This window comes from Triticum urartu, chromosome 2A (genome assembly GCF_056163025.1).
Source record: "Triticum urartu cultivar PI428250 chromosome 2A, HENAU_Tu73, whole genome shotgun sequence".
Lineage (NCBI taxonomy): Eukaryota > Viridiplantae > Streptophyta > Magnoliopsida > Poales > Poaceae > Triticum > Triticum urartu.
The window spans coordinates 141,223,270-141,295,358 of record NC_141874.1 but is presented as its reverse complement, the minus strand read 5'-3'; positions in this window follow the sequence as shown (position 1 = coordinate 141,295,358).

The window sequence follows — 72,089 nt, the reverse complement described above, 5'->3', positions numbered from 1 at the left end:
CAATTGTGGAAGACCTAGACACTATTCCAATGAGTGTACGGCTCCCTACAAGAGAAAAGAAGATTCTCCAAAAAGAAGAAGCAAAGGATCACCACCAAGAGAGAGAAGGAGTAGAGATGATCATTATGAACGAAGATACTCACGGAGAAGCAAGGATTCGTAAAGGAAGGAAAAATCATCAAGGAGCTACACAAGACGAAGACATCAAGCTCATGTTGGTGAATGGGTATCCGGCTCCGACTCCGACAGCCACTCTGAGAGAAGTTATCACTCCGACTCCGAAGATACTCAAGATGAAGGTGTTGCCGGTCTAGCACTTGTGTCAACCAACTCCTATGACATATTTGACTCACCAAATGAAGGAATTGGAAGATGCTTCATGGCCAAAGGTCCTAAGGTAACACACCCCGAGTATGTTGATTTCAATAGTGATGAAGATGACTTGTTAGGTGATGATTTGCTTGGTGACAACTCTAGTGATGAATACTATGATGAAAGACCAATTAATCATGCTAATCAAGATAAAACGAATGACAATGATAAGGAGAAGATTGAGGCTCTAACTAAAGAACTAAAAACTCTTAAGTTAGCTCATGACACTATCTTCGAAGATCATCGAGAACTTTTAAGAGCTCATGAGAAACTACGCTTTGAAAAGCTCAATCTTGAGCAAGAGCATGAGTTCTTAAAGGCAATCAATGATGATCTCCGCAAGAAAAGTTCTTCTTACGTTGCCAAGCGTTTACTCTTATCCACTTACATGCCTCAAGTCAAGTCTAACAAGAAAGATTCTTCTTCTAGTAGTAACAATGATCATGCTAAATCCAATATTGTTACTTCTAGTAGTTCTCTTGATTCCACTAATGATTCTCTTAGCCAAGTTACACTTGAGCAAGAAAATAGCTTATTGAAGGGAATTATAGAGAAAGGAGTGTACAAAAGCCTTGCCGGGAGTAAGCAATTCGAGGAAATTGTGCGCAAGCAAGGAATGCACCGGAAGAATCAAGGTGTTGGTTTTGAACAAAAGTTCAATGCCAATGGAGTTGAGTGGGAAGAATATCAATACCCCAAGACAAAGTTTGTCCCTCAACAAGAGAAGTCTTTCAAGGGGACACAAGCTCAAGATGATCTTCCACCACAAGACTACGAGCAAAAAGGCAAGGACAAGCTTCAAGAGAAAATTGATGCATTTGAAGAAGCTCCTAAGACCATAGTCAAGTGGATTCCCAAGACTACTTCAAGTTCCACTTCATCAAGTACGACTACAACTCCAAGGATTCACATTAAGATGATGTGGATCCAAAAGAAGAAGAACTAGAGAGTTCTTGAGGGTGACTCCGCCAACATACTTCACTGTTATCATTTTGGCAAGAACAAGTGCAATCAACTTCCACATCTTGCACTAGTTCAAGGAGTCACAAACCCTCTTGTTGGTAAGACAAGGGACAAGGTAACCTAAAAGTTTTCATGGACATCATCTTTTGTGTGCATCACTCTATGTCTATGGATATCCTTGTTTGTTCCTTGTGGGACTAACCCATGTAGGTATTGAAAGTGCAATTCACTCATATGGATAGCTCCAAGAGATCTACATCAACATTGAGCATCCACATCTTCAATATCTACATGAAGTCATCATCGACAAAACCCAAGGTTAGTTCATCCCTCTTAGGGGGGATATCACATCTAGGGGGAGCTTTACTCTAAGACTTAAGCTAAAGCAACTCTAAAGATGTGAACACAACAATGCTTTATGTAAAAGTGGTAACCCCACTTGAGCTTAAACGATGAGTATGACCTATGATCAAGTGTTCTCACTTGACTCCTAAGTCAATATACTCATATATAGATGACCTAGTCATCGCAAATTGCTTGATAGATGCTAGAATTGGTTGTGCATGCCTTGCCACATATTTCATTTGCCATCTTATTGTGTGAGCATGCTGGTCGCATATTTTACTCATTCGAGGACATCCACTTGTTGTTTTTGATTGTTTGGCTTTATTTCTTTTTGCCAAGTGGATGGACAAGAATGCCTAAGAACCTCCTCTAGCTATCTATGCTTTTCTCGTCTCAAACTCTATTCATGCTGCATCACAAAATTTGATCAAGTCAGATTCGAACCACTCTGTGTGAGGAGCACTCGGAGTCCCCGATTCGTCATAGACTTAAACTTCCAAAACCTCTTTATGATTCTCGGTCTGACCGATACTCCACTTTCGGTCCTACCGAGATCATTAAGTTGATCTAGGTTTTCGATCTCGGTGCAACCGATTTGAACCTTTCGGTCACACCGAGTTTCAATAACTGCACGCGGTTATGAATCTCGGTGCCACCGAGTTGTTCCACTCGGTCACACCGACAGGGTCGGGCTATATATAGTCACGGGCAAAATTTGGAAATTTCTCCGAACCCCTTCGACCGCGCAATAGCCTGCTCTGCCCTTGAGGTCTCCGGATCGTCTTCTCGCCGCCAGCAGCCTCCAGTCGCTGGTCTCCATCGCCGTCAACGGGAATTCTGCCCCGCCGTTGCCGCCGTAGCAAGTCCCCGCCGAACTAGGGTATGGACTTGATCTTTGTGCTATTCCTCAATCTGATTCCTAGCACATTGTGATCATATTGTTTCTAGCCACATTTGATAAACTTCTATCCAGTCAAAACGCTCATAGATTAGGTTTGATTCGAAAATTCTAGGTTTAGGTTTCCGCCGAAACCATCTCGGACCCACTGAGTTGAAAAACTCGGTCCCACTGATTTAGCTTATGCCATTGCACAAGTGAGACTCGGTCTGACCGAGAATTACTTATCGGTGTGACCGATTTTTGAACTCAGTGAAACCCTAGCAGTCTCGGTGCCACCGAACTGTGACTCGGTCCTACCGAGTTCACTAGTTTAGGTTCCAAAACTGCTTTGGTATCACCGAGTTTGAAAATCGGTAGATCCGAGATGATTTCAGTGGGAAACTAAAACTAAGTTTTTGGATCATTCTTTTTGCAAAAATCTCTGCATTTTGTGATGCTCATCCACTCTATCTCCTCTATAATCTATTCACGGGGTCAGCAGTCAGTTTGCAGCATGTCAGACCAGAGTGACAGCCAAAACTTGTCAGAGCAGCAAGTGCAGTTGAGTGAGGGCACTAGCCCCTCAAGTTCCTCAGATGATGGCAGCAGGAGCACACCCAGCAACCTGCCTAAAGCTACCACTAGACAAAGGAAGAAGAAAACTTCAGACTCTGAAGATGAGGACTATGTGGCAGAGGAAGAGGCCACTTCCAAGAGAATTGAACCAGCTCAAGGCACTAAGCCAGGTCTGAAAATCAAAAGGCCAGCAGGCAGGCAGCCCATGTCAAAGGCTAGAGCCTCAACTGAGAAGCCCACTTCCCAAGAGCCAGCTGCAGCTGAGGGCAAGAAAAGGAAGGAGAGGGTAAAGAAGATTGTGGCCAGAGTTCTTGGCAAAGCTTCCATCATGGAAGAGGAAGAGGAAGAAGAGGCAGCTGCACCAGCGCCCAAGGCACCCAAGCTAATGGGAGATGCCATAAGGTCAGGGGGAGCTGCATCCAAGACCAAGGAAGCACCTAAGGCTGCATCTAAGCCTAAGAGTGCACCAAAGAGAAATACAAGGAGCATTCCTGCAGCTAAGAAGAACAAGGCCCCAGTGCCTGAGACTGTTGCTGAAGATGAGGAAGAGAATGTCCTTCGGAAGCTCAAGCCCAAGATCCCAGACCACAACGATGCTCATCCTGTGGCTGAGGATATGAAGCTCAGGAGAGACTCAGGGCTTAGGAAGTGGAGAGAAGCAGATCCATATGCTTCTAGGAGAAGGACTGGAGTGGACTACAGGTTTCATACCAAGGAGCAGCAGGATTTCTATGAGACAGTGCTACTTGACAAGAAGCCAATTGTATGTGACATGAGATGGGTCGACTGGACCTATATCAAGGACAATGAAGAGTACTACCCTGGAGTATTTGACAGCTTTAGTGCGTGTGGAGTTGCAGACTTTGTTGGGCAGAAGCTCACAAAGTGGAACGAGGAGCTAATCATGCAATTCTACTCCACAACACACTTTTATCCGGACGGCAGGATCACATGGATGTCAGAGGGTACAAGGTACCACTCTACTGTTGAGGAATGGGCGAAGGTGATCAATGCCCCAGAGGAGCAAGCAGATGACTTGGACATTTATGCCAATAAAAAGATGGACCACAACTCCATGTCCAACATGTACAAGGAGATTCCGAATGAAGCACTTGACACGTTCAAGTTTGGCTCAGTGCATTATCTGCTATCAGGATTGCCTACGATCAACTGGATCCTTAGGCACACCCTTCTGCCCAAGTCTGGAGATCACAAGATGATCAGAGGTCACGCGATCAATTTGCTTCATGTCTTTGACGTGACTCAAAAATTCAAAGTCATGAGCCTCATAGTGGAAACAATCAAAAGGACTACGACAGATCAGAAGAGGAGCTGTGGATATGCCCCTTAGATTCAGGAGCTCATCAACTCCAAGATGGGCACGGGTGTATATTTGTTGGATAAGGAACACCTGCCCATCCGTCCAGATTTCGAAGATAATCAAGTTGTTATGACTGAGAATGAACCATCATCTGCCCATGCACAAGCTCAGAAGGAGAAGGCGAAGAAGGAGAAAGCTGCCAGGATGCCTACTCAAGCGGAGGCATCTGATTACTTCTTGAAAACCAAACAAGAGCAGCTTGGTTACCTGATTGCGTCCACCCTACGGATTGAGCAGAGTATAGCCACCTTGACTCAGAACCAGGCGAGTTTAGAGAGGATCATGGAACAGAGGTTCTATGACTTGGACATCAAGGTGACAGAGATACAGACTGCCGTGGAGCAGCTCCAGGAGGACATGAATGAGAGGAGAGGCAGGACCACGACTGATGCTTTTGCGAGGGTGCCACGAGGTCCGAGGTCGTCTGCACTACCAGTTGCTGACACCAGAGCTACAACGTCTGCACCAGCCACAACCTCAGTTCCATCAGCTCCAGCATCCACTTCATCCTCGACTCCGACCACGTCTACCGAAGGCTTCGTCCTTGGAGTGCTCCGGACTCCACCACCACCTGAAGATCAAGCCTGAGCGTCGATCTAGTGCTATGCATTTTCTAGGAACTTTTTGGTAACTTGTTGCCAAAGGGGGAGAAGATGTATAGATCATAGGCTTCGAGAGAGAGAGTGTTGCTTTTCTCTCTTGCTTTATTTTTATTTGGTGGTTTTTCGAACTTGTCTGCTTTTGAGTGCTAGATACTACGTCATTATTTGTGAGACATTGATGATCATGTGTTTGATCATAAGCTACACTTAATGTTTGCTTAATGCTTGCTTTAAATATTATCATTCTATCTATCGTTTGTGATCATTCACTATTCTTGGTGATGAGTGCATGTATTTCAATCTTATCATTTTTGAGCGCTCCACCAAGATGTATGTGACATGGAAGAGTAACCCATGACTCTAACTCTTTGTGCATTTGCAGTCCAAAGCAAATTTCAAATATGCACAAATTTAGGGGGAGCTCTTACTTATCACATACTTCTCAAAGTGACGATATATTTCATGCTTATTATCATTTGTCGAAGCTTTGATCTATATGTTGTCATCAATTACCAAAAAGGGGGAGATTGAAAGTGCAACTATCCCTAGGTGGTTTTGGTAATTCGTAACAACATATAGCTCATTGAGCTAATGCTATTCCAAGATGATTATTTCAGGAAAGCTCAATGATTGGCATGGCATGGATGTGAAAGTGGAACCCTCAAAATGCTAAGGACAAAGGATTGGCTCAAGCTCAAAAGCTCAAGACTCTTCATTTTATATTTAGTGATCCAAGATCACATTGAGTCTTTAGGAAAAGCCAATACTATTAAGGAGGGATGAGGTGTTGCTTAATGAGCCTCTTGCTTCATGTGCTTAATGATATGCTCCAAAATCCTCAACTACTTTCCCATATCCACATATGATCTAAACCCTAAGCCAAACTCGGTCCTACCGATTCTTCCTATCTGGCGCCACCGAGTTTCACTTGTCATAAGCCACTGCCAAACCCTAGCAATTCGGTTCTGTCGATAAGGATCTCGGTCCCATCGAGATGGGGTTGCAAACTCTCTGTTTCCCTTTCGTAACTTTTCGGTCCCACCGAAAGAGCGAATCGGTCCCACCGAGATTGCAATGTAAACTCAGTGTTTCCCCTTTGTAACTTTTCGGTCTCACCGAGTTCCACTCGGTCTCACCGAAAGAGCAAATCGGTCCCACCGAGTTTGCCTGACCAACTCTCTGGTTAGCTAATTACCAAATTCGGTCTCACCGAGTTTGTGTAATCGGTCTCACCGAGATTACGTTATGCCCAAACCCTAACCATATCGGTCCTACCGAGTTGCATGTCAGTCCCACCGAAATTCCTAACGGTCACTAGGTTTACTATTTCGGTCAGACCGAGTTTTCTGGTTCGGTCCCACCGAGATTGGTAAATTGTGTGTAACGGTTGGATTTTGTGTGGAGGCTACATATACCCCTCCACCTCCTTCTCACTAAAAGAGAGAGCCATCAGAACACACACATCATTCCAACTCATATGTTCTGAGAGAGAACCACCTACTCATGTGTTGATACCAAGACATTCCATTCCTACCATATGAATCTTGATCTCTAGCCTTCCCAAGTTGCTTTCCACTCAAATCTTCTTTCCACCAAATCCAAATCCTATGAGAGAGAGTTGAGTGTTGGGGAGACTATCATTTGAAGCACAAGAGCAAGGAGTTCATTACCTACACACCATTTGTTACTTCTTGGAGAGTGGTGTCTCCTAGATTGGCTAGGTGTCACTTGGGAGCCTCCGACAAGATTGTGGAGTTGAACCAAGGAGTTTGTAAGGGCAAGGAGATCGCCTACTTCGTGAAGATCTACCGCTAGTGAGGCAAGTCCTTCGTGGGCGATGGCCATGGTGGGATAGACAAGGTTGCTTCTTCATGGACCCTTTGTGGGTGGTTGCTTCTTCGTGGACCCTTCGTGGGTGGAGCCCTGTGTGGACTCGCGCAACCGTTGCCCTTGGGTGGAGCCCTGTGTGGACTCGCGCAACCGTTACCCTTCGTGGGTTGAAGTCTCCATCAACGTGGATGTAGGATAGCACCACCTATCCGAACCACGGGAAAAACATCCGTGTATCCAATAGCGTTTGAATTTTCCAAACCCTTCCCTTTACATTCTTGCAAGTTGCATGCTTTACTTTCCGCTGCCAATATACTCTTTGCATGCTTGCTTGAATTGTGTGATGATTGCTTGACTTGTCCTAAAATAGCTAAAATCTGCCAAGAACTAAAATTGGGAAAAGGTTAAGTTCTTATTTGGTCAAGTAGTCTAATCACCCCCCTCTAGACATACTTTCGATCCTACAAGGTATTATTCAAATAAACAGAGTAACCATTATTCTCCTTAAATGAATAACCGTATTGCGATAAACATAATCCAATCATGTCTATGCTCAATGCAAACACCAAATAACAATTATTTAGGTTTAACACCAATCTCGATGGTAGAGGGAGCGTGCGATGTTTGATCACATCAACCTTGGAAACACTTCCAACATATCGTCATCTCACCTTTAGCTAGTCTCCGTAGCCTTTTATTTGAGTTACTAACACTTAGCAACCGAACCGGTATTTATTACCTTGGTGCTACTAGGAGTACTAGTAAAGTACACAATAATATAACGTATATTCAAAATACTTCTGTCGACCTTGCCAGCCTTCTCATCTACCAAGTATCTAGGGTAGTTCTGCTTCAGTGACCGTTCCCCTCATTACAGAAGCACTTAGTCTCGGGTTTGGGTTCAACCTTGGGTTTCTTCACTAGAGCAGCAACTGATTTGCCGTTTCATGAAGTATCCCTTCTTTCCCTTGCCCTTCTTGAAACTAGTGGTTTTACTAACCATCAACAATTGATGCTCCTACTTGATTTCTACTTTCACGGTGTCAAACATTGTGAATTGCTCAAGGATCATCATGTCTATCCCTGATATGTTATAGTTCATCACTAAGCTCTAATAGCTTGGTGGCAGTGACTATGGAGAACTATCACTATCTCATCTGGAAGATTAACTCCCACTCGATTCAAGCGATTGTAGTACTCAGACAATCTGAGCACATGCTCAACGATTGAGCTTTTCTCCCTTAGTTTGCAGGCTTAAGAAACTTGTCAGAGGTCTCATACCTCTCGACGTGGGCACTAGTCTGAAATTCCAATTTCAGTCTTTGGAACATCTCATATGTTCTGCGACGTTTCAAAAACGTCTTTGGTGCCACAATTCTAAACCATTAGTATTACGCACTGAACTATCACGTAGTCATCAAAACGTGTATGTCAGATGTTTCCCAACATCTACAGACGATGCTCGAGGTTCAACACACTGAGCGGTGCAATAAGGACATAACCCTTCTGTGCAGCAATGAGGACAATCCTCAGTTCATGGACCGAGTCCGCATAATTGCTACTATCAACTCTCAACTAAATTTTCTCTAGGAACATATCTAAAACAATAGAACCAAAGCGTGAGCTACGACATAATTTGCAAAGACCTTTTGACTATGTTCATGATAATTAAGTTCATCTAATCAAATTATTCAATGAACTCCCACTTAGATAGACATCCCTCTAGTCATCTAAGTGATACATGATCCGAGTCAACTAGGCCGTGTCCGATCATCACGTGAGACGGACTAGTCATCATCCGTGAACATCTTCATGTTGATCGTATCCACTATACGACTCATGTTCGACCTTTCGGTCTTCCGTGTTCTGAGGCCATGCCTGTACATGCTAGGCTCGTCAAGTTAACCTAAGTGTATTGCGTGTGTAAATCTGGCTTACACCCATTGTATGCGAACGTTAGAAATTATCACACCCGATCATCACGTGGTGCTTCGGAACAACAGACCTTAGCAATGGTGCACAGTTAGGGGGAACACAATTCTTGATATTTTAATGAGGGATCATCTTATTTATGCTACCATCGTTCTGAGCAAATAAGATGTAAAAACATGACAAACATCACATGCAAATCATAAAGTGACATGATATGGCCAATATCATCTTGCGCCTTTGATCTCCATCTTTGAGGCGCAGCATGAACACCATCGTCACCGGCATAACACCATGATCTCCATCATCATGATCTCCATCATCGTGTCTTCATGAAGTTGCCTCGCCAACTATTACTTCTACTACTATGGCTAACGGTTAGCAATAAAGTAAAGTAATTACATGGCGTTTTCATTAACATGCAGGTCATAAATAAATTAAGACAACTCCTATGGCTCCTGCCGGTTGTCATACTCATCGACATGCAAGTCATGATTCCTATTATAAGAACATGATCAATCTCATACATCACATATATCATTCATCACATCCTTTTGGCCATATCACATCACAAAGCAAACCCTGCAAAAACCAGTTAGACGTCCTCTAATTGTTGTTGCATGTTTTACGTGGCTGCTATGGGTTTCTAGCAAGAACGTTTCTTACCTACGCAAAACCACAACGGTGATATGCCAATTGCTATTTACCCTTCATAAGGACCCTTTTCATCGAATCCGATCCAACTAAAGTGGGAGAGACAGACACCCGCCAGCCACCTTATGCATCAAGTGCATGTTAGTCGGTGGAACTAGTCTCACGTAAGTGTACGTGTAAGGTCGGTCCGGGCCGCTTCATCCCACAATGCCGCCGAATCAAGATAAGACTAGTAACGGCAAGCAAATTGAACAAATCATCGCCCACAACTGCTTTGTGTTCTACTTGTGCATAAAATCTACGGATAGACCTAGCTCTGATACCACTCTTGGGAATCATAGCAATAATTCAAAAAATTTCCTACGTGTCACCAAGATCAATCTAGGAGATACTAGCAACGAGAGAGAGGGAGTGCATCTTCATATCCTTGAAGATCGCTAAGCGGAAGCGTTGCAAGAACGCGGTTGGTGGAGTCGTACACGCAGCGATTCAGATCGCGGTCGATTCCGATCTAAGCGCCGAACAACGGCGCCTCCACATTTAACACACGTACATCCCGGTGACGTCTCCCATGCCTTGATCCAGCAAGGAGAGAGGGAGAGGTTGGGGAAGACTCCGTCTAGCTACAGCATGACGGCGTGGTGGTGGTGGAGGAGCACAGTACTCCTGCAGGGCTTCGCCAAGCACTACGAGAGATGAGGAGGGAGAGAGGTAGGGCTGCGCCTTGGGAGAGAGAGACTCGTGTGTTGGGCAGCCCCAAAACCTCCACTCTATATAGGGGCAAGGGGGAGGGGGAGGCGCCCTAGGGTTTCCCCTAGGGGGCGGCGGCCAGGGCAGATGGGATCCCCCCTCGGGTGACTTGGCCCCCAAGCCAGGAGGTGGGAACCCTAGATGGGGCGCCCCAAACCCCCTGGTCACGTGGGATTAAGTGAGGGGAGCGCACAGCCCCTTAGTGGGATGGTTTGCCCCCTTCCCTTGGCCCATGATGCCCCCCAACACTTGACGGGGCTCCCGAAATACCTTTCGGTCATGCTGGTCATCACCTGGTACCTCCGGAACACTTCCGGACTCCAAAACCCTTCGTCCAATATATCAATCTTCTCCTCCGGACCATTCCGGAACTCCTCGTGAGGTCTGTGATCTCATATGGGACTCCGAACAACATTTTCTTAATAGTGGGGGTGAGTGACAGACGATCATTAGCAGTCAACTTGTCCAGCAGCGGGTGGTTGGATTCAAGGCGCAAGGCACGGAAGCCGGGCAGCGGGTTTTCACCAGCCGGAGAAGTGTCCTGGCAGTAGAACCACGTTTGGTTCCAATCCTTTGGATGACTCGGCAGTTCAGCATAAGGGAAAAGGCAGTCTCTCGGTCGCTGAATCGAGATGCCACCAAGTTCTAGACTGGGTCCGTTGGCGCGCTCATTCTGCCGGCTCAAATAGAATAACTCCCTGAACAAAAGTAGGCTGGGTTCTTCTCCAAGGTAGACCTCACAGAAAACTTGGAAGTTGCAGATATTTGACACGGAATTGGGCCCGATGTCTTGAGGTCTTAAGTCAAAGAAATGCAGAACGTCTCTAAAGAATTTTGAACCGGGAGGAGCAAATCCCCGGCTCATGTGATCGGTAAAAATGATCACCTCCCCTTCCTTGGGTTGAGGTTTCTCTTCAGACGGTTCAGGAGCACGATAAGACATGACATCCTTCTTGGACAGATGGCCAGACTTTACAAACTCGGACAGTTTGTTCTCTGTAACAATGGATGGGACCCAGTTGCAGGTAACCGGAGGTTTAACAGCTTTGGGTGCCATTGGGTAAATTGAAGCCTACAACAAGATAAAGGAAATTTTTCCGGTTTATTATAACCCGGGGAATAAATATTGTTGGGTTATTTAAGATGGCGGCTTAAGAAGGGGCCTAGTGACATGCAGGTAACTATGTGATAATGTTTAACAGCTGCAGGTATTAAAGATGATTAAGGTTTTCTTAAGTCGCCAGAGGCAAGCGGTGCTGATAGCCGGTATTATCTTAAACCGGCTACGCAGACTACTATGGCTGAAACAGAGTCAAAAGACACAGTTTTTTGGCTAAGTGGGGAACAAACAGGTTTCACAAGTTGCAATCATTAATTTGGATCAAACGATGCTCTGGAAAGGAAAATATTTCTAGATCTAAAATAGTACAGAAAAGTTCATATACTCGCGGAAGGCTTCCAAAACAAGGGAAATGAGATCTGTTCTCATACAGGATAAGCACAAACTTTTTCCGCAGCAGTTATAAGTTGTTTTTATAATCTAAACAAGGCATTGGAGGTGAGAGCTAATGGAGGTTTGCGTCGGGCGGCGATGAACGACGACGGACTCAAGACGGTTTCAATGCAGATCTGAGAAGGGGGAAAAGAGGAAATCACAGATGCGGAAGAACTGCGGAGGGTCGCCGTCGTTTTTCTGGTCAAGATAAGGGTGATGCAGCGGCCTGAGTCGGTGAGGACGAGGGGGTCGATGGCGGCGGCGGCGGCGGAGCTTGAGCAGCAAAGAAGGAGGTGCGAGGAGGAAGACGACTGAAGGAAATGAAAAAGACCTAGGTCGCATCTATTTATAAGGAGGGGCCGACCAAGACGGCGCGAGAAATGAGGAGATGGAATATCATTTTACAACAACCCCGACGCCTCGATTTTCGGGATGCTCAGTAAAGGCAAAGATCCGTTGGAGGATATGACAGAATAAAATATGAGTTTTATTGAAGATGACGTCACGGAGATTTAACCCGGATCCAGATGATGATGTCACGACGGGTTAAAGTTTTCGCACAAAACAGAAGACTGAAGGCCAGTTCATAAGGTTTTTAAAGATTGACATGAACCGGTTCAAATCAATCTGGGGCCTAATGTTGGGGATATAACTATTTATGTAAGCCGCCCAGGAGGGGCCGGGTTACGCAAGAGAAGCCCATCTGAAGCCCAAGACCAAGACATGAAGATGGCGGTTCAGTAAAGGGTCTAAAGGCCCACAGGCGATTTATGGCCCATGGTGATAAACCGCCATGAGGGCGTGACTTGTATTGTAAGGTAGAAGTAACGAGTCACCGAGCCGGACACTGTTTATGAGCCGGCCGGGACTCTGTAAGCCGTAGGGCGTCGACCCATGTATATAAGGGGACGACCCGCTGGCGGCTTAGGGTAAGAAACAACAAATCGAGACCCGGGCATAGCGTATCTCACTCCCTAGTCATCGAAACCTCAAGCAATTCCGACCCAACTAGACGTAGGCCTTCCTTCACCGTAAGGGGGCTGAACTAGTATAAACCTCGTGTGTCCTTTGTCCCGATTAACCCCTTCAAGCTTCCTAGCTGCGATGGCTCCACGATTAAGTCCTTGCAAGAGGACATCTGCTGTGACAATTCCACGACAGTAACCGCGTACATACCTTCCCTATAACCCTAGCGTCATCGAACCTTAAGTGTGTAGACCCTACGGGCTCGGGAATCATGCAGACATGACCGAGACATCTCTCTAGTCAATAACCAACAGCGGGATCTGGATACCCATGTTGGCTCCCACATGTTCCACGATGATCTCATCGGATGAACCACGATGTCAAGGATTCAATCAATCCCGTATACAATTCCCTTTGTCTACTGGTATGATACTTGCCCGAGATTCGATCGTCGGTATCCCGATACCTTGTTCAATCTCATTACTGGCAAGTCTCTTTACTCGTTCCGTAGCACATCACCCCGTGATCAACTCCTTGGTCACATTGTGCACATTATGATGATGTCCTACCGAGTGGGCCCAGAGACACCTCTCTGCTACACGAAGTGACAAATCCCAGTCTCGATTCATGCCAACCCAACAGACACTTTCGGAGATACCCGTAGTGCACCTTTATAGCCACCCAGTTACGTTGTGACGTTTGGTACACCCAAAGCATTCCTACGGTATCCGGGAGTTGCACAATCTCATGGTCTAAGGAAATGATACTTGACATTAGAAAAGCTTTAGCATACGAACTACACGATCTTGTGTTAGGCTTAGGATTGGGTCTTGTCCATCACATCATTCTCCTAATGATGTGATCCCATTATCAACGACATCCAATGTCCATTGTCAGGAAACCGTAACCATCTATTGATCAACGAGCTAGTCAACTAGAGGCTTACTAGGGACATGGTGCTGTCTATGTATCCACACATGTATTATGGTTTCCGGTTAATACAATTATAGCATGAACAATTGACAATTATCATGAACAAGGAAATACAACAATAACCATTTTATTATTTCCTCTAGGGCATATTTCCAACAGTAAACCGGCTGTTGGACCAGATGTTCCTTGCCAACCTCCTTGCGCTCCACAACAATGGCCACACTGACAGCACGTGAGTTAGCAGCCACATACAACAACAACGACTCTTTCTGAACCGGAGCAGCAAGAATCGGCAGCTCAGCGAGCTGTTTCTTCAGATCCTCAAAAGCAGAGTTAGCAGCGTCACTCCAGACAAAGTCATCCACCTTCTTCATCATTTGATACAAAGGCATCGCCTTCTCCCCTAACCGACTTATAAAACGGCTTAAGGCTGCGACGCGACCCGCCAACCGCTGAACGTCATTGATACACGCCGGTTTAGCCAGAGATGTAATTACTTTAATTTTCTCCGGGTTAGCCTCAATACCTCTGTTAGACACCAAAAAACCCAAGAGTTTGCCAGCTGGGACTCCAAAAACACACTTGGCCGGGTTAAGCATCATCTTATAGACCCAGAGGTTATCAAAGGTCTCCTTCAGATCAGTTACCAAGGTTTCCTTCTCTCCATATTTCACCACTATATCATCCACATAAGCATGAACATTACGCCCAATCTGATTGTGAAGGAAATTCTGCACACATCGTTGATAAGTCGCTTGGGCACTCTTAAGCCCAAAAGGCATAGACACATAGCAGAAGGCTCCAAACAGGGTGATGAAAGTTGTCTTCTCCTGGTCCTCAACTACCATCTTGATCTGATGATAACCCGAATTGGCATCCAAAAAACTCAAACGCTCGCAACCCTCCGTAGCATCAATGATCTGATCAATACGAGGGAGAGCAAAAGGGTCAGCCGGACAAGCTTTGTTTAAATCGGTGTAATCCACACACATACGCCAGGTGCCGTTCTTTTTGAGTACAAGCACCGGGTTAGCCAACCACTCCGGGTGAAAAACTTCAACAATGAACCCGGCCGCCAAGAGCCGGGCCACCTCTTCTCCAATCGCCTTGCGCTTTTCCTCGTTAAACCATCGAAGAAACTGCCTGACCGGCTTAAATTTCGGATCAATATTGAGAGTGTGCTCAGCGAGTTCTCTCGGGACAACCGACATGTCAGAAGGCTTCCATGCAAAGATGTCCCGGTTCTCACAGATGAACTCGATGAGCGCGCTTTCCTATTTTGGATCCAAGTTAGTACTGATAATGAACTGTTTGGATGAGTCGCCAGGCACAAAATCAACCATCTTGGTGTCATCAACTGATTTGAATTTCAACACTTTAAAGACGTCATGTCTGCCGGGTCAACATTATCTTTATAAAACTTTAATTTCTCTGTTGCACAAACAGACTCAGCATAAGCAGCATCACCTTCTTCACATTCTAGGGCTATTTTCCGGCTTCCATGTACTGTGATGGTGCCTTTATAACCCGGCATGTTGAGCTGCAGATATACATAACACGGCCGAGCCATGAACTTGGCATAAGCCGGCCGTCCAAACAGGGCATGATATGGGCTTTTGATCTTAACCACTTCAAAAGTTAACTTCTCAGCCCTAGAATCGTATTCATCCCCAAAGGCTACTTCCAGCTCAATCTTGCCAACTTGGTATGCTGACTTACCAGGTACAACACCATGAAAAACAGTGTTGGATTGTTTAAGACTCTTGTTAGTCAACCCATGCGACGAAACGTCTCATAATAGAGGATGTTGATGCTACTGCCTCCGTCCATGAGCACCTTAGTAAACTTATATCCACCAACCTGAGGCGCCACCACCAAAGCCAAGTGACCCGGATTATCAACCCGGGGAGGGTGATCCTCCCTACTCCACACAATAGGCTGTTCTGACCATCTCAAATAACGTGGAACCGTTGGCTCAATAGTGTTTACAGCCCTCTTATGAAGTTTCTGGTCCCTCTTGCACAAACTAGTGGTAAATACGTGGTACGGCCCACTGTTCAGTTGTTTCGGGTTACTCTGAAACCCAGACTGCTGCTGCTGATTACTTTGGCTGGATTGCTGATTATAACCACCTTGGTTACCCGGATGGCCCTGGCCGTGAAAACCGCCTCTGCCTGAGCCGGCGCCCGGGCCATGAAAGCCGCCGCTGCCTGAAATGCCGCCAGGTCCGTGGTTACCATCGAACATGTTGGAATTTTTAAATGCCTTCATGATCGTACAGTCCTTCCACAGATGGGTAGCTGACTTCTCTCGGGTGCTGTGTCTCGGACATGGTTCATTCAGTAGTTGCTCAAGGGTGGGACCTGAACCGCCTGACCGAGGAGGTGACCTCCCCTTGGGCTGTTGGTTGTTGCCATGTGTACTGGCGTTAGCCATAAACTCGTCAGCCTTACGTTTATTACCTCCTTGATTCGCCGGGTTATGCTAGTGACCCTTGCCATTTCCATTCTTTTTTCCCTTCCCTGCCTTTTCTTCATCAGACACGGGATCCTTGGTATTATCTGAATCAACATATTTGACCAGAGCCGCCATCAACTGGCCCATGTCATGATAATCACGCTTGAGCCGCCCTAGCTTCTGTTTCAGAGGTTCAAAACGGCGATTTTTCTCCAACATTAAGACTGCAGAGCCGGCATCCATCTTATCAGATGAATGTATTATCTCCTTGACCCGGCGCACCCAATGGGTCATGGACTCACCTTCCTCTTGCTTATAGTTAGCCAAGTCCACGATTGACATAGGTTGCTTACATGTTGAAGGAAATATGCCCTAGAGGCAATAATAAAGTTATTATTTATTTCCTTATATCATGGTAAATGTTTATTATTCATGCTAGAATTGTATTAACCAGAAACATAATACATGTGTGAATACATAGACAAACAGAGTGTCACTAGTATGCCTCTACTTGACTAGCTCGTTGATCAAAGATGGTTATGTTTCCTAACCATAGACATGAGTTGTCATTTGATTAACGGGATCACATCATTAGGAGAATGATGTGATTGAATTGACCCATTCCGTTAGCATAGCACTTGATCGTTTAGTTTGTTGCTATTGCTTTCTTCATGACTTATACATGTTCCTATGACTATGAGATTATGCAACTCCCGTTTACCGGAGGAACACTTTGTGTGCTACCAAACGTCACAACGTAACTGGGTGATTATAAAGGTGCTCTACAGGTGTCTCCGAAGGTACTTGTTGGGTTGGCGTATTTCGAGATTAGGATTTGTCACTCCGATTGTCGGAGAGGTATCTCTGGGCCCTCTCGGTAATGCACATGACTTAAGCCTTGCAAGCATTGCAACTAATGAGTTAGTTGCAGGATGATGTATTACGGAACGAGTAAAGAGACTTGCCGGTAACAAGATTGAACTAGGTATTGAGATACCGACGATCGAATCTCGGGCAAGTAACATACCGATGACAAAGGGAACAACGTATGTTGTTATGCGGTCTGACCGATAAAGATCTTTGTAGAATATGTGGGAGCCAATATGAGCATCCAGGTTCCGCTATTGGTTATTGACCGGAGTAGTGTCTTGGTCATGTCTACATTGTTCTCGAACCCGTAGGGTCCGCACGCTTAAGGTTTCGATGACAATTATATTATGAGTTTATGAGTTTTGATGTACCTAAGGAGTTCGGAGTCCCGGATGAGATCGGGGACATGACGAGGAGTCTCGAAATGGTCGAGACGTAAAGATCGATATATTGGACGACTATATTCGGACATCGGAAAGGTTCCGAGTGATTCAGGTATTTTTCGGAGTATCGGAAAGGTTGGAATTGCTCGCGTTTAGCTCCCCTGTTTTATTTTTGATATGTTCCTAGAGAAAACTAAGTTGAAAGATGTTAGTAGCAATGATGCGGTTTGGATCCGTGATCTGAGGGTTATCCTCATTGCTACACAGAAGAATTATGTCCTTGATGCACTGCTAGGTGACAGACCTATTGCAGGAGCAGATGCAGACGTTATGAACGTTTGGCTAGCTCAATATGATGACTACTTGATAGTTTAGTGTACCATGCTTAGCAGCTTAGAATCGGGACTTCAAAGACATTTTGAACGTCATGGACCATATGAGATGTTCCAAGAGTTGAAATTAATATTTCAAGCAAATACCCGAGTTGAGAGATATGAAGTCTCCAACACGTTCTATGGCTAAAAAATGGAGGAGAATAGCTCAAGCAGTGAGCATGTGCTCAGATTGCCTGGGTACTACAATCGCTTGAATCAAGTGGGAGTTAATCTTTGAGATAAAATAGTGATTAACAGAATTCTCTAGTCACCATCACCAAGTTAGTAGAACTTCGTGATGAACTATAATATGCAAGGGATAACGGAAACGATTCCCAAGCTCTTCGTGATGTTGAAATCGACGGAGGTAGAAATCAAGAGAGCATCAAGTGTTGATGGTTAACAACACTCTCCCCTCTCGTTGCTATGCATCACCATGATCTTGCGTGTGCGTAGGAAATTTTTGAAATTACTACGTTCCCCAACAGTGGCATCCGAGCCTAGGTTTTATGCGTTGATGTTATATGCACGAGTAGAACACAAGTGAGTTGTGGGTGATATAAGTCATACTGCTTACCAGCATGTCACACTTTGGTTCGGCGGTACTGTTGGATGAAGCGGCCCGGACTGACATTACGCGTACGCTTACGCGAGAGTGGTTTTACCGCCGTGCTATGCAGACAGGTGACTAGCGGGTGTCAGTTTCTCCAACTTTAGTTGAACCAAGTGTGGCTACGCTCGGTCCTTGAGAAGGTTAAAACAACACTAACTTGACAAACTATCGTTGTGGTTTTCGATGCGTAGGTAAGAACGGTTCTTGCTCAGCCCATAGCAGCCACGTAAAACTTGCAACAACAAAGTAGAGGACGTCTAACTTGTTTTTGCAGGGCATGTTGTGATGTGATATGGTCAAGACGTGATGAGACATAAGTTGTTGTATAAGATGATCATGTTTTGTTGAAGTTATCGGCAACTGGCAGAATCCTTATGGTTGTCTCTTTATTTCATAAGATGCAAGCGCCAAATAATTGCTTTGCAATTATCGCTATGCGATAGCAATAGTTGCAAGAGCAATAGTTGGCGAGACGACCATGTGACGACACATTGATATAGATCGAGATGATGGAGATCATGGTGTCATGCCGGTGACGATGGAAATCATGACGATGTTTTGGAGATGGAGATCAAAGGCACAAGATGATGATGGCCATATCATGTCACATATTTTGATTGCATGTGACATTTATCTTTTATGCATCTTATCTTGCTTTAATTGACGGTAGCATTATAAGATGATCTCTCACTAAATTTCAAGATAAAAGTGTTCTCCCTGAGTATGCACCGTTGCCAAAGTTCGTCGTGCCCAGACACCAACGGGTGTGATAAGCTCTACGTCCATCTACAACGGGTGCAAGCCAGTTTTGCACACGCAGAATACTCAGGTTAAACTTGACGAGCCTAGCATATGCAGATATGGCCTCGGAACACTGAGACTGAAAGGTCGAGCGTGAATCATACAGTAGATATGATCAACATAGTGATGTTCACCATTGAAAACTACTCCATTTCACGTGATGATCGGTTATGGTTTAGTAGATTTGGATCACGTGATCACTTAAAAGATTAGAGGGATGTCTTTCTAAGTGGGAGTTCTGAAGTAATATATTAATTGAACTTAAATTTATCATCAACTTAGTCCTGGTAGTATTAGCATATCTATGTTGTAGATCAATAGCTCGCGTTTAGCTCCCCTGTTTTATTTTTGATATGTTCCTAGAGAAAACTAAGTTGAAAGATGTTAGTAGCAATGATGCGGATTGGATCCGTGATCTGAGGTTTATCCTCATTGCTGCGCAGAAGAATTATGTCCTTAATGCACCGCTAGGTGACAGACCTATTGGAGGAGCAGATGCAGACGTCATGAACGTTTAGCTAGCTCAATATGATGACTACTTGATAGTTTAGTGCACCATGCTTAACAGCTTAGAATCGGGACTTCAAAGACGTTTTGAACGTCATGGATCATATGGATGTTCCAGGAGTTGAAGTTATTATTTCAAGCAAATACCCGAGTTGAGAGATATGAAGTCTCCAACAAGTTCTATAGCTAAAAGATGGAGGAGAATAGTTCAAGCAGTGAGCATGTGTTCAGATTGTCTGGGTACTACAATCGCTTGAATCAAGTGGGAGTTAATCTTCCAGATAAAATAGTGATTGACAGAATTCTCTAGTCACCGTCACCAAGTTAGTAGAACTTCGTGATGAACTATAGTATGCAAGGGATGATGAAAACGATTCCCGAGCTTTTCATGATGATGAAATCGATGAAGGTAGAAATCAAGAAAGAGCATCAAGTGTTGATGATTAACAAGACCACTAGTTTCAAGAAAAGGGCAAAGGGAAAGAAAGGGAACTTCAAGAAGAACGGCAAGCAAGTTGCTGCTCAAGTGAAGAAGCCCAAGTCTGGTCCTAAGCCTGAGACTAAGTGCTTCTACTGCAAAGGGACTGGTCACTGGAAGCGGAACTACCCCAAGTATTTGGCGGATAAGAAGGATGGCAAAGTGAACAAAGGTATATTTGATATACAAATTATTGATGTGTATTTTACTAGTGTTCGTAGCAACCCCTCGGTATTTGATACTGGTTCAGTTGCTAAGAGTAGTAACTCGAAACGGGAGTTGCAGAATGAAGAGAGACTAGTTAATGGTGAAGTGACGATGTGTGAAGTGGTTCCAAGATTGATATGATCATCATCGCACACTCCCTATACTTTCGTGATTAGTGTTAAACCTAAATAAATGTTATTTGGTGTTTGCGTTGAGCATGAATATGATTTGATCATGTTTATTGCAAAACAGTTATTCATTTAAGTTAGAGAATAATTGTTGTTCTGTTTACATGAATAAAACCTTCTATGGTCATACACCCAATGAAAATGGTTTGTTGGATCTCAATCGTAGTGATACACATTTTCATAATATTGAAGCCAAAAGATGCAAAGTTAATAATGATAGTGCAACTTATTTGTGGCACTGCCGTTTAGGTCATATTGGTGTAAAGCGCATGAAGAAACTCCATGCTGATGGGCTTTTGAAATCACTTGATTATGAATCATTTTTGATGCTTGCGAACCATGCCTCATGGGCAAGATGACTAAGACTCCGTTCTCCAGAACAATGGGGCGAGCAACTGACATATTGGAAATAATACATACTGATGTATGCAGTCCGATGAGTGTTGAGGCTCGCGGCGGGTATCGTTGTTTTCTGACCTTCATAGATGATTTGAGCAGATATGGGTATATCTACGTGATGAAACACAAGTCTGAAACATTTGAAAAGTTCAAAGAAATTTCAGAATGAAGTGGAAAATCATCGTGACAAGAAAATAAAGCTTCTACGATCTGATCGCAGAGACAAATATTTGAGTTACGAGTTTGGTCTTCAATAAAAAACAATGTGGAATAGTTTCACAAAATCATGCCACCTGGAACACCACAACATAATGGTGTGTCCGAACGTCATAACCATACTATTATTGTATATAGTGCAATCTATGATGTTTCTTACCGATTAATCACTATAGTTTTGGGGGTATGCATTAGAGACAGCTGCATTCACGTTAAAAAGGGCACCATCTAAATCCATTGAGGCGACACCGTATGAACTATGGTTTGGCAAGAAACCAAAGCTGTCGTTTCTTAAAGTTTGAGGTTGCAATGCTTATGTGAAAAAGTTTCAACCTGATAAGCTCAAACCCAAATAAGAGAAGTGCGTCTTCATAGGATACCCAAAAGAAAATGTTGGGTACACCTTCTATCACAGATCCGAAGGCAAGATATTCATTGCTGAGAATGGATCCTTTCTAGAGAAGGTGTTTCTCTCGAAAGAAGTGAATGGGAGAAAAGTAGAACTTGATGAGGTAACTGTACCTGCTCCCTTATTGGAAAGTAGTTCATCACAGAAATCTATTCCTGTGACTACTACACCAATTAGTGAGGAAGCTAATGATGATGATCATGTAACTTCAGATCAAGTTGCTACCGAACCTCGTAGGTAAACCAGAGTGAGATCTGCACCAGAGTGGTACGGTAATCCTGTTCTGGAGGTGATGTTACTTCACCATGACGAGCCTACGAACTATGAGGAAGCGATGATGAGCCCAAATTCCACGAAATGGCTTGAGGCCATGAAATCTGAGATGAGATGCATGTATGAGAACAAAGTATGGACTATGATTTACTTGCCCATTGATCGGCGAGCCATTGAGATTAAATGGATCTTCAAGAGGAAGACGGACGCTGATAGTAGTGTTACTATCTACAAAGCTAGAATTGTCGCAAAAAAGTTTTCGACAAGTTCAAGGTGTTAACTACGATGAGAGTTTCTCACTCATATCTATGCTTAAGTCTGTCCGAATCATGTTAGCAATTGCCGCATTTTATGAAATCCGGAAAATGGATAAAAAAAACTGCATTCCTTAATGGATTTATTAAAGAAGAGTTGTATATGATGCAACCAGAAGGTTTTGTAAATCCTAAAGGTACTAACAAAATATGCAAGCTCCAGCGATCCATATATGGACTGGTGCAAGCATCTCGGAGTTGGAATATACGCTTTGATAAGTTGATCAAAGCATATAGTTTTATACAGACTTGTGGTGAAATCTGTATTTACAAGAAAGTGAGTGGGAGCACTACATCATTTACGATAAGTATATATGAATGACATATTGTTGATCGGAGATAATGTAGAATTATTCTGCAGAGCATAAAGGAGTGTTTGAAAGGAGTTTTTCAAAGAAAGACCTCGGTGAAGCTGCTTACATATTGAGCATCAAGATCTATAGAGATAGATCAAGACGCTTGATAAAGTTTTTCAATGAGTACATACCTTGACAAGATTTTGAAGTAGTTCAAAATGGATCAGTCAAAGAAAGAGTTCTTGCCCGTGTTACAAGGTGTGAAACTGAGTAAGACTCAAAGCCCAACCACGACAGAAGATAGAAAGAGAATGAAACTCATTCCCTATGCCTTGGCCATAGGTTCTATAAAGTATGCCATGCTGTCTACCAGACCTATTGTATACCCTGCCCTGAGTTTGGCAAGGGAGTACAATAGTGATTTAGGAGTAGATCACTGGACATTGGTCAAAAATATCCTTAGTGGAATAAGGATATGTTTCTCGATTATGAAGGTGACAAAAGGTTCGTCGTAAAGGGTTACGTCGATGCAAGTTTTGACACTGATCTAGATGACTCAAAATCTCAATCTGGATACATATTTAAAGTGGGAGCAATTAGCTAGAGTAGCTCCGTGCAGAGCATTGTTGTCATAGAAATTTGCAAAACACTTACGAATCTGAATGTGGCAGACCCGCTGACTAAACTTCTCTCACAAGCAAAACATGATCACACCTTAGTACTCTTTGGGTGCTAATCACATAGCGATGTGAACTAGATTATTGACTCTAGTAAACCCTTTGGGTGTTGGTCACATGCGATGTGAACTATAGGTGTTAATCACATGGTGATGTGAACTATTGGTGTTAAATCACATGGAGATGTGAACTGGATTATGGACTCTAGTGCAAGTGGGAGACTGAAGGAAATATGCCCTAGAGGCAATAATAAAGTTATTATTTATTTCCTTATATCATGATAAATGTTTATTATTCATGCTAGAATTGTATTAACCAGAAACATAATACATGTGTGAATACATAGACAAACAGAGTGTCACTAGTATGCCTCTACTTGACTAGCTCGTTGATCAAAGATGGTTATGTTTCCTAAACATAGACATGAGTTGTCATTTGATTAATAGGATCACATCATTAGGAGAATGATGTGATTGACTTGACCCATTCCGTTAGCATAGCACTTGATCGTTTAGTTTGTTGCTATTGCTTTCTTCATGACTTATACATGTTCCTATGACTATGAGATTATGCAACTCCCGTTTACCGGAGGAACACTTTGTGTGCTACCAAATGTCACAACGTAACTGGGTGATTATAAAGGTGCTCTACAGGTGTCTCCGAAGGTACTTGTTGGGTTGGCGTATTTCGAGATTAGGATTTGTCACTCCGATTGTCGGAGAGGTATCTCTGGGCCCTCTCGGTAATGCACATCACTTAAGCCTTGCAAGCATTGCAACTAATGAGTTAGTTGCAGGATGATGTATTACGGAACGAGTAAAGAGACTTGCCGGTAACAAGATTGAACTAGGTATTGAGATACCGACGATCGAATCTTGGGCAAGTAACATACCGATGACAAAGGGAACAACGTATGTTGTTATGCGGTCTGACCGATAAAGATCTTCGTAGAATATGTGGGAGCCAATATGAGCATCCAGGTTCCGCTATTGGTTATTGACCGGAGACGTGTCTCGGTCATGTCTACATTGTTCTCGAACCCGTAGGGTCCGCACGCTTAAGGTTTCGATGACAGTTATATTATGAGTTTATGAGTTTTGATGTACCTAAGGAGTTCGGTGTCCCAGATTAGATCGGGGACATGACGAGGAGTCTCAAAATGGACGAGACATAAAGATCGACATATTGGACGACTATATTTGTGTTGGGGAACGTTGCAGAAAACAAAAATTTTCCTACTCGTTTCACCAAGATCATCTAGGAGTTCATCTAGCAACGAGTCATCGGATGCATCTACATACCTTTGTAGATGGCGCACGGAAGCGTTCAAAAGAACGGTGATGATGTAGTCGTACTCGACGTGATCCAAATCACCGATGACCAGCGCCGAACGGATGGCACCTCCGTGTTCAACACACGTACGGGACGGGAGACGTCTCCTCCTTCTTGATCCAACAAGGGGGAAGGAGAGGTTGATGAAGATCCAGCAGCACGACGGCGTGGTGGTGGATGCAGGGCGTCACAGAAGCAGGGCTTCGCCAAGACTACGAGGGAGAGATGTAACGGGGGGATGGAGGCGCCAGAGGCTGGGGTGAAATCCCTCCTCTATAGGGGTGCCATGGGGGGGGCGCCGGCCCTAGTAGATGAGATCTACTAGGGGGGCGGCGGCCAAGGGGAGGTTTCCCTCCCCCCCAAGGCACCTAGGGGTGCCTTCCACCACATGGACTCCTCCGTGGTGGAAACCCTAGGCGCATGGGCCTAGTAGGGCTGGTGCCCTTGGCCCATATAGGCCAAGGCGCACCCCCTACAGCCCATGTGCCCCCCCGGGACAGGTGGCCCCACCCGGTGGGCCCCCGGGACCCCTCCGGTGGTCCCGGTACAATACCGATAACCCCGAAACTTGTCCCGATGGCCGAAATAGCACTTCCTATATATAATTCTTTACCTCCGGACCATTCCAGAACTCCTCGTGACGTCCGGGATCTCATCCGGGACTCCGAACAACATTCGGATTACTGCATATACATATCTTCATAACCCTAGCGTCACCGAACCTTAAGTGTGTAGACCCTACGGGTTCGGGAGACAAGCAGACATGACCGAGACGACTCTCTAGTCAATAACCAACAGCGGGATCTGGATACCCATGATGGCTCCCACATGCTCCACGATGATCTCATCGGATGAACCACGATGTCGAGGATTAATCAACCCCGTATACAATTCCCTTTGTCAATCGGTATGTTACTTGCCCGAGAGTCGATCGTCGGTATCCCAATACCTTGTTCAATCTCGTTACCGGCAAGTCACTTTACTCGTACTGTAATGCATGATCCCATGACCAACCACTTGGTCACCTTGAGCTCATAATGATGATGCATTACCGAGTGGGCCCAGTGATACCTCTCCGTTATATGGAGTGACAAATCCCAGTCTCGATTCGTGTCAACCCAACAGACACTTTCGGAGATACCTGTAATGCACCTTTATAGTCACCCAGTTACGTTGTGACGTTTGATACACCCAAAGCACTCCTACGGTATCCGGGAGTTACACGATCTCATGGTCAAAGGAAAAGATACTTGACATTGGAAAAGCTCTAGCAAACGAACTACACGATCTTTGTGCTATGCTTAGGATTGGGTCTTGTTCATCACATCATTCTCCTAATGATGTGATCCCGTTATCAATGACATCCAATGTCCATAGCCAGGAAATCATGACTATCTGTTGATCAACGAGCTAGTCAACTAGAGGCTTACTAGGGACATATTATGGTCTATGTATTCACACGTGTATTACGATTTCCGGATAATACAGTTATAGCATGAATAAAGACAATTATCATGAACAAAGAAATATAATAATAATGCTTTTATTATTGCCTCTAGGGCATATTTCCAACAGTCTCCCACTTGCACTAGAGTCAATAATCTAGTTACATTGTGATGAATCGAACACCCATGGAATTCTGGTGTTGATCATGTTTTGCCCTAGGGAGAGGTTTAGTCAACGGATCTGCTATATTCAGGTCCGTATGTACTTTACAAATCTCTATGTCTCTATCTTGAACATTTTCACGAATGGAGTTGAAGCGACGCTTGATGTGCCTTGTCTTCTTGTGAAACCTGGGCTCCTTGGCAAGTGCAATAGCTCCAGTGTTGTCACAAAAGAGTTTGATTGGCCCCGACGCATTGGGTATGACTCCTAGGTCGGTGATGAACTCCTTCACCCATATTGCTTCATGTGCTGCCTCTGAGGCTGCCATGTACTCCGCTTCACATGTAGATCCCGCCACGACGCTCTGTTTGCAGCTGCACCAGCTCACTGCTCCACCATTCAACATATACACGTATCCGGTTTGTGACTTAGAGTCATCCAGATCTGTGTCGAAGCTAGCGTCGACGTAACCCTTTACGACGAGCTCTTCGTCACCTGCATAAACGAGAAACATTTCCTTAGTCCTTTTCAGGTACTTCAGGATATTCTTGACCGCTGTCCAGTGTTCCTTGCCGGGATTACTTTGGTACCTTCCTACCAAACTTACGGCAAGGTTTACATCAGGTCTGGTACACAGCATGGCATACATAATAGAACCTATGGCTGATGCATAGGGGATGACGCTCATCTCTTCTATATCTTCTGCCGTGGTCGGACATTGAGCTGAGCTCAATTTCATACCTTGTAACACAGGCAAGAACCCCTTCCTGGACTGATCCATTTTAAACTTCTTCAAAATCTTATCAAGGTATGTGCTTTGTGAAAGACCTATGAGGCGTCTTGATCTATCTCTATAGATCTTGAGGCCTAATATATAAGCAGCTTCTCCAAGGTCCTTCATTGAAAAACTCTTATTCAAGTAGGCCTTGATGCTGTCCAAGAGTTCTATATCATTTCCCATCAAAAGTATGTCATCTACATATAATATGAGAAATGCTACAGAGCTCCCACTCACTTTCTTGTAAACGCAGGCTTCTCCATAAGTCTGTGTAAACCCAAACGCTTTGATCATCTCATCAAAGCGAATGTTCCAACTCCGAGATGCTTGCACCAGCCCATAAATCGAGCGTTGGAGCTTGCACACCTTGTCAGCATTCTTAGGATCGACAAAACCTTCTGGCTGCATCATATACAACTCTTCCTTAAGGAAACCATTAAGGAATGCTGTTTTGACGTCCATTTGCCATATCTCATAATCGTAGAATGCGGCAATTGCTAACATGATTCGGACGGACTTTAGCTTCGCTACCGGTGAGAAAGTCTCATCGTAGTCAATTCCTTGAACTTGTCGATAACCCTTAGCGACAAGCCGAGCTTTATAGATGGTCACATTACCATCCGCGTTCGTCTTCTTCTTGAAGATCCATTTATTTTCTATGGCTCGCCGTTCAACGGGCAAGTCAGTCAAAGTCCATACTTCATTTTCATACATGGATCCTATCTCGGATTTCATGGCTTCTAGCCATTTGTCGGAATCCGGGCCTGCCATCGCTTCTTCATAGTTCGAATGTTCACTGTTGTCTAACAACATGATTTCCAAGACAGGGTTGCCGTACCACTCTGGTGCGGAACGTGTCCTTGTGGACCTTCGAATTTCAGTAGGAGCTTGATCAGAAGTATCTTGATCATCATCAATAACTTCCTCTCTAGTCGGTGCAGGCGCCTCAGGAACATTTTCTTGAGTTGCGCCATTTTCCGGTTCAAGAGGTAATACTTCATCAAGTTCTACTTTCCTCCCACTTACTTCTTTCGAGAGAAACTCTTTCTCCAAAAAGGATCCATTCTTGGCAACAAAGATCTTGCCTTCGGATCTGAGGTAGAAGATATACCCAATGGTTTCTTTAGGGTATCCTATGAAGATGCATTTTTCCGATTTGGGTTCGAGCTTTTCAGGTTGAAGTTTCCTGACATAAGCATCGCATCCCCAAACTTTTAGAAACGACAGCTTAGGTTTCTTCCCAAACCATAATTCAAACGGTGTCGTCTCAACGGATTTCGACGGAGCCTTATTTAAAGTGAATGCGGCAGTCTCTAAAGCATAGCCCCAAAAAGATAGCGGTAAATCGGCAAGAGACATCATAGATCGCACCATATCTAATAGAGTGCGATTACGACATTCGGACACACCGTTACGCTGAGGTGTTCCAGGCGGCGTGAGTTGTGAAACTATTCCACATTTTCTTAAGTGTGTGCCAAATTCGTGACTCAAGTATTCTCCTCCACGATCTGATCGTAGAAACTTGATTTTCCTGTCACGTTGATTCTCAACTTCACTCTGAAATTCTTTGAACTTTTTCAAAGGTTTCAGACTTGTGTTTCATTAAGTAGACATACCCATATCTACTTAAGTCATCAGTGAGGGTGAGAACATAACGATAGCCACCGCGAGCCTCAACACTCATTGGACCGCACACATCAGTATGTATGATTTCCAATAAGTTGGTTGCTCGCTCCATTGTTCCTGTGAACGGAGTCTTGGTCATTTTACCCATGAGGCATGGTTCGCACGTGTCAAATGATTCATAATCAAGAGACTCTAAAAGTCCATCTGCATGGAGCTTCTTCATGCGTTTGATACCTATGTGACCAAGGCGGCAGTGCCACAAGTATGTGGGACTATCGTTATCAACTTTACATCTTTTGGTATTCACACTATGAATATGTGTAATATTACGTTCGAGATTCATTAAGAATAAACCATTGACCATGGGAGCATGACCATAAAACATATCTCTCATATAAATAGAACAACCATTATTCTCAGATTTAAATGAGTAGCCATCTCGTATTAAACGAGATCCCGATACAATGTTCATGCTCAAACTTGGCACGAAATAACAATTATTGAGGTTTATAACTAATCCCGTAGGTAAATGTAGAGGTAGCGTGCCGACGGCGATCACATCGACCTTGGAACCATTCCCGACGCGCATCGTCACCTCGTCCTTTACCAGTCTCTGTTTATTCTGCAGCTCCTGCTACGAGTTACAAATATGAGCAACGGCACCGGTATCAAATACCCAGGAGTTACTACGAGTACTGGTAAGGTACACATCAATTACATGTATATCACATATACCTTTTGTTTTGCCGGCCTTCTTGTCCGCTAAGTATTTGGGGCAGTTCCGCTTCCAGTGACCCTTCCCTTTGCAATAAAAGCACTCCGTCTCAGGCTTGGGTCCATACTTTGACTTCTTCTTCCCAGCAGCTTGCTTGCTGGGCGCGGTAACTTCCTTGCCGTCCTTCTCAAAGTTCTTTTTACCCTTGCCCTTCTTGAACTTAGTGGTTTTATTGACCATCAACACTTGATGTTCCTTCTTGACTTCTACCTCTGCTGATTTCAGCATTGCAAATACTTCAGGAATGGTCTTTTCCATCCCCTGCATATTGAAGTTCATCACAAAGCTCTTGTAGCTTGGTGGAAGCGACTGGAGGATTCTGTCAATGACCGCATCATCCGGGAGATTAACTCCCAGCTGAGTCAAGCGGTTATATAACCCAGACATAGTGAGTATGTGCTCACTGACAGAACTATTTTCCTCCATCTTACAGCTGAAGAATTTGTCGGAGACTTCATATCTCTCGACCCGGGCATGAGCTTGGAAAACCATTTTCAGCTCTTCGAACATCTCATATGCTCCATGTCTCTCAAAACGCTTTTGGAGCCCCAGCTCTAGGCTGTAAAGCATGCCGCACTGATCGAGGGAGTAGTCATCAGTACGTGTCTGCCAAGCGTTCATAGCGTCTTGGTTCTGTGGGACGGGTGGATCACCTAGCGGTGCTTGTAGGACATAATCTTTCTTGGCAGCTATGAGGATGATCCTCAGGTTCCGGACCCAGTCCGTATAGTTGCTGCCATCGTCTTTCAGCTTGGTTTTCTCTAGGAACGCGTTGAAATTGAATACAACGTTGGCCATTTGATCTACAAGACATATTGTAAAGATTTTAGACTAAGTTCATGATAATTAAGTTCATCTAATCAAATTATTAATGAACTCCCACTTAGATAGACATCCCTCTTCTAGTCATCTAAGTATAACATGATCCGAGTTGGCTAGGCCATGTCCGATCATCACGTGACACGGACTAGTCAACGTCGGTGAACATCTTCATGTTGATCGTATCTTCTATACGACTCATGCTCGACCTTTCGGTCTTCTGTGTTCCGAGGCCATGTCTATGCACATGCTAGGCTCGTCAAGTCAACCTAAGTGTATTGCGTGTGTAAATCTGTCTTACACCCGTTGTATGTGAACGTAAGGATCTATCACACCCGATCATCACGTGGTGCTTCGAAACGACGAACTGTAGCAACGGTGCACAGTTAGGGGGAACAATTTCTTGAAATTATTATGAGGGATCATCTTATTTACTACCGTCGTTCTAAGCAAACAAGATGCAAAACATGATAAACATCACATGCAATCAAATAATAATAGTGACATGATATGGCCAATATCACATAGCTCCTTTGATCTCCATCTTGGGGCTCCATGATCATCCTGTCACCGTCATACTCATCGACATGTAAGTTGTGATTCCTATTACAATAGCATGAACATCTCATACATCACATATAGATCATTCATCATTCATCACAACTTTGGCCATATCACATCACATAGCATACCCTGCAAAAACAAGTTAGACGTTCTCTAATTGTTGTTTGCATGTTTTACGTGGCTGCTATGGGTTTCTAGCAAGAACGTTTCTTACCTATGCAAAGACCACAACGTGATATGCCAATTGCTATTTACCCTTCATAAGGACCCTTTTCATCGAATCCGATCCGACTAAAGTAGGAGAGACAGACACCCGCTAGCCACCTTATGCAACTAGTGCATGTCAGTCGGTGGAACCTGTCTCACGTAAGAGTACGTGTAAGGTCGGTCCGGGCCGCTTCATCCCACGATGCCGCCGAATCAAGATAAGACTAGTAACGGCAAGCATATTGAACAAAATCAACGCCCACAACTACTTTGTGTTCTACTCGTGCAAGAGAACTACGCATAGACCTAGCTCATGATGCCACTGTGGGGAACGTTGCAGAAAACAAAAATTTTCCTACTCATTTCACCAAGATCATCTAGGAGTTCATCTAGCAACGAGTCATCGGATGCATCTACATACCTTTGTAGATGGCGCACGGAAGCGTTCAAAAGAACGGTGATGATGTAGTCGTACTCGACGTGATCCAAATCACCGATGACCAGCGCCGAACGGACGGCACCTCCGCGTTCAACACACGTACGGGACGGGAGACGTCTCCTCCTTCTTGATCCAGCAAGGGGGAAGGAGAGGTTGATGAAGATCCAGCAGCACGACGGCGTGGTGGTGGATGCAGGGCGTCACAGAAGCAGGGCTTCGCCAAGACTACGAGGGAGAGATGTAACGGGGGGATGGAGGCGCCAGAGGCTGGGGTGAAATCCCTCCTCTCCCCCCACTATATATAGGGGTGCCATGGGGGGGGCGCCGGCCCTAGTAGATGAGATCTACTAGGGGGGCGGCGGCCAAGGGGAGGTTTCCCTCCCCCCCAAGGCACCTAGGGGTGCCTTCCACCACATGGACTCCTCCGTGGTGGAAACCCTAGGCGCATGGGCCTAGTAGGGCTGGTGCCCTTGGCCCATATAGGCCAAGGCGCACCCTCTACAGCCCATGTGGCCCCCCGGGACAGGTGGCCCCACCCGGTGGGCCCCCGGGACCCCTCCGGTGGTCCCGGTACAATACCGATAACCCCGAAACTTGTCCCGATGGCCGAAACAGCACTTCCTATATATAATTCTTTACCTCCGGACCATTCCGGAACTCCTTGTGACGTCCGGGATCTCATCCGGGACTCTGAACAACATTCGGATTACTGCATATACATATCTTCATAACCCTAGCGTCACCGAACCTTAAGTGTGTAGACCCTACGGGTTCGGGAGACAAGCAGACATGACCGAGACGACTCTCCAGTCAATAACCAACAGCGGGATCTGGATACCCATGATGGCTCCCACATGCTCCACGATGATCTCATCGGATGAACCACGATGTCGAGGATTAATCAACCCCGTATACAATTCCCTTTGTCAATCGGTATGTTACTTGCCCGAGAGTCGATCGTCGGTATCCCAATACCTTGTTCAATCTCGTTACCGGCAAGTCACTTTACTCGTACCGTAATGCATGATCCCGTGACCAACCACTTGGTCACCTTGAGCTCATAATGATGATGCATTACCGAGTGGGCCCAGTGATACCTCTCCGTTATATGGAGTGACAAATCCCAGTCCCGATTCGTGTCAACCCAACAGACACTTTCGGAGATACCTGTAATGCACCTTTATAGTCACCCAGTTACGTTGTGACGTTTGATACACCCAAAGCACTCCTACGGTATCCGGGAGTTACACGATCTCATGGTCAAAGGAAAAGATACTTGACATTGGAAAAGCTCTAGCAAACGAACTACACGATCTTTGTGCTATGCTTAGGATTGGGTCTTGTCCATCACATCATTCTCCTAATGATGTGATCCCGTTATCAATGACATCCAATGTCCATAGCCAGGAAATCATGACTATCTGTTGATCAACGAGCTAGTCAACTAGAGGCTTACTAGGGACATATTATGGTCTATGTATTCACACGTGTATTACGATTTCCGGATAATACAGTTATAGCATGAATAAAGACAATTATCATGAACAAAGAAATATAATAATAATTCTTTTATTATTGCCTCTAGGGCATATTTCCAACAATTTGTACATCGAAAAGGTTCCAAGTGATTCGGGTATTTTTCGGAGTACCGGAGAGTTACGGGAATTCGCTGGGGAGTATATGGGCCTTATTGGGCCATACGAGAATAGAGGAGAGAGGCCAAAAGGAAGGAGGCGCGCACCCCCCTCTGGTCCGAATTGGACAAGGGGTGCAGCCCACTTTTCCTTGTTCCTCTCCCCCTCTTTCCTTCTCTCCTACTCCAACAAGGGAAGGAGGAGTCCTACTCCCGGTGGGAGTAGGACTCCCCCTTGCGCGCCCTCCTCCTAGGCCGGCCGCCTTCCTCCCTTGCTCCTTTATATACGGGGGTAGGAGGCATCCCATAGACACAACCGTTGATCATTGATCTCTTAGCTGTGTGTGGTGCCCCCCTCCACCATAGTCCTCGATAATATTGTAGTGGTGCTTAGGCGAAGCCCTGCGACAGTAGAACACCAAGATCGTCACCACGCCGTCATGCTGGCGGAACTCTTCCCCGACATTCTGCTGGATCGGAGTCCGGGGATCGTCATCGAGCTGAACGTGTGCTAGAACTTGGAGGTGCGTAGTTTCGGTGCTTGATCGGTCGGGCCGTGAAGACGTACGACTACATCAACCGCGTTGTACTAATGCTTCCGCTTTCGGTCTACGAGGGTATGTGGACAACACTCTCCCCTCTCGTTGCTATGCATCACCATGATCTTGCATGTGCGTAGGATTTTTTTTGAAATTACTACGTTCCCCAACAGTGGTATCGGAGCCTAGGTTTTATGCGTTGATGTTATGCATGAGTAGAACACAAGTGAGTTGTGGGCGATATAAGTCATACTGCTTACCAGCATGTCATACTCTGGTTCGGCGGTATTGTTGGATTAAGCGGCCTGGACTGACATTACACGTATGCTTACGGGAGACTAGTTTTACCGCCGTGCTATGCACACAGGTGACTAGCGGGTGTCAGTTTCTCCAACTTTAGTTGAACCGAGTGTGGCTACGCCCGGTCCTTGAGAAGGTTAAAACAGCACCAATTTGACGGACTATCGTTGTGGTTTTGATGCGTAGGTAAGAACGGTTCTTGCTCAGCCCGTAGCAGCCATGTAAAACTTGCAACAACAAAGTAGAGGACGTCTAACTTGTTTTTGGAGGGCATGTTGTGATGTGATATGGTCAAGACGTGATGAGATATAAGTTGTTATACAAGATGATCATGTTTTGTTGAAGTTATCGGCAACTGGCAGAAGCCTTATGGTTGTCTCTTTATTGCATAAGATGCAAGCGCCAAATAATTGTTTTACAATTATCGCTATGCGATAGCAATAGTTGCAAGAGCAATAGTTGGCGAGACGACCATGTGACGACACATTGATATAGATCAAGATGATGGAGATCATGGTGTCATGCCGGTGACGATGGAAATCATGACGATGTTTTTGAGATGGAGATCAAAGGCACAAGATGATGATGGCCATATCATGTCACGTATTTTGATTGCATGTGATGTTTATCTTTTATGCATCTTATCTTGCTTTAATTGACAATAGCATTATAAGATGATCTCTCACTAAATTTCAAGATAAAAGTGTTCTCCCTGAGTATGCACCGTTGCCAAAGTTCATCGTGCCCAGACACCACGTGATGATCGGGTGTGATAAGCTCTGCGTCCATCTACAACGGGTGCAAGCCAGTTTTGCACACGCAGAATACTCAGGTTAAACTTGACGAGCCTAGCATATGCAGATATGGCCTCGGAACACTGAGACCGAAAGGTCGAGCGTGAATCATATAGTAGATATGATCAACATAGTGATGTTCACCATTGAAACTACTCCATCTCACGTGATGATCGGACATGGTTTAGTTGATTTGGATCACGTGATCACTTAGAAGATTAGAGGGATGTCTATCTAAGTGGGAGTTCTTAAGTAATATGATTAATTGAACTTTAATTTATCATGAACTTAGTCCTGGTAGTATTAGCATATCTATGTTGTAGATCAATTGCTCGCATTTAGCTCCCCTGTTTTATTTTTGATATGTTCCTAGAGAAAACTAAGTTGAAAGATGTTAGTAGCAATGATGCGGTTTGGATCCGTGATCTGAGGGTTATCCTCATTGCTACACAGAAGAATTATGTCCTTGATGCACTGCTAGGTGACAGACCTATTGCAGGAGCAGATGCAGACGTTATGAACGTTTGGCTAGCTCAATATGATGACTACTTGATAGTTTAGTGTACCATGCTTAGCAGCTTAGAATCGGGACTTCAAAGACATTTTGAACGTCATGGACCATATGAGATGTTCCAAGAGTTGAAATTAATATTTCAAGCAAATACCCGAGTTGAGAGATATGAAGTCTCCAACACGTTCTATGGCTAAAAAATGGAGGAGAATAGCTCAAGCAGTGAGCATGTGCTCAGATTGCCTGGGTACTACAATCGCTTGAATCAAGTGGGAGTTAATTTTTGAGATAAAATAGTGATTAACAGAATTATCTAGTCACCATCACCAAGTTAGTAGAACTTCATGATGAACTATAATATGCAAGGGATAACGGAAACGATTCCCAAGCTCTTCGTGATGTTGAAATCGACGGAGGTAGAAATCAAGAGAGCATCAAGTGTTGATGGTTAACAACACTCTCCCCTCTCGTTGCTATGCATCACCATGATCTTGCGTGTGCGTAGGAAATTTTTGAAATTACTACGTTCCCCAACAGTGGCATCCGAGCTAGGTTTTATGCGTTGATGTTATATGCACGAGTAGAACACAAGTGAGTTGTGGGCGATATAAGTCATACTGCTTACCAGCATGTCACACTTTGGTTCGGCGGTACTGTTGGATGAAGCGGCCCGGACTGACATTATGCGTACGCTTACGCGAGAGTGGTTTTACCGCCGTGCTATGCACACAGGTGACTAGCGGGTGTCAGTTTCTCCAACTTTAGTTGAGCCAAGTGTGGCTACGCCCGGTCCTTGAGAAGGTTAAAACAACACTAACTTGACAAACTATCGTTGTGGTTTTCGATGCGTAGGTAAGAACGGTTCTTGCTCAGCCCATAGCAGCCACGTAAAACTTGCAACATCAAAGTAGAGGACGTCTAACTTGTTTTTGCAGGGCATGTTGTGATGTGATATGGTCAAGACGTGATGAGACATAAGTTGTTGTATAAGATGATCATGTTTTGTTGAAGTTATCGGCAACTGGCAGAATCCTTATGGTTGTCTCTTTATTTCATAAGATGCAAGCGCCAAATAATTGCTTTACAATTATCGCTATGCGATAGCAATAGTTGCAAGAGCAATAGTTGGCGAGACGACCATGTGACGACACATTGATATAGATCGAGATGATGGAGATCATGGTGTCATGCCGGTGACGATGGAAATCATGACGATGTTTTGGAGATGGAGATCAAAGGCACAAGATGATGATGGCCATATCATGTCACATATTTTGATTGCATGTGACGTTTATCTTTTATGCATCTTATCTTGCTTTAATTGACGGTAGCATTATAAGATGATCTCTCACTAAATTTCAAGATAAAAGTGTTCTCCCTGAGTATGCACCGTTGCCAAAGTTCGTCGTGCCCAGACACCAACGGGTGTGATAAGCTCTACGTCCATCTACAACGGGTGCAAGCCAGTTTTGCACACGCAGAATACTCAGGTTAAACTTGACGAGCCTAGCATATGCAGATATGGCCTCGGAACACTGAGACTGAAAGGTCGAGCGTGAATCATACAGTAGATATGATCAACATAGTGATGTTCACCATTGAAAACTACTCCATTTCACGTGATGATCGGTTATGGTTTAGTAGATTTGGATCACGTGATCACTTAAAAGATTAGAGGGATGTCTTTCTAAGTGGGAGTTCTGAAGTAATATATTAATTGAACTTAAATTTATCATCAACTTAGTCCTGGTAGTATTAGCATATCTATGTTGTAGATCAATAGCTCGCGTTTAGCTCCCCTGTTTTATTTTTGATATGTTCCTAGAGAAAACTAAGTTGAAAGATGTTAGTAGCAATGATGCGGATTGGATCCGTGATCTGAGGTTTATCCTCATTGCTGCGCAGAAGAATTATGTCCTTAATGCACCGCTAGGTGACAGACCTATTGGAGGAGCAGATGCAGACGTCATGAATGTTTAGCTAGCTCAATATGATGACTACTTGATAGTTTAGTGCACCATGCTTAACAGCTTAGAATCGGGACTTCAAAGACGTTTTGAACGTCATGGATCATATAGATGTTCCAGGAGTTGAAGTTATTATTTCAAGCAAATACCCGAGTTGAGAGATATGAAGTCTCCAACAAGTTCTATAGCTAAAAGATGGAGGAGAATAGTTCAAGCAGTGAGCATGTGTTCAGATTGTCTGGGTACTACAATCGCTTGAATCAAGTGGGAGTTAATCTTCCAGATAAAATAGTGATTGACAGAATTCTCTAGTCACCGTCACCAAGTTAGTAGAACTTCGTGATGAACTATAGTATGCAAGGGATGATGAAAACGATTCCCGAGCTTTTCATGATGATGAAATCGATGAAGGTAGAAATCAAGAAAGAGCATCAAGTGTTGATGATTAACAAGACCACTAGTTTCAAGAAAAGGGCAAAGGGAAAGAAAGGGAACTTCAAGAAGAACGGCAAGCAAGTTGCTGCTCAAGTGAAGAAGCCCAAGTCTGGTCCTAAGCCTGAGACTAAGTGCTTCTACTGCAAAGGGACTGGTCACTGGAAGCGGAACTACCCCAAGTATTTGGCGGATAAGAAGGATGGCAAAGTGAACAAAGGTATATTTGATATACAGATTATTGATGTGTATTTTACTAGTGTTCGTAGCAACCCCTCGGTATTTGATACTGGTTCAGTTGCCAAGAGTAGTAACTCGAAACGGGAGTTGCAGAATGAAGAGAGACTAGTTAATGGTGAAGTGACGATGTGTGAAGTGGTTCCAAGATTGATATGATCATCATCGCACACTCCCTATACTTTCGTGATTAGTGTTAAACCTAAATAAATGTTATTTGGTGTTTGCGTTGAGCATGAATATGATTTGATCATGTTTATTGCAAAACAGTTATTCATTTAAGTTAGAGAATAATTGTTGTTCTGTTTACATGAATAAAACCTTCTATGGTCATACACCCAATGAAAATGGTTCATTGGATCTCAATCGTAGTGATACACATTTTCATAATATTGAAGCCAAAAGATGCAAAGTTAATAATGATAGTGCAACTTATTTGTGGCACTGCCGTTTAGGTCATATTGGTGTAAAGCGCATGAAGAAACTCCATGCTGATGGGCTTTTGGAATCACTTGATTATGAATCATTTTTGATGCTTGCGAACCATGCCTCATGGGCAAGATGACTAAGACTCCGTTCTCCAGAACAATGGGGCGAGCAACTGACATATTGGAAATAATACATACTGATGTATGCAGTCCGATGAGTGTTGAGGCTCGCGGCGGGTATCGTTGTTTTCTGACCTTCATAGATGATTTGAGCAGATATGGGTATATCTACGTGATGAAACACAAGTCTGAAACATTTGAAAAGTTCAAAGAAATTTCAGAGTGAAGTGGAAAATCATCGTGACAAGAAAATAAAGCTTCTACGATCTGATCGCAGAGACAAATATTTGAGTTACGAGTTTGGTCTTCAATAAAAAACAATGTGGAATAGTTTCACAAATCATGCCACCTGGAACACCACAACATAATGGTGTGTCCGAACGTCATAACCATACTATTATTGTATATAGTGCAATCTATGATGTTTCTTACCGATTAATCACTATAGTTTTGGGGGTATGCATTAGAGACAGCTGCATTCACGTTAAAAAGGGCACCATCTAAATCCATTGAGGCGACACCGTATGAACTATGGTTTGGCAAGAAACCAAAGTTGTCGTTTCTTAAAGTTTGAGGTTGCAATACTTATGTGGAAAAGTTTCAACCTGATAAGCTCAAACCCAAATCGGAGAAGTGCGTCTTCATAGGATACCCAAAAGAAAATGCTGGGTACACCTTCTATCACAGATCCAAAGGCAAGTTATTCATTGCTGAGAGTGGATCCTTTCTAGAGAAGGAGTTTCTCTTGAAAGAAGTGAGTGGGAGGAAAGTAGAACTTGATGAGGTAACTGTACCTGCTCCCTTATTGGAAAGTAGTTCATCACAGAAATCTGTTCCTGTGACTACTACACCAATTAGTGAGGAAGCTAATGATGATGATCATGTAACTTCAGATCAAGTTACTACTGAACCTCGTAGGTAAACTAGAGTGAGATCCGCACCGGAGTGGTACAGTAATCCTACTCTAGAATTCATGTTACTTGACCATGACGAACCTACGAACTATGAGGAAGCGCTGATGAGCCCAGATTCCGCGAAATGTCTTGAGGCCATGAAATCTGAGATGGGATCCATGTATGAGAACAAAGTGTGGACTTTGGTTGACTTGCCCGTTGATCGGCAAGCAATTGAGATTAAATGGATCTTCAAGAGATAGACGGACGCTGATAGTAGTGTTACTATCTACAAAGCTAGAATTGTCGCAAAAGGTTTTTGACAAGTTCAAGGTGTTGACTACGATGAGAGTTTCTCACTCGTATCTATGCTTAATGTCTATGGGGTGCCCCCTGCCCCCTATTGGATTTTTTTTTGAAATTACTATGTTCCCCAACACATGTGTCCTTGAAGTTATGAATGAACCGGGCTTTTAACTCCGCCCATGAGCCGATGGAGTTGGGTGGCAACCCTTTCAACCAAGTGTGAGCTGTTCCATCCAACATCATAGTGAAATATTTAGCCATTGCTGCATCGCTGACCTCCAATAGCTCCATCGCCATCTCATAACTTTCAATCCATGCCCCAGGCCGCAAGTCGGCCATGTAATTAGGCACTTTACGAGGCCCCTTGAAATCTTTTGGCAAGTGCTCATTACGTAGAGCCGGCACCAGGCAAGGGACACCTCTGTCCTTGTGGCCACTCCTTCCTCAACAGAGGTTGTTGGATAAATCGGAAAAGCCTGATGAGCCGCCTGCTCAGCTGCCAGTTGAACCACTTGCTCAGCCTCCTAACGGATCCTCTCCTGATCTACCAAGTTCAAGGCTCCATCCTACACCGGGTCATGCCTGCGCAGTTCGTTACGGCGTTGGGCATTGCTTGACATAGGCGCTGAGTCCATATGTCTGCTATAGCTCGGACTCCGGCTTGGGCGAGGGGTTGAATGGAATCTGTCTCGACTATAAGAGTACGCATCCTGCTGTGCTAGGGCTGTCTGAAGAAGTTCTCTGACCCTTCGTGTTTAGATCGCCGTTGGAGAGTCACCTTCCATTGGGAGAGCCGCCAGACGAGCCGATGCAGCAATTAAATTCTCCAAAGGGTTAGAGAAGTGACCCGGTGGTACTAATGTGTAATGAGGCAGAGCAGTATTCACACGGGGTGGTTCCATAGCCCTCGGCTGAACCGGTGCCCCCGTCCTGGGTGTTGTGAACCGGTTTGCCTCCGGCAGGTTGCTGGGACCGGCCCTAGGTGTGTGGAAAAGGTCCCTAGGATCGTAAGTCAGAGGCAGACGTGACTGAGTTTTCTGGTGTCTTCTCCTCATGACCTCATTTGACGCGTTCAGATCCACCGAGAGCCGGAAAGTCTCCGCTTGAAGCTGCCGAGCATGATCATCCAAAGCAGCCCGTTCCGCAGCCATCCTGACATCTTTTGCTGCTAAATTTTCCTTAGCTTGTGCCACCTCTTCATGTAGTCGTGCCACCTCCGCGTCATGCTGAGCCTTATCCGCCGGCTCAACCACAGCAGTCAACAGAGCCATCATCTTATCCATGAGGTCCATTTGTACCTGAGCCGGGGGCGCGTAGGGTCTCCTGACCCGGCTGCTGCCGCCCCGATGGTTATTGCTGCCGCAGCCGTAGAATTCTGCCCGGGTTGAGTGCCAGCCATGAAGACTCTGGCTCGATTCGGCGGCTCAGAGGGGTCCGGAATACTGCTGCCATCGGAACAACCCCCAAGCACGCCATCTTGTAGTTGATACAAAGAATATGTCTCGCCTGTGGATGACACACTGTCAGAGCAGATGGTCGTCTCACCACCGTCTATCGATCCTTCAGAAAATTCCCCTCCATGGATGCAACCCACGAAGGCCTGCCGCACGGCGGGTTGAGCCCGAGCGGGTCTCGCGCACTGAGCCGTCTCGATGAGTTTGGTGCAGATGTCCGACTCAGGGCCTGGCTCGCCGATCCGGCCGATGAAGACATGGATTCCGCCAAAGGGGACCCGGTACCCGTACTCAATCGAGCCGGCATCGGGGCCCCAGCCTTCATCGTCGATGTAGAGCTTGCCGCGACGACTCTTGGTCATCCGGCCCACAACGTATCCCTTGAGCCCTTCGAAGTTGCCCTTCAAGAACTCAAATCCACCGTGCGCTGGCCCCACGGTGGGCACCAACTGTCATGGAATTGTCATGGCAGATGTCCTAGCGAAAGGACTTAGTCGTCGGGCCATCGCAACTAGGAAGCTTAAAGGGGTTAATCGGGACAAAGGACACGAGAGGTTTATTCTGGTTCGGCCCCTTACGGTGAAGGTAAGGCCTAGTCCAGTTGATGTTGTATTGCTAGGTTTCGATGACCAAGGAGCGAATACACTAGCTTGGCTATCGATCTGTTGTTTCTTGCCCTAAGCCACCACCTGGTCGTCCCCTTATATACACGGGTTGACGCCTGGCGGCCTACAGAGTCCCGGTCGGCTCATATGACGTGTCCGGCTCGGTGACTTCCTTTGCACGCCTTTCTTTACAAGCCTTTCTTACTCATGGCGGTTTACAATCATGGACCTCAAGCCGCCTCTGGGCTTGGGCCTACTACAAGGTTTATACTAAACCATCTCCCTGTATATTCACTGAACCTTTAGTAACCCGCCATTAGGATTGACCCGGCCCCTTCTGGGCGGGTCATACCTGGTAGTTATATCCCCAACACCCGGGAGGATGCCCGTGCACGGTTGCGCTTGGACTCCATACGCTGGGAACCCATTGCGTCCGCCCAAATAGCTCATGGATCCGGTGCTAGGCCGGCCATAGCTGCCTCGCCGGAAGCCGTGCAGTCCGTGTGGCGTCCGAATGCGCCGGCGGATGTGCAACCCCTCCGTTGGTGCACCGATATTTGGGACGCACCACCGTCCCACGCGGCCATGGCACGACGTGCCCACCGTGCAAGCTAACAGGCACAGGAGGCGGCTGCAGCCCCGGACGGATCCGTCATCGATCTGACGTCCACCGGCACCGTTCGTGTTCCGGTCTCCAACGAGGAAGAGTAGGGAATGGGAGACGGCGACGCCTGTAATCTCTTGAGCCGGCTGATACGTCTCCGTCGTATCTACTTCTTCTAACGCTTTTTCTCTCGTTTTGGACCCTAATTTGCATCATTTGAATGAAACTAACCCAGACTGACGATGTTTTCAGCAGAACTACCATGATGTTGTTTTTGTGCCGAAATAAAAGTTCTTGGATTTGGACGAAACTTTTTGGAGAATTATTTCAGAATAGATAAAAATACTGGAACCAAGAACCACCAGAGGGGGGGCTTGGCTGACCATAAGACACCAGGGCGTGCCACCCCCTCCAAGCGTGCCCTGGTGGGTTGTGGGGCCCTCGAGGCCCATCTAGCCCTAATTCCACGCTATAAAATCCTATTTTCGGAAGAAAAAAAAAGATGAGGAAGTTTCATCGCCTTTCACGATATGGAGCCGCCGCCACCTCCTATTCTTCATCGGGAGGCAAGATCTGGAGCCCGTTCGGTGTTTCAGAGAGGGGAATCTTCGGTCTTCGTCATCACCAACCCTCCTTCATCACCAATTCCATGATGCTTCCCACCAAGAGTGAGTAATTCTTTCATAGGCTCGCTGGTCGGTGAGCGGTTGGATGGGATCATGTGATCGAATTAGTTTTGTTAGGGCTTGATCCCTAGTATCCACTATATTCTGAGATTGATGTTGCTATGACTTTGCTATGCTTAATGCTTGTCACTAGAGCCCGAGTGCCATGATTTCAGATCTGAACCGTTTATGTTTTCACCACTATATCTATGCTCTAGATCCGATCTTGCAAGTCATATGCACCTGCTACGTGTTATGATCCATAAACGCCGGGTGACAGTAATTGGGATACTTTCTGGTGATGACAGTAGTTTGAGGAATTCATGTATTCACTATGTGTTAATGCTTTGTTCCGGTTCTCTATTAAAAGGAGGCCTTAATATCCCTTAGTTTCCTCATGGACCCCGCTGCCGCGAGAGGGTAGGACAAAAGATTTCATGTAAGTTCTTTTCCATAAGCACGTATGACTATTTACGGAATACATGCCAACATTATATTTTATGAACTGGAGCTAGTTTTATGTCGCCCTATAGGTTATGACTGTTATATGATGAATAGCATCCAATGAATCCACCGATCCAATGCCTACAAATTTTCCACACATTGTTCTTGCTAAGTTACTATTGCTATTGCTACTGTTACAACTACTACAAAACAGTTACTGATGTTACCGTTACCATTGCTACTGTTACCACTACTATCAAAACTATCATACTATTGTTCTACTGATCACTTTGGTGCAAATATTTAATCTCCAGGTGTGGTTGAATTGACAACTCAACTGCTAATACTTACAAATATTCTTTGGCCCCACTTGTGCCGAATCAATAAATTTGAGTTGAATACTCTACCCTCGAAAACTGTTGTGATCCCCTATTGATACATCTCCAACGGATTATAATTATTGATTGTTCCATGCTATTATATTATCATTCTTGGATGTTTTACAATCATTTTATAGTCATTTCATATCATTTTTGGTACTAACCTATTGACATAGTGCCAAGTGCCAGTTGTTGTTTTCTGTATGTTTTTTACATCGTAGGAAATCAATATCAGACGGAGTCCAAACACAGCGAAACTTTTTGGACCAAAAGACATCCAGTGGGCCAAAGAAGTACCGAAGAGGGAGCCCGAGGTGAGCAAGAGACACCAGGGCGCGCCTGGAGGCACATGCGTGCCCCAGTGGGTTGAGCCCATCTCGGTGGCCTCCTGAACCGCCTCTTTGCTCTATAAATACCCCAATATTCCAGAAACCCTAGGGGAGTCGACGAAAATCAATTCCGGCCACCGCAAGTTCCAGAACCACCAGATCCAATCTAGACACCGTCACAAAGGGGTTCATCATGTCCATTGGTGCCTCTCCGATGATGCTTCAGTAGTTCTTTGTAGACCTTCGGGTCCGTAGTTAGTAGCTAGATGGCTTCCTCCCTCCCTCTTTTGATTCTCAATACAATGGTCTCTTGGAGATCCATATGATGTAATTCTTTTTTGGCGTGTTTGTTGGGATCCGATGAACTTTGAGTTTATGACCAGATCTATCTTTTTATCCATGAAAGTTATTTGAATCTTCTTTGATCTCTTATATGCATGATTGCTTATATCCTCGTGTTTGTTCTTCGATATTTGGGTTTTGTTTGGCCTACTTGATCTATTTATCTTGCAATGGAAAGAGGTGCTTTTTGATGGGTTCGATCTTATGGTGCTTGATCCCAGTGACAGAAGGGGAACCGACACATATGTATCGTTGCCATTAAGGATAACAAGATGGGGTCTATTTCTACATAAATAGATGTTGTCTATATCATGTCATCGTTCTTATTGCATTACTACATTTCTCCATGAACTTAATACACTAGATGCATGCTGGATAGCGGTCTATGAGTGGAGTAATAGTAGTAGATGCAGGCAGGAGTCGGTCTACTTATCTTGGACGTGATGCCTATATAATGATCATTGCTTGGATATCGTCATGATTATTTGAAGTTCTATCAATTGCCCAACAGTAATTCGTTTACCCACCATTTGCTATTTTTTTCGAGAGAAGCCACTAGTGAAACCTACGGCCCCGGGATCTCTTCTTTATTATATTTTCCTTCGTGGTCTATTTTTATTTGCTTTTATTTTCAGATCTATTAAACCAAAAATAGAAAAATACCTTGCTGCAATTTGTTCTTATTTATTTTATCTCGCGTTCCCTCGTGATCTATTTATCCAATCTATCATATTTTTATCCCATCTTTTTACCAATTTTTGGAGCTGTTACCCGAAAGGGATTGACAACCCCTTTAATATGTCGGGTTGCGAGTATTTGTTATTTGTGTGCAGGTGCGATTCATGTAGTGTTGCGTGGTTCTCCTACTGGTTCGATAACCTTGCTCTCATCACTGAGGGAAATACCTACCATTGTCGTGCTGCATCGTCCCTTCCTCTTTGGGGAAATACCGACGTAGTTCAAGCAAACATCAAAAGGAATTTCTTGCGCCGTTGCCGGGGAGACATCATTAATATCTACCAGGTTCCTAATCACAAATCTCATCTACTTGAAATTTACATTATTTGTCATTTGCCTCTCATTTTCCTCTCCTCCACTTCACAAAAAAATGCCGTTTTATTCGCCCTCTTTTTCGTTCGCCGTTTTCTCATCAGATCTGTTTTTGAGTGCAATCTTGTTGCGTAGTCACAATGACTCAAGAGAAGACCAAGTTGTGTGATTTCCCCAATACCAACAACAATGATTTTATTAGCACTCGGATTGCTCCTCCCGCCACTAGTGCGGAGTCTTGTGATATTAATACCGCTTTGCTGAATCTTGTTATGAAAGATCAATTTTTTGGTACTCCTAATGAGGATGCCGCATCCCATCTTAACACATTTGTGGAATTATATAATATGCAAAAAAAGATGTGGACAATTATGTTGTGAAGTGGAAATTATTTTCATTTTCTTTGAGAGATCGTGCAAAAATTTGGTTTTCTTCTTTGCCTCGCAATAGTTTCAATCCTTGGGATAAGTGCAAGGATGCTTTTATTACTAAGTATTTTTCGTCCGCAAAAATTTATGCGGGGTTGAATTTTGTTTCTCGTTATCTTTTAGATTCCGCCGCGGGTGGTACTTTTATGGAAATTACTTTGGGTGAAGCCACCAAATTTCTTGATAATATTATGGCAAATTATTCACAATGGCATACCGAAAGAGCTCCTACTAGTAAAAAAGTTAATTCAGTTGAAGAAATTTCTTCTTTGAGTGAAAAAGTTGATGCTCTTATGAAATTGGTTTCTAATAAAAGTGCTCTTATTGATTTTAATGATGTGCCTTTGTCTACTTTGATTGAGCAAAATAGTGATGCCATAGATGCGAATTTTATCTTGCGAAACAATTTCAATAACAATACTTATAGAAGTAATTTTATTCCTAGGACATTTCCTAGAAATTCCTCTAATAATTATGGTAATTCCTATGGTAATACTTCTTATAATAATAATAGGAACACCTTTGATCTTGAGAATAATATTAAAGAATTTATCAATACTTAAAAAAATTCAATTCTACAATGAAAGAAAAGCTGGATAAGATTGATGATTTGTCTAGAAGTGTTGATAGAATTTCTCATGATGTAGAACATCTCAAAATGAAAATTTATGTGCCTAAAGTTGAGGAATCAATTAAAGCTCTTTATGTTTCTATGGATGAAAGTAAGAAAAGAACCGCTATGCTTAGAGCTACAAGAACATCTCAAAATGAAAATTTATGTGCCTAAAGTTGAGGAATCAATTAAAGCTCTTTATGTTTCTATGGATGAAACTAAGAAAAGAACCGCTATGCTTAGAGCTACAAGGGAATATTTAGAAAAAGCATTTTCTAATGATTGCTTTCATAAAATTGATGAAGATCGTAAAATGATTTGTGTTTCTTCTATTAATTCCTTGTTTAGTAAAATTAAAACTGATGATAAAGGGACTGGAGAAGAGTCAACTTTAGCTAGAAGGCGCCCCGATAATCCAGAGGGTGAAAATCTTGTTGAGAAAATTGATAAAAGTGGGTTTGAAGAGGTCAAAACTTTAATTAGTGATATTCCCACTCTTTTGGATCACAAAGACTTTAATTATGATAGTTGCTCTTTGATTGATTGTATTTTGTTGTTGCAATCCAAGATAAATTCACCCAATGCTTATGAACAAAATAAAGCTGTTACTAAACATATTGTTGATGCTATGATGAAAGCTTTGGAAGAAAAGTTGGAATTAGAAGTTTCAATTCCTAGAAAATTACATGATGAGTGGGAACCTACTATCGAAGCCAAGATTAAAAATTATGAGTGCTTTTATTTATGTGACTTCGGTGCTAGTGTTTCTACAATTCTGAAATCTTTATGCGATGTGCTTGGTCTTACCGATATTGAAGAATGTTCTTTAAATTTGCACTTAGCGGATTCTACTATTAAAAAGCCTATGGGAAGAATTAATGATGTTCTTATTCTTGCAAATAGGAATTATGTGCCCATAGATTTTATTGTTCTTGATATTGATTGCAATCTGTCTTGTCCAATTATTCTTGGTAGACCATTTTTGCGTACTATTGGTGCCATGATTGATATGAAAGAAGGCAATATGAAATTTCAATTTCCACTAAGGAAGGGTATGGAACACTTCCCTAGAGCAAGAATAATGTCACCATAGGAATCATTCATGAGGGCATCTTATGGATCTAGAAACAAAGATGACAACACTTAGATCCTTGCTTTATGCCTAGCTAGGGGCGTAAAACGATAGCGCTTGTTGGGAGGCAACCTAATGAATAAAGTTTATTTTTGTCTTTTGCTTTATGTTCTTGAGTGTTTGCACAATCATGCTACTGTTATGATTGTGTTTTTTGTGTTTTAATAAGTGTTCGTGCCAAGTAAAGCCTTTAGGATTATATTGGGTGATAGTTTATTTGATCTTGCTGAAAAACACAAACTTTTGCGCTCACGAAAATAATTCTAATTTTAACAGGAGCATGATAAAATACCAATTACTTTTTCAGAAGATTAATATAAAAAATTCTCATGTCCTAATTTTTCAGATTTTTTGGATTTACAGAAGTATTCGAAATCTCCATATTTCTACAGACTGTTCTATTTTTGACAGATTATGTTTTCTTTGCGTTGTGTGTTCGTTTTGATGATTCTATGGTTTTCTTTGAACATTTTTTGCCATAGAAAAGTTGGAATACAGTAGACATAATGCAAGAATAAAATATGAATGGGTTTGCAACAGTACTTATAGTATTGATTTGCTTTCTTATACTAAGGGATCTCGCGAAGGTTTTGTTGAGTTTTGTGTGATTGAAGTTTTCAAGTTTTGGGTGATCTTACGATGGATGAAGGAATAAGGAGTAATAAGAGCCTAAGCTTGGGGATGCCCATGGCATCCCAAGCTAATATCCAAAGGGAAGAAAGCAACTAAGCTTGGGGATGCCCAAGCGGCATCCCCTCTTTCTTCTAACGACCATCGGTATTTTACTCGGAACTATATTTTTATTTGTCATATACTATGAGTTTTTCTTGGAGCTTATTGTATGATATGAGTCTTTGCTTGTTTTGCTTTTGTTTTAAGTCTTGAATTCTTGATGGACACACCTATTTCAGGGAGCCAAAATTATGCCATGACTTGCTAGAATTGCTCTCTATGCTTCACTTAAATCTTTATGAGCTATGGAATTGCTCTAGTGCTTCACTTATATATTTTTGAGCACGGTGTGCTTTGTTATTTTTGAAGAAATGCTCTCATGCTTCACTTAGATTTATTTGAGATTTAGTTTTTTTAAGAAATTCTCTCTTGCTTCACTTAGATTATTTCGAGAGAAAGAAAATATTATGCTCATGACCTTCACTTATATTTGTTTGAGCTTATCAAAAGCAACACATGAAAATTGGTTCCAAAGTGATAGATATCCAAGGAGGAACTAATAAAAACTTTCATGAAGCTAATTGGACAAAATAAACTTGATTCCTTGTAATAATTTTGAGATATGATGATGTGATATGTGAGTCATGTTGATTAGTAATTATGCTTTAGTAATAATATTGGTGTTAAGGTTTGTGATGTTGGGGAACGTAGTAATTTCAAAGAATTTCCTACGCACACGCAAGATCATGGTGATGCATAGCAACGAGAGGGGAGAGTGTTGTCTACGTACCCTCGTAGTCTGAAAGAGGAAGCGTTAGCACAACGCGGTTGATGTAGTCGTACGTCTTCACGGCCCGACCGATCAAGCACCGAGACTACGGCACCTCCGAGTTCTAGCACACGTTCAGCTCGATGACGATCCCCGAACTCCGATCCAGCAGAATGTCGGGGAAGAGTTCCGTCAGAACGACGGCGTGGTGATGATCTTGATGTTCTACCGTCGTAGGGCTTCGCCTAAGCACCGCTACAATATTATCGAGGATTATGGTGGAAGGGGGCACCGCACACGGCTAAGAGATCAATGATCAATTGTTGTGTCTTTGGGGTGCCCCCCTGCACCCGTATATAAAGGAGCAAGGGAGGAGGAGGCCGGCCGTAGGAGGGGGCGCGCCAAGTGTGGAGTCCTACTAGGACTCCCTAGTCCTAGTAGGATTCCACCTCCCATATGTAATAGGAAAAGAGGAAGGGAAAAGGATTCCAGCTTAGGTTTCTTGCCAAACCATAGTTCATACGGTGTCGTCTCAACGGATTTAGATGGTGCCCTATTTAACGTTAATGCAGCTGTCTCTAATGCATAACCCCAAAACGATAGTGGTGGATCGGTAAGAGACATCATAGATCGCACCATATCTAATAAAGTACGGTTATGACGTTCGGACACACCATTATGCTGTGGTGTTCCAGGTGGCGTGAGTAGTGAAACTATTTCACATTGTTTTTAACTGAAGGCCAAACTCGTAACTCAAATATTTTACTTCTGCGATCATATCATAGAAACTTACATTTTTGTTACGATGATTCTCCACTTCACTCTGAAATTCTTTGAACTTTTCAAATGTTTCAGACTTGTGTTTCATCAAGTAGATATACTCATATCTGCTCAAATCATCTGTGAAGATCAGAAAATAATGATACCTGCCACGAGCCTCAATATTCATCGGACCACATACATCAGCATGTATGATTTCCAACAAATCTGTTGCTCGCTCCATTGTTCTGGAAAACGGAGTCTTAGTCATCTTGCCCATGAGGCATGGTTCGCAAGCATCAACTGATTCATAATCAAGTGATTCCAAAAGCCCATAAGCATGGATTTTCTTCATGCGCTTTACACCAATATGACCTAAACGGCAGTGCCACAAATAAATTGCACCATCATTATTAACTTTGCATCTTTTGGTTTCAATATTATGAATATGTGTATCACTATGATCGAGATCCAACGAACCATTTTCATTGGGTGTGTAACCATATAAGGTTTTATTCATGTAAACAGAACAACAATTTATTCTCTTACTTAAATGTATAACCGTATTGCAATAAACATGATCAAATCATATTCATGCTCAACGCAAACACCAATTAACACTTATTTAGGTTCAACACCAATCCCAAAAGTATAGGGAGTGTGCGATGATGATCATATCAATCTTGGAACCACTTCCAACACACATCGTCACTTCACCCTTAACTAGTCTATGTTCATTCTGCAACTCCCGTTTCGAGTTACTACTCTTAGCAACTGAACCAGTATCAAATACCGAGGGGTTGCTACGAACACTAGTAAAATACACATCAATAATCTGTATATCAAATATACCTTTGTTCACTTTGCCATCCTTCTTATCCGCCAAATACTTGGGGCAGTTCCGCTTCTAGTGACCAGTCCCTTTGCAGTAGAAGCACTTAGTCTCAGGCTTAGGACCAGACTTGGGCTTCTTCACTTGAGCAGCAACTTGCTTGTCGTTCTTCTTGAAGTTCCCCTTCTTCCCTTTGCCATTTTCTTGAAACTAGTGGTCTTGTCTACCATCAACACTTTATATTTTTCTTGATTTCTACCTTCGTCGATTTCAGCATTACGAAGAGCTTGGGAATTGTTTCCGTTATCCCTTGCATATCATAGTTCATCACGAAGTTCTACTAACTTGGTGATGGTGACTAGAGAATTCTGTCAATCACTATTTTATCTAGAAGGTTAACTCCCACTTGATTCAAGCGATTGTAGTACCCAGATAATTTGAGCACATGCTCACTGCTTGAGCTATTCTCCTCCATCTTTTAGCTATAGAACTTGTTGGAGACTTCATATCTCTCAACTCGGGTATTTGCTTAAAATATAAACTCCTGGAACATCTCATATGGTCCATGACGTTCAAAACGTCTTTGAAGTCCCGATTCTAAGCCGTTTAAGCATGGTGCACTAAACTATCAAGTAGTCATCATATTGAGCTAGCCAAATGTTCATAACATCTGCATCTGCTCCTGCAATAGGTTTGTCACCTAGCGGTGCATCAAAGACATAATTCTTCTGTGCAGCAATGAGGATAAACCTCAGATCACGTATCCAATCCGCATCATTGCTACTAACATCTTTCAACTTAGTTTTCTCTAGGAACATATCAAAAATAAAACAGGGGAGCTAAACGCGAGCTATTAATCTACAACATAGATATGCTAATACTACCAGGACTAAGTTCATGATAAATTAAAGTTCAATTAATCATATTACTTCAGAACTCCCACTTAGATAGACATCCCTCTAATCCTCTAAGTGATCACGTGATCCAAATCAACTAAACCATGTCCGATCATCACGTGAGATGGAGTTGTTTCAATGGTGAACATCACTATGTTGATCATATCTACTATATGATTCACGCTCGACCTTTCGGCCTCCGTGTTCCAAGGCCATATCTGTTATATGCTAGGCTCATCAAGTTTAACCTGAGTATTCCGCGTGTGCAACTGTTTTGCACCCGTTGTATTTGAACGTAGAGCCTATCACACCCAATCATCACGTGGTGTCTCAACACAAAGAACTTTTGCAACGGTGCATACTCAGGGAGAACTTTATACTTTGATAATTTAGTGAGGGATCATCTTATAATGCTACTGTCAATCAAAGCAAGATAAGATGCATAAAAGATAAACATCACATGCAATCAATATAAGTGATATGATATGGCCATCATCATCTTGTACTTGTGATCTCCATCTCCGAAGTACCGTCATGATCACCATCATCACCGGCGCGACACCTTGATCTCCATCGTAGCATCGTTGTCGTCTTGCCAATCTTATGCTTCCACGACTATCGCTACCGCTTAGTGATAAAGTAAAGCATTATAGCGCGATTGCATTGCATACAATAAAGCGACAACCATATGGCTCCTGCCAGTTGCCGATAACTCGGTTACAAAACATGATCATCTCATACAATAAAATTTAGCATCATGTCTTGACCATATCACATCACAACATGCCCTGCAAAAATAAGTTAGACGTCCTCTACTTTGTTGTTGCAAGTTTTACGTGGCTGGTACGGGCTTAGCAAGAACCGTTCTTACCTACGCATCAAAACCACAACGATAGTTTGTCAAGTTGGTGTTGTTTTAACCTTCGCAAGGACTGGGCGTAGCCACACTTGGTTCAACTAAAGTTGGAGAAACTAACACCCGCCAGCCACCTGTGTGCAAAGCACGTCGGTAGAACCAGTCTCGCGTAAGCATACGCGTAATGTCGTCCGGGCCGCTTCATCCAACAATACCGCCGAACCAAAGTATGACATGATGGTAAGCAGTATGACTTATATCGCCCACAACTCACTTGTGTTCTACTCGTGCATAACATCAACGCATAAAACCTAGGCTCTGATACCACTGTTGGGGAATGTAGTAATTTCAAAAAAATTCCTATGCACACGCAAGATCATGGCGATGCATAGCAACGAGAGGGGAGAGTCTTGTCTACGTACCCTCGTAGACCGAAAGCGGAAGCGTTAGCACAACGCGGTTGATGTAGTCGTACGTCTTCACGGCCCGACCGATCAAGCACGGAAACTACGGCACCTCCGAGTTCTAGCACACGTTCAGCTCGATGACGATCCCCGGACTCTGATCCAGCAGAATGTCAGGGAAGAGTTCCGTCAGCACGACGGCGTGGTGACAATCTTGATGTTCTACCATCGCAGGGCTTCGCCTAAGCACCGCTACAATATTATTGAGGATTATGGTGGAAGGGGGCACCGCACACGGCTAAGAGATCAATGATCAATTGTTGTGTCTTTGGGGTGCCCCCCTACACCCGTATATAAAGGAGCAAGGGAGGAGGAGGCCGGCCGTAGGAGGGGGTGTGCCAAGTGTGGAGTCCTACTAGGACTCCCTAGTCCTAGTAGGATTCCACCTCCCATATGGAATAGGAAAAGAGGAAGGGAAAAGGAGAAGGAAGGAAGGGGGCGCCCCCCTTTGAAAGTGCGTTATATCGACTAGAGGGGGGGGGGGGTGAATAGGCGATTTTTATGAAAGTCTTCAAAACGTGGAAGTTTCGAAGACAAACGATAGAAATAGACCTATTACCATGCAGCGGAAGGTAGACTACACTAGGCAAACCGTAGTCAAGTATTCAATGAAGTGAAAGCACAATGACCTATAGCAGCTAGGTAGTTAGGATCAGGTAGGAAGATATTATGAAGCCAAACAGAATACGCAGTCACTCAGTGAAGACAAAAGATAGTGCAATCATACAATGACTTCACAAGGACCAACAGTACGTAAAGGGAAGGGAAGGATGAAACCAGTGACTCTTTGAAGACAATGATTTGTTAGACCAGTTCCAGTTGCTGTGACAACTGTACGTCTGGTTAGGGCGGCTAGGTATTTAAACCTGAGGACACACAGTCCCGGACACCCAGTCCTGAACACGCAGCTCAGGACACCCAGTCCTCACCGTATTCCCCTTGAGCTAAGGTCACACAGACCTCGCCCAATCACTCTGGTATGTCTTGAAGGTAGACTCCCAAACCTTCACAGACTTCGTTCATCGGTGATCCACAATGACTCTTGCAGGAGGACAATAGTACTCATAATAATAAGCAGAATAGTTCTTGGTCTTATGAACATGGCGGTTTGATGAACCGCGCTCATATTCATAGGCCTGAGTATGGCTTCCCTGCAAAACATTTGCGTTAGTGCGACTCAGGTGAGTCCTCTCTCTGTATGAAGCCTTTGGACCGTATGAAGCCTGTGGTCTGGGGTTTATCTTCTTCACCTGTGGTGTCATGATGACATTCACAGGAAGATTCTCCAAACACCTTTCCGGCACCCAGATCTTCTTCATAGGCGGTCCATTCCTGCAGTTAGTACCAATATACCTGGCAAACACTTCACCATTCTGATTCTTAAATAGTTTATAGTTTGAATCAAAGGATTCATCAATAACGATGGGATTAGCACAAGTGAAGCCAGATAGGGTGGATGGATCCGCTGAGGGTTCCTTTGTAGCAACCCATGTGGTTTTGGGGTACTGCTTAGGTTTCCAGTAAGAGCCATCAACATTCATTTTCCTTTCGAACCCAACACCCTCTTTCCTAGGGTTTCGGTTCAGGATCTGCCTTTTGAGGACATCACATAGTGTCTGATGCCCTTTGAGACTTTTGTACATCCCTGTTTCAAGCAGTGTCTTCAACCTAGCATTCGCATCAGCAATAGCAGTGGTATCCTCAGCGGAGGGGTTAGTTACCACATCAACAGTTGAAGATATTGCAATAGTAGCAGTAGTAGAACATTCAACAACAGAGGTAGCGTTATCACGCTCAATGCATTTAAGACATGGTGGTTCAAATCCTTCCTGAGTGGAACTGATCTGTTTGGCGCGAAGTGACTCATTTTCCTTTTGAAGATCTTCATGAGCCGCTCTCAATTTCTCAAGATCTTGCTTCCTTTGAAGATAATCATAGGAAAGCCTTTCATGAGTTGTTGAGAGCGTTTCATGACGACTTTCAAGTTCCTCATACTTAACATGAAGATTTTTTATGTCTTCAATTAAGGACTGAGATCGAGTCATTTCAGCGTCTAGTAGATCATCGCTTTTGTCTAATAGTTTTTGAATATGTTCCATAGCTTTCTGTTGTTCAGTTGCAATTTTAGCAAGTGTTTTGTAGCTGGGTTTGGAATCACAATCAGAGTCATCTTCACTAGATGTTTGATAGTGAGTAGTGTGTGTGTTTACCTTGGCACCGCGTGCCATGAAGCAGTAGGTAGGAGCGGAGTAGTCCTTGTCATTTGCATCGGTGTCGGTGATGAAGTCGTTGTCTTCAGTGTTGAAGATGGACTTAGCAACGTATGCTGTAGCCAGACTCGCAACGCCAGAATCGGACTCCTCCTCAGACTCCACCTCCGCCTCCTCAGAAGCAGACTCCTCCTCTGAATCCATTTCCTTGCCAACAAACACACGTGCCTTGCCAGATGAGCTCTTCTTGTGTGATGAAGACTTGGAGGAAGACTTGGAAGAAGACTTTGAGTATTTCTTCTTCTTCTTGTCGTTAGAGTCATACTCCTTGCTCTTCTTCTTCTTCTTGTTCTCATTGTCCCACTGCGGACACTCAGAGATGTAGTGGCTAGGTTTCTTGCACTTGTGGCATGATCTTTTCTTGTAGTCATAAGAAGAAGCTTCATCATTCCTTGAGCTTGATCATGAAGACTTTCTGAAGCCTTTCTTATTGGTGAATTTTTGGAACTTTTTCACAAGCATAGCAAGCTCCTTTCCAATGTCTTCAGGATCATCAGAACTACTGTCGGATTCTTCTTCAGATGTGGAGACAACTTTAGCCTTCAAGGCACGAGTTCGCCCATAGTTGGGACCGTAGATGTCTCTTTTCTCAGAAAGCTGAAACTCATGTGTGTTGAGCCTCTCAAGTATGTCAGACGGATCGAGTGTCTTGAAGTCAGTACGTTCTTGAATCATCAGGGCTAGGGTGTCAAACGAGCTATCAAGTGATCTCAGGAGTGTCTTGACGACTTCATGTTTGGTGATCTCAGTGGCGCCGAGAGCTTGAAGCTCATTTGTGATGTCAGTGAGTCGATCAAATGTGAGCTGGACATTCTCATTGTCATTTCTCTTGAAGCGGTTGAAGAGGTTGCGAAGGACGCTGATTCTCTGATCTCTCTTGGTTGAGATGCCTTCATTGACCTTGGAGAACCAGTCCCATACCAGCATAGATATTTCCAAAGCACTCACACGGCCATACTGTCCTTTGGTCAGATGACCACAGATGATGTTCTTGGCAGTGGAGTCAAGTTGAACGAACTTCTTGACATCGGCAGCAGTGACACCTTCACCAGCCTTAGGAATGCCATTCTTGACGACATACCATAGGTCGACATCAATGGCTTCAAGATGCATGCGCATCTTATTCTTCCAGTAGGGATATTCAGTTCCATCGAAGACGGGACATGCAGCAGAGACTTTAATTATCCCTATAGTCGACATAGCTAAAACTCCAAGTGGTTAAACCAAATCACACAGAACAAGGGAGTACCTTGCTCTGCTACCAATTGAAAGTGTGTTATATCGACTAGAGGGGGGGTGAATAGGCGATTTTTATGGAAGTCTTAAAAATGTGGAAGTTTCGAAAACAAACGATGGAAATAGACCTATTACCATGCAGTGGAAGGTAGACTACACTAGGCAAACCATAGACAAGTATTCAATGAAGTGAAAGCACAATGACCTATAGCAGCTAGGTAGTTAGGATCAGGTAGGAAGATATTATGAAACCAAACAGAATACGCAGTCACTCAGTGAAGACAAAAGATAGTGCAATCATACAATGACTTCACAAGGACCAATAGTAAGTAAAGGGAAGGGAAGGATGAAACCAGTGACTCTTTGAAGACAATGATTTGTTAGACCAGTTCCAGTTGCTGTGACAACTGTATGTCTGGTTAAGGCGGCTAGGTATTTAAACCTGAGGACACACAGTCCCAGACACCCAGTCCTGAACACGCAGCTCAGGACACCCAGTCCTCACCGTATTCCCCTTGAGCTAAGGTCACACAGACCTCGCCCAATCACTCTGGTAAGTCTTCAAGGTAGACTCCCAAACCTTCACAGACTTCGTTCACCGACGATCCACAATGACTCTTGGATGCTCAGAACGCGATGCCTAACCGGCTGGAGGATTCACAGTCCTCAAGTGTAATAAGTATTCAGATCACACAGACAGGAAGACTTAAGTGATGCCTAACACTCTTTGGCTCTTGGTGGTTAGGGATTTATCCTCGCAAGGAATTCTCTCTCAAAGGCTTCGAGGTGGGTTGCTCTCAAACGACAAAAGCCGTACTCTAACTCTGAGCAGCCAACCGTTTATGGTTGTAGGGGGTGGGCTATTTATAGCCACTAGGCAACCCAACCTGATTTGTCCGAAATGACCCTGGGTCACTAAGGAACTGACACGTGTTCCAACGGTCAGATTTCAAACACACACGGCAACTTTACTTGGGCTACAAGCAAAGCTGACTTGTCCGACTCTGGACAAGATTCGCTCTCATAGTCTTCACTTGAAGACATAGGTTTTGGTTAAGCATCACTTCAGTCATTCTGACTTTTTCTCTTGGACCCCACTTAACAGTACGGTGGTTCCTATGACTCAACAAAGAAGAAAAAGAACTACGAAAGATCTAAGTCTTCAAGCTCCATAGGCTTCATGCGATGTCTTCTCTTGTCATAGTCTTCAATGTGAATATCTTCACATACCACCTTTGACTTCAATGTCTTCATATATTTTTAGGGGTCATCTCTGGTAGGAAAACCGAATCAATGAGGGACTTCTACCTGTGTTATCCTGCAATTCTCACAAACACGTTAGTCCCTCAACTAGGTTTGTCGTCAATACTCCAAAACCAACTAGGGGTGGCACTAGATGCACTTACAATCTCCCCCTTTTTGGTGATTGATGACAAACTAGTTGAAGTTTTCAACGGGGAATATAATATGTGAAATTGTAAAGGATAAGGAATTGTCTTCATAAGTTGCAAGGGCTCCCCCTGAAGATGTGCATATGAGTAATTTGCTTTTGGAATGCAATTGCACATGGCAGGTTGTACTTGTGGAGATCCTCTTCTACTTATGATGACAATTCATTATGCATGTGAAGGTATGTGAAGATAATGAGATGCATAATGAAAAATGGACGTCTGCAAAATGATCTAAGTGCGGAGTTTATCGTCGCACATGCGGAATTTATCATCGCATCACAAAGTAGCAAATAAGTAGCAGACGACCATCGAGTTTAAGTGTTACAACTCAAAGAACCAAATGTATCAAAACGAGAGTTGTAAACACTAGGCAAAATATAAAGCAACCGCCCATATGGACCCGCTTGAAGACTATCGAACTCATATGCTTCTCCCCCTTTTGTCAGTAAGGACCAAAAAGGTCTGAAGACATAGAGCATCTACTCGTTCCCATGAAGAGTAGGTGAAGCAGTGGGGTCGTTGGTGGTGATTGGCGGTGCAGAAGAACTTGGAGCAGTGTCGAAGCGTGCTGAAGGAGGGGGCGGTGAAGTAGCATCGTCTTCGTCCTCGATCACTCGGGCATTCACAGTTGCCGCAGAGGAAGAGAACTCAGAGTCTTCAAGAGATGGAGTTCGTTGCAGCACTGCCCTTCGGGGAGGTGTGGAGTCAAATTTGAAGCATTCAGAGAAGCCATCCTCTTGAAGATCATCTTCAGAGCACATAAGCGTCAGCCCTTTCCATGTGCGTCAAGAGGTTTCATGGGAAACAAAGGCATTATTGGTGGAAAGATTGTGAATGCGGTTACCATCCACCAAGAGGCTTTGCATTTGGCGCTTCAGCCAGTCATGATGCCTATCCTGTTTCTGATGAAGAGCCACCAGAAGCTCTCGATCATTGAGAACATGAGATCGCTTCTTGGGTCGTTGGGCAATAGTGCTTTCGGTGACTTCAGTAAGGGCACGATGAGGTGCACGTGTAGTTCCAGCCAAAGGATAAACATGAGTGACTGCTTAAACTGCTTCAATGTTCTGAGAGAAACTTTGATGCTCTGCATTCTGAAGACTAAGAGGCTCCTTGGCAGGCTCAGGATAAATGGCTTCAACAGACATATCCACATCAGGCAGAAAGATCCGATGATTGCGAGCAGATGGCTGATATGAGATAGCGGAGTGGAGTTTAATCAGCCGCATTATCCATGGAGCGTAGAACTTCAAGCCAAAAAGATCAGAGCCTGATGCAGCAAGTTGGCGGATGAAGAAGTCTTGTGCATTGAAGCATTTGCCATGAAGAATATAGAAGACCAAAGTCTTCATTGCACCTTCCAGCTTGGCATGTGGAGAATGCCCTTTGATGGGCCAGAGAGTTCGCCTTATGATGTGATAGATAGTCCTTGGCAGATACTAAAGGTCTTCGACAAAGAACTCCTTAGGATATGCAACATCTTGTGGCAAGGGCTTCATCATACTGAGCATCTGACTCATGTTCGGTTCAGGATTCTGAAAGATGTTCTCCATAGCTTCACTATGAAGCTGACAGCCAGGTTCATAGAGATCTCTAGGGTGGGCAGACCAGTGAGCTCAATGATATCAAAGGCTTTGGCTTCGTGATGAACATTTCCTGTCATCCACTCCAGGACCCAAGTCTTCGGATCTCTGTTGTAGCCACGTATGTGAAGTGTGGCATAAAATTGGAGGAGCAAATCTTCGTTCCAGTGCTCTTGGTCGGTGACAAAAGGCAACAGTCCAACCTCTTTGAAGCAATCCATAGCTTCTTCCAGACAGGTGTAACACCCCGGATGTGTTTTACCCCATATGTAATCCAACTCTTGCCGTTTCCGGCGTTAAGTTATTTTATTTTCTTGGGTTCGGGTTTTTGTCTTCGTGTGTTGTTCTCGTTGTCATGCATCTCATATCATGTCATCATGTGCATTGCATTGGCATACGTGTTCATCTCATGCATTCGAGCATTTTCCCCGTTGTCCGTTTTGCATTCCAGCGCTCCGTTCTCCTCCGGTGGTCATTTCTACCGTTCTTTCGTGTGTGGGGATTAAACATTTCCGGATTGGACCGAGACTTGCCAAGCGGCCTTGGTTTACTACCGGTAGACCGCCTGTCAACTTTCGTATCATTTGGACTTCGTTTGATACTCCAACGGTTAACCGAGGGACCGAAAAGGCCTCGTGTGGGTTGCAGCCCAACACCCCTCCAATTTGGCCCAAAACCCACCAAAACCTTCTCCATCATCTAGAGCATTCGATCACGATCGCATGGCCGAAAACCGCACCTCATTTGGACTCTCCTAGCTCCCTCTATGCCTATTTATAGCCCCCTTCCGAAATCCATGGGTCCTTCTTCCCCAAACCCTAGATCTATCTCCACCCGCCGCCGCCGGACAAAACTCACAGACCGGACATGTCCGTCCTCCCCGCACCGCCGCCATGTGTCGGCTCCTGAGTGGCCGAGCTGCCGCACCCACATCGTCGCTTCGCCGCCGCCGCGCGGGCCCGCCAGGCCCGCACCGGGCCCCCACGGCCCACCCGCTCCCGCCGTCGCGGATCGGCGCCGCCGCCCCATCTCCTCCTCCCGTGCCGGCGAGGCTCCGCCACCGGAGCCGCCCCGCTCCGGCAGCTCCTCCGCCACGCCGCCTGCGCCGCGTCTCGCCGCTCTGCCCCCTCGTCGCCTATAGTAGCAGGCCGGCGAGCACCTCCGCCGCGCCGGCGACCTCCGCAGCCGGCCGGCCTCGCCTTCCTCCTCCCCGGCGACTCCGAGTCCGGCCGGTGATCCTCGAACGACGTGCGCCCGATCTGGATCCGGATCCGGGTGAACAGTAACCCTAGATCCGGAGGGTATTTTTTTCTTCTAAGTCCTAAATTCTCAGATCCATATGTCCATCTTCATCATGTCGCAACTTTGCATCCGTAGCTCCGTTTTGGGCATATAGCATATCAAAATGTTCATCTCAGAGAGAACATCATTTCATTCCATTGCGTCATTTTCATTTGAGTTCAACTTGATGCCCGAAATGCTGTTAGAAGAGTGCTACTTGAGATAATTGTCAGATCTGCTACTCCATTTAGATATTTGTCATTTTTGCCATGATTTTTGTGTGCATGATATGCCCATGAGCTCTACATATGTTTTGTTAAGGGTTTTGCCATCTTTCCAGAGGTGCAACCCATGTATTTTTGTGATGTGTGTGGTGACTAGCACAAGCTTGCAAAGTGAGGCACTTGGTAATTCTGATTTCAGGGACTTAGCTATTCCACCAAGTCCTTGAGCTGTTTATCTCATGTTGCCATATGTTCATGTTGTTTCCTAGTGATCCGTGCCACTTTTGAGGATGATCAGTAAGGATGTTTTGTTAATCTTGTAGTGCTCTATCCATCCATGTCTTTGTTTACAATTATGGAGCACCCAAGCTTGAGTCAATCGAGCTCTACTTTTGTCATTTCGTGAATCTGGGCAGATTGTCTACTTGTTAGCGATTTTGCCAAGGATGTTGTAGTTGATCCATGCATTCTATGTTATTGTTCTGGCCATGTCTAGCTTGCATTTTGTGTATTCTTGATGGGTGTATGCTTAGTTTGTCATGACTTGCTCTGTGGTGAGTGCATCGAGCTCGTAAACATGCCTACTTGATATCTGTTTTCAGCATGTTCCAGTTTTCACTAAGTCTGTGATCTGATTATGTTTTTGCCATGTTCATATACTTGCAATTGTATTTTCTGATCCCTTTTGGCTCAAGGTCACTAAGGGACTTTTGTTAAGCTCTTTGAGTAGCTCCATTCCATGCTTTACTTTGCCATGTTCAGGTCCTGTAGCATATAGTTTTGTTGCTCCAAAAAGTGCTATCTGATCTGAAATTCCAGACAAGTGTTAATTTCACTAAGTCTGAGATCTGTTTGTCATATGCATTTTTTCCATGCTTGTTTGAACCTGTTAATGGATGAATTGGCCGTGGCTCAGTGCTAGACTTTTGTTAAGGATCATGAACTCATCCCTGCCATGTATTTTGTTGCCATGTTTGGGTGCTGTAGCATGTTCATCTTGTTGCATTTAGATGGCTACTTGCTGTAAATCGCAGAACGTGGCCATATTTGAATTGCTTGCCATTTCCAAACCGTAACTCCGATTCCGGTGTTCTTTATATCGTTTTTAAGCGTTTTCATCTCATCTTTCCAGTAGCACACTTGGATTCCCATGTTGAGGCCAGGTTCATGCATTCCTTGTCAAATCTTGCATATGCATCCCGCATCGCATCCCACATAGCATATCATCTTTGCATCATATTGTTTGAGCTTTGCACGGGGTTGATTGTGTTCCGTTTGCTTGTTTGTCTTGTTTGTGTAGAGCCGGGAGACGAGTTCGCTAACGAGGAGCCCGTTGAGTTTGCTTTCGAGGATCCAGTCAACTCTGACAACTTTGCAGGCAAGATGATCATACCCTCGAAATCACTACTATCTTTGCTTTGCTAGATGCTCACTCTTTTGCTATGCCATGTTACGATGCCTACCACTTGCTTTAAAGCCTCCCAAATTGCCATGTCAAACCTCTAACCCACCATGTCCTAGCAAACCGTTGATTGGCTATGTTACCGCTTTGCTCAGCCCCTCTTATAGCGTTGCTAGCTGCAGATGAAGATTGGAGACCGTTCCTTGTTGGAACATTATTTACTTGTTGGGATATCATTATATTGCCATGTTATCTTAATGCATCTATATACTTGGTAAAGGGTGGAAGGCTCGGCCTCTCGCCTAGTGTTTTGTTCCACTCTTGCCGCCCTAGTTTCTGTCATATCGGTGTTATGTTCCCGGATTTTGCGTTCCTTACGCGGTTGGGTTATAATGGGAACCCCTTGATAGTTCGCCTTGATTAAAGCTTTTCCAGCAATGCCCAACCTTGGTTTTACCATTTGCCACCTAGCCTCTTTTTCCCTTGGGTTTCCGGAGCCCGAGGGTCATCATATTTAAACCCCCCCGGGCCAGTGCTCCTCTGAGTGTTGGTCCGACCGAGTAGACTGCGGGGCCACCTCGGGGCAACTTGAGGGTTGGTTTTACTCATAGGATGTCTCATCTGAGTGTGCCGTGAGAACGAGATATGTGCAGCTCCTATCAGGATTTGTCGGCACATTCGGGCGGTGTTGCTAGTGTTGTTTTAACCTGTCGAAGTGTCTTGAAGAACCGAGATTCCGAGTCTGATCGGAATGTCTCGGGAGGAGGTCTATTCCTTCGTTGACCGTGAGAGCTTGTCATGGGCTAAGTTGGGACTCCCCTGCAGGGATTTGAACTTTCGAAAGCCGTGCCCGTGATTATGGGCAGATGGGAATTTGTTAATGTCCGGTTGTAGATAACTTGAACCTTAACTTAATTAAAATGAATCAACTGAGTGTGTTACCGTGATGGCCTCTTCTCGGCGGAGTCCGGGAAGTGGACACGGTGTTGGAGTAATGCTTGCGCAGGTTGTACTCTAGTTTCTCGATCGCGCCTTGCCTCCTCTTCTCGCTCTCTTTTGCGAACAGGATAGCCACCATATATGCTAGTCGCTTGCTGCAGCTCCACATATTTTACCTTGCCTTACCTCTATGCTTAAATAGTCTTGATCGCGAGGGTGCGAGATTGCTGAGTCCCTGTGGCTCACAGATTACTATTACACCAGATGCAGGGCCTGATGATTCCGCTCCAGGTGACGTGCTTGAGCTCAAGTGGGAGTTCGACGAGGACTCTCAATGATACTATGTTTCTTTCCCTGATGATCTGTAGTGGTGCCCAGTTGGGGTGATCGGGACCGTGTCGCATGTTGGGTTATCTTTTATTTTGGCGCCGTAGTTGGGCCATGAGTGTTTGGATGATGTAATGTTATTTATGTACTTGATTGACGTGGCGAGTGTAAGCCAACTATGTTATCTCCCCTTTTATCTTATATATATTATATGGGATGTTGTGATGATTGCCTAACTTGCGACATATGCCTTCAATGCGATTATGTCTCTAAGTCATGCCTCGACACGTGGGAGCTATAGTCGCATCGAGGGTGTGACAAGTTGGTAATCAGAGCCTTCCCCGACCTTAGGAGCCCCATTGCTTGATCGTTATTAGCGGCCGAGTTGTGTCTAGAAAAATGTTTTGAGTCATTTAGGAATTATATATCGGAGAGTTTAGGAATTATTTTTACTTCCCAGTCTCCTCATCGCTCTGGTAAGGCATCCTGACGTAGAGTTTTGACTCTTCTCTTCTCAAATTTCACTAAATTTTTTTTAGGATCACGCGGGTATCTTGGAATCGTTCCGATGGTTTTATGACGAGAACATTGTCTTGGTGCCTCCTGTTAGGGGTTTTGTGGAAGTGTCCCGGGGAGTTGAGCTCTGAGGTGTTGTCGTCATAATTTTATCGTTGCAATTCTGGAATACCTGAGTTTAGTACGCCGACATCGAAAATCTCTTTTATGCAGTTCGTTGGTGAGATAACCTCGACGCCACCTAGTACTGGGGCGGGAGTTCGGGAGTATCGCCATAACTTGTATAACGGATGCTTTTCGAAGGTTGAGGTAGATGGTTTCTGAAGTTTTTCTTGGTTATGTGTTGAAGGATGGATACAACTGGATGTAGGATTTGCTAGATTTGGGTGAGATATTATGCTTCCCCTGTATCCCCAACACCTGATTGCATAACCGGAAAGGTTCGGGAGTTTCATAGGTGGGAATTCTTGTAGCTCTAGTTCTTCTTCCACGGATATTTGGTTTGAGATTGGGATTTCTTACCGAGTATTCGTTCTTGATCCGTACCTTGTTGATTTATTTCTCTACCTAAATTCTAAGTGGCTTCTCAATTTATGGATATGTGACCATTTCAAGAGGAATGCATTCGTTCATTTTGTTCGGATGTGAAGACTATATGTTGCAATTTTCATTCCGTTGGATTCAGCTTCATTTTATCTGTCTATGTGCTAACGGTGGTCAACCTCTTCAGGATGGCTCCCGCTAAGAGCACCAGTCAGAATCAGAATCAGGATCCGCCACCACCTCCACCTCCTCCGGAGGCATGGCAAGCTGTGATGGCCGCAACCAATGCAAACACACGGTTGATCATGCAAATTCTTCAAGAGCGCAATCAAGGCAACCAAGGGAACCAAGGCAACAATCAGAATCACTTTGCTACACTGAACCAGTTCCTTGCTAACGGGCCAAAGACTTTCAGCAATTGTGTTGAGGCAACTGATGCTGACGATTGGCTCGTGGATCTGTGCAAGCATTTCGAGTGCAGTAACGTTAGGCATGAGGACTTCGTCAAGTTCGCTTCCTTCCAACTCAAAGATCAAGCTACAGAATGGTTTCAGCAGTACAAGGACTCCAGAGGTGGACGTGTAATCACCTGGGATGAATTCCGTCAAGACTTCAAAGCTCATCATATTCCTCAGAGCGTAGTTGAAAGCAAGCGCGAGGAATTCCGCAACCTGAAGCAAGGCTCTTTGTCTGTCTATGACTACAACAAGTTGTTCCAGAAGCTCGCCCGCTTTGCCAAGCAGGACGTACCTGATGAGAAGAGCATGATATACCAGTTCAGGGGTGGTCTCAGAGAAGAAAATCAGCTAGCTCTTGTTCTCTTCGAGCCCTTGTGATACGATGAGTTCTACAACATGGCACTGAAGCAAGAGGCCGCTCAACTGAGGTGTGATGCTTCCAAGAAGCGAGTCAGTGACACTACTCCTTCTTCCTCCACTCAAGTCGCCAAGCAGCAGAAGTATTGGCTTCCTCCTCCTCCGTTCCGTCAGCTGTATCAGCAGAAGAGCAAAGGTGGCAGTGGATCTTCCCACCCACCCAACCCTGGCTTTCAGAACAAGACTTCGTCTCAACCTCCAAGATCGAGTGCTCCGTATCACCGTCCGCTTTCAGAGGTCACGTGCAACAAGTGCCAACAGAAGGGTCACTATGCCAACAAATGCTTCAATCAGAGGCGCCTTCCTCCTCCTCCTCCTGTGAGATCGGCAAGTACAACTGTGGTCAAGCATAACCCCAAGCATGCCAAGGTCAATTTGATGAATGCAGCTCAGGCAGAGGACTCGTCAGATGTCATCATGGGTAACCTTCCCGTTAACGATGTTCCTACAAAAGTACTTTTTGATACTGGTGCATCGCATTCTTTCTTGTCATGCCGTTTTGCATCGAAGCACAATGTTGATACTGAGATCATGCCCAAAGTCAAGCAAGTTGTTTCTCCCGGCAAGCTTTTGACTTCTAGTTTGGTTGCTCCCGATATCTCTATCATGTTGGGCGACTACAAGTTTCTTTCTTCTCCGGTGGTTCGTGGTAACTCGGATATTGATCTTATTCTCGGGATGGATTGGCTTTCTAAGCACAAGGCGCATCTTGATTGTGCAGCCAGGAAGATTCAATTGACTCATTCATCTGAGGATGTAATTGTCTTTGCCGCTCGGGATAATACTATCCGTCTGTTTTCTCTCAATGAGAAGGGTGAACTGGATGCTATCTCGCAAATTCCAGTCGTTTGCGAATATCAAGACGTCTTTCCAGAAGAGCTTCCAGGAATGCCTCCGCACCGGCCAGTTGAATTCGTTATTGATCTTGAGCCTGGCACGGAACCAGTGTGCAAGCGTCCTTACAAGCTCGGACCTGAAGAGTTGAAGGAGCTGAAGAAGCAACTCAATATTCAAGAAAGAATGGGTCTCATCCAGCCTAGTTCTTCTCTGTGGGGTTGTGGTGTTCTTTTTGTGAAGAACAAGGATGGAACAGACCGACTTTGTGTTGATTACCATCCATTGAACAAGAAGACCATCAAGAACATCAAGAACAAATACCCACTTCCCAACATCAACGAGCTGTTCGAACAACTCAAAGGTGCCCAAGTATTCTCCAAGCTTGATCTCCATATGGGTTATCATCAGATTCGAATCCGTGAGCAAGATATTCCCAAGACGGCTTTCAGGACAAGCTATGGTTCATATGAATACACTGTCATGTCTTTTGGCCTCGTCAACGCTTCTCTGACTTTCTCTCGCATGATGAACTTCATCTTCAACGCCTACACCAATGACTTCGTTTTGGTCTATCTCGACGACATTCTGGTTTTCTCGAAGATCAAGGAAGATCATGCCAAGCACTTGCGTTTGGTACTTGATAAGCTGAGGGAACACAAGTTCTATGCCAAGTTCTCCAAGTGTGAATTTTGGCTCGATGAGGTTCTTTATCTTGGTCATATCATCTCTGCCAAGGGCATTGCCGTGAATCCTGAGAAGGTGTCTGCAATTGTGAATTGGGAACCTCCTCAGAACGTGAAGCAACTCCGTAGCTTCCTCGGTCTCGCAAGCTATTGTCGAAGATTCGTTGAAAACTTTTCTAAGATCGCGAAGCCTCTCTCAAATCTTCTCCAGAAGCATGTCAAGTACATTTGGTCTCCGGAGTGTGACATTGCTTTTAACACTTTGAAAGAGAAATTGATCACTGCTCCAGTTCTGACTCCGCCTGATGAATCCAAGCCGTACGAGGTCTTTTGCGATGCCTCTCTCCAAGGTCTTGGCGCAGTGTTGATGCAAGAGAAGAAAGTATTTGCTTATACCTCTCGCCAGTTGAAGCCCAATGAGAAGAACTATCCCACTCATGATCTCGAGTTGGCGGCAGTTGTGCATGCTCTCTTGACTTGGAGACATCTCTTATTGGGAAGAAAAGTGGACATTTTCACTGATCACAAGAGTCTCAAGTACATCTTCACTCAGCCTAATCTCAACCTCAGGGAAACTCGATGGGTCGAAATGATTCAAGAGTATAATCCGAGTATCGAGTATACTCCAGGCAAGGCCAATGTGATTGCTGATGCATTGAGCAGGAAGGCTTACTGCAACAGTCTGATTCTCAAGCCTTATCAACCCGAGCTTTGTGAAGCTTTCCGCAAACTTAATCTGCAAGTTGTTCCTCAAGGTTTCCTAGCCAACCTTCAAGTCTCTCCTACCTTGGAAGACCAGATTCGCCAAGCTCAGCTTCTTGATGCTATGGTGAAAAAGGTGAAGATTGGGATTGCCAAGAGTCAACCCAAGTACAAGTGCTACCGCCTTGATGACAAGGATACTCTCTTCTTCGAGGATCATATTGTTGTACCCAAAGGTGACCTTCGTAAAGTGATCATGAACGAGGCTCACAATTCTCTCATCTCCATCCACCCTGGGAGCACGAAGATGTATCAGGACCTCAAGAAGGCTTATTGGTGGACTCGAATGAAGCGCGAGATTGCTCAATTCGTGAATGAGTGTGATGTCTGCAGAAGAGTGAAGGTAGAACACCAAAGGCCAGCGGGTCTCCTCCAACCTCTTGCCATTCCAGAATGGAAGTTTGACCACATTGAGATGGACTTCGTGACTGGGTTTCCAAAGTACAAACGTGGTAATGATGCTATATTCGTTGTCATCGACAAACTCACCAAAGTGGCTCACTTTCTGCCTATCAAAGAGTCAATCACTGCAGCTCAATTGGCGGAACTCTATACCTCTCGAATTGTCTCTCTGCACGGTATTCCACAGGTGATCTCTTCAGACCATGGCAGCATCTTTACCTCCAAGTTTTGGGATTCTTTTCAGAAGGCCATGGGCACCAACATCCGCTTCAGCACAGCTTTCCATCCTCAAACTAGCGGTCAAGTCGAGCGTGTCAATCAGATTCTTGAGGATATGCTCAGGGCTTGTGTGATCTCCTTCGGCATGAAGTGGGAGGATTGTCTTCCATATGCTGAATTCTCCTACAACAACAGTTTTCAAGCAAGTTCGGGCAAGGCCCCATTCGAAATTCTGTATGGCAGGAAGTGCCGTACCCCTCTCAACTGGTCTGAAACCGGTGAACGTCAGCTTTTGGGTAATGACTTAATCACAGAGGCAGAGGAAATGTGCAAAGTCATTCGAGATAACCTCAAAGTAGCCCAATCCCGCCAGAAGAGCTACTATGACAGTAAGCACCGTGATTTGGCTTTCGAGATCGGAGATCATGTTTACCTCTGTGTCTCTCCTATGAAAGGTACTCGTCGCTTCGGTATCAAAGGGAAGCTTGCCCCCAGATACGTGGGACCTTTCAAGATTGTCAGCAAGACAGGCGATCTCGCCTATCAACTCGAGCTCCCTTCAAACTTTGCAAATGTTCATGACGTGTTCCATGTCTCTCAGCTCCGAAAGTGCTTCAAGACTCCTGACCGCACCGTCAACTTCGAGGACATTGAGCTCCAAGAAGATCTCTCCTATCGTGAGCCCCCCGTGGCTATTCTTGAAGAGACCGAACGCAAGACTCGCAACAAGTCAATCAAATTCCTCAAAGTCAAGTGGTCACACCATTCCGACCGTGAAGCTACCTGGGAACGCGAGGATCACCTTCGTTCTGAATACCCGGCGTTCTTTCAGTCCTAGATCTCGGGACGAGATCCTTTCGTAGTGGTGGAGTGTTGTAACACCCCGGATGTGTTTTACCCCATATGTAATCCAACTCTTGCCGTTTCCGGCGTTAAGTTATTTTATTTTCTCGGGTTCGGGTTTTTGTCTCCCTGTGTTGTTCACGTTGTCATGCATCTCATATCATGTCATCATGTGCATTGCATTGGCATACGTGTTCATCTCATGCATTCAAGCATTTTCCCTGTTGTCCGTTTTGCATTCCGGCGCTCCGTTCTCCTCCGGTGGTCATTTCTACCGTTGTTTCGTGTGTGGGGATTAATCATTTCCGGATTGGACCGAGACTTGCCAAGCGGCTTTGGTTTACTACCGGTAGACCGCCTGTCAACTTTCGTATCATTTGGACTTCGTTTGTCCAACGGTTAACCGAGGGACCGAAAAGGCCTCGTGTGGGTTGCAGCCCAACACCCCTCCAATTTGGCCCAAAACCCACCAAAAACTTCTCCATCATCTAGAGCGTTCGATCATGATCGCGTGGCCGAAAACTGTACCTCATTTGGACTCTCCTAGCTCCCTCTATGCCTATTTATAGCCCCCCTCCGAAATCCATGGGTCCTTCTTCCCCAAACCCTAGATCTATCTCCACCCGCCGCCGCCGGACAAAACTCACAGACCGGACATGTTCGTCCTCCCCGCACCGCCTCCACGTGTCGGCTCCTGAGTGGCCGAGCCGCCGCGCCCACATCATCGCTTCGCCGCCGCCGCGCGGGCCCGCCAGGCCCGCACCGGGCCCCCGCGGCCGACCTGCTCCCGCCGACGCGGATCGGCGCCGCCGCCCCATCTCCTCCTCCCGCGCCGGCGAGGCTCCACCACTGGAGCCGCCCCGCTCCGGCAGCTCCTCCGTCGCGCCGCCCGCGCCGCGTCTCGCCGCTCCGCCCCCTCGTCGCCTACAGCAGCAGGCCGGCGAGCACCTCCGCCGCGCCGGCGACCTCCGCAGCCGGCCGGCCTCGCCTTCCTCCTCCCCGGTGACTCCGAGTCCGGCCGGTAATCCTCGAACGACGTGCGCCCGATCTGGATCCGGATCCGGATCCGGGTGAACAGTAACCCTAGATCCGGAGGGTATTTTTTTCTTCCAAGTCCTAAATTCTCAGATCCATATGTCCATCTTCATCATGTCGTAACTTTGCATCCATAGCTCCGTTTTGGGCATATAACATATCAAAATGTTCATCTTAGAGAGCACATCATTTCATTCCATTGCGTCATGTTCATTTGAGTTTATCTTGATGCCCGAAATGCTGTTAGAAGAGTGCTACTTGAGATAATTGTCAGATCTGCTACTCCATTTAGATATTTGTCATTTTTGCCATGATTTTTGTGTGCATGATATGCCCATGAGCTCTACATATGTTTTGTTAAGGGTTTTGCCATCTTTCCAGAGGTGCAACCCATGTATTTTTGTGATGTGTGTGGTGACTAGCACAAGCTTGCAAAGTGAGGCACTTGGTAATTCTGATTTCAGGGACTTAGCAATTCCACCAAGTCCTTGAGCTGTTTATCTCATGTTGCCATATGTTCATGTTGTTTCCTAGTGATCCGTGCCTCTTTTGAGGATGATCAGTAAGGATGTTTTGTTAATCTTGTAGTGCTCTATCCATCCATGTCTTTGTTTGCAATTATGGAGCACCCTAGCTTGAGTCAATCGAGCTTACTTTTGTCATTTCATGAATCTGGGCAGATTGTCTACTTGTTAGCGATTTTGCCGAGGATGTTGTAGTTGATCCGTGCATGCTATGTTATTGTTCTGGCCATGTATAGCTTGCATTTTGTGTATTCTTGATGGGTGTATGCTTAGTTTGTCATGACTTGCTCTGTGGTGAGTGCATCGAGCTCGTAAACATGCCTACTTGATATCTGTTTTCAGCATGTTCCAGTTTTCACTAAGTCTGTGATCTGATTATGTTTTTGCCATGTTCACATGCTTGCAATTGTATTTTCTGATCCCTTTTGGCTCAAGGTCACTAAGGGACTTTTGTTAAGCTCTTTGATTAGCTCCATGCCATGCTTTACTTTGCCATGTTCAGGTCCTGTAGCATATAGTTTTGTTGCTCCAAAGAGTGCTATCTGATCTGAAATTCCAGACAAGTGTTAATTTCAGTAAGTCTGAGATCTGTTTGTCATATGCATTTTTGCCATGCTTGTTTGAACCTGTTAATGGATGAATTGGCCGTGGCTCAGTGCTAGACTTTTGTTAAGCATCATGAACGCATCCCTGCCATGTATTTTGTTGCCATGTTTGGGTGCTGTAGCATGTTCATCTTGTTGCATTTAGATGGCTACTTGCTGTAAATCGCAGAACGTGGCCATATTTGAATTGCTTGCCATTTCCAAACCGTAACTCCGATTCCGGCGTTCTTTATATCGTTTTCAAGCATTTTCATCTCATCTTTCCAGTGGCACACTTGGATTCCCAAGTTGAGTCCAGGTTCATACATTCCTTGTCAAATCTTGCATATGCATCCCGCATCGCATCCCGCGTCGCATCCCGCATAGCATATCATCTTTGCATCATATTGTTTGAGCTTCGCACGGGGTTGATTGTGTTCCGTTTGCTTGTTTGTATTGTTTGGGTAGAGCCAGGAGACGAGTTCGCTAACGAGGAGCCCGTTGAGTTTGCTTTTGAGGATCCAGTCAACTCTGACAACTTTGCAGGCAAGATGATCATACCCTCGAAATCACTACTATCTTTGCTTTGCTAGATGCTCGCTCTTTTGCTATGCCATGTTACGATGCCTACCACTTGCTTTCAAGCCTCCCAAATTGCCATGTCAAACCTCTAACCCACCATGTCCTAGCAAACCGTTGATTGGCTATGTTACCGCTTTGCTCAGCCCCTCTTATAGCGTTGCTAGCCGCAGGTGAAGATTGGAGACCGTTCCTTGTTGGAACATTATTTACTTGTTGGGATATCATTATATT